Genomic DNA, 51,714 nt, shown 5'->3' on the forward strand with positions numbered 1-51,714 from the left:
ACAGAAATTAGCTGGCTGCGAAGCCTTTGCAAGGCCGGGGCCAGCCATCCATTATGTTTATTGGGGTGAGGGGCTCGGCCAAGGTTACATTTATCACGTGAAGTTCATGCAAAGCAGGCTAGGCAAGTGTTGGGTGCCACGTGAGTTTGGGGCAAATGCCGGCAGCCATGAACTAGACCCCCTGGTTTTTTCTTAGGCTATGATTTTTTTGGCATTGTATATATGGTATAGCTCCAATTTGATCTCATTTCCCAAAGTTTTGAGTAAATAATATGTATGGGGTCAATTCTTCTGAGTGGGAAAACATGTATGGATGATGATTTATTTGCATAAATTCTTCTCTTTCTTAACTTTTCAAAAATCTTTAGTCGACAAGAAAGGAAATAACACAATCCTTAATTGTTTCTGCTTTTGGATAAAAAAGAGACTGATTGATTCAAAACTAGCCAATCCCACTTTGTTTTTGTCATCTCACTCTAGGGCAAATCAACCCTCCATTATCAAAATAATTTTAGGATATAAAGTGACATTAACTAGACAAAAGAGAGATTGAACAGTTTTATTGATACGAAAGTTTGGTGGAAGATAGAGAAGAGAAGCAGCTATATATATATATCCTTAATTTATTAAACTTGCTTATATAATTATTTTTTTAAAATCTAAACCCATGTTTTAACTTTCATGGACATTAGCTTATTGTTTCCTACTAACATATTTTTTAAAGATTTAAGTTGTTCAAGTTGGGGTTGCTCTATTTAGCCCAAATTAGAACAATTTGGGCTGCACTTAAGTAATTGGGCTCCCTCAATTAGATATTTAACTAGGGTAATGTAGGGTTCTCTCTGTCTCCCAACACCTTTTTGTTTGTAAACTCTTGGCTCTTTTACTTTTTTTTCCACCCAAGATGGTCTCCGCGCCTAACAAACCAATGCTCCACTTCATATTCTATCTGTCAATGGAATAAGGTTTCTATCAATTCTTTCACAATCTATCTGTTTGGTCCAACATCCATTCTCCATCATCAATGTATAGTACCAATGAAAAAAAATCAGCCCAATACTTTGTTTTAAACTCTCATTTCTTTCTTTTTTTTCTTCTTTTTCATTTGAAAGACTCCTCAACCACTTTGTTTAATTGGGAACAAGTATCTCCCTTAGCTCTAAAACTATTCGTCAACTTTATGAGTTATGGCTATAGTTTGATTCAAATAAAGAAAGCGAGGAAATGAAATTTTGAATGAAAATAAGGGAAAAAAGTATAAATAAATAAATAAATAAAAACCCTATGATCATTCTTTATAAGGCATATTTTATAATATTAGCTAACAATTGGTTATATATATAAATGTTGATTTACGTATATATGTTGTCATGGACGATCCAACTGCAAACTTGATATAATACTACAGTTTTTCTTCAACTACATCATTACCCAACGAAACTATGACATTTGAAAGTACTCTCTTTACAATAACACAATTAGGAATTTATGAAATTAACTAGTACTATAATAAAAATATGCCATAAGGGGCAAGTGCTCTTTTTTCCCCTTTTTGGTCAAGGAGAATTATGTTATGTGTGGACATGCTACATTTAACTTTTGGTATAGAAGTACATACTACATTATATGGGATATATTCATTATTAATACCTCTTGGTTTTCTTAATTACTTATAGTAGTATTTAATTAAAAAATAATTAATCAATTTAATGTCAGCATCCAAATTAATTTTGTAAAGTCATTTCCACCTCAAAAAGGGGGTTGTGGATATGGTTGTAGGAAAATCAAATGTTGGATATCTTAGACACACACACACACACACTTCTTCTTCATTTGGTAGGCAGTCACACATGCACATGTGTAAAAGATTGAAAAAAAAAAAAACATATTTTAACTTATGCATATGTTTTTTTTGTTTCCTCCTTTTCCATCTTTGCTTTCATTATTGGTGAGGAAACCATTATATGTGAACTCAACTCACACAACTTGCATTGCTCAATCTTAACTTCTTTTTTCTTTCAAATTAAGCTTAGAACAATTGGGGATTAATTAAAAAATATCTCAATTACCATGATGAAATAATTGTTGTAATCTTGATTTTCATTAGTATTTTAAGGGATGTAATTAATTTCTTGTACTTACTACAAACTTAAGAATTCAAGAGGGTTCATTCTCTTTGTTCTTTTCTCGTTTAGGTTCCGTTTTATTGATATTTTTATTATTTTATTTATCTTTTTACATTTTGAAAATTAAGTTATATATATATATATATATATATATATATATATATAAGCAAAAAGTAAAAAAAATGTCATACATGATTAAATAATGACAAATAATCAAAGTGTAATACCAATTATAATATAATTAATATATATTAAAGTACAATCATACATTATGTTATTTAGAAAAATTATGTGTTTTATCGATAATTTTTCATATTCTTGGTATTTGCTTTTGTATCCAAATAAACAGACTTTACTTTCTCATTTTTGCTTCTTAATTTATTTTCGGGAGTAAAAAGCAACTAATAAAAGCATCAATTAAATAAAATCTTAATCTTCTCAATTTTATAAAAAATTTTCAAATTATATTAATTTTACATAACAATGGACGTTAAAAGAATACGATATAATTAAATGGTAAAGATTTCAAATTTCTTATAATGATAATACCAGTTCTATCAATTATAAGTAATTTAACTCCATAGAACCTTATGAAAAGAACTTAATTATCAAATTGGTCTCCTTAATACCACAATTAAACAGAATACTTTTGTTTAAGACAATTATATATTAATCACACATTTCAATTAAATTGTCTCGCGTCAAAAGATAGATCACACTTTGTTTGCATGGCGAGAAATGTTATGGCACAAAACCCTAGGAGCCAATCATAAGGATATTAAGATTCTTGTTATTTTACATTAATTATTAAGTATAATGATGTGATCTAGTAGGCCAATATGGGGTCAGCTTCTATACTTTGAAGCGATTGGCCAATGAGTGAAGGGTGATACCAAAGCTCTAAGCACAAATTAGATAAAGATTTTTTAGGTAAAGTTTGTAAGATTATTCTCTCATAAAAATAATTAAATTAAAATATTACAGATATTTCAAATCAATGAAAATTTTATTAAAATTTTTAATAAAAATATTTATTTAATTAAAGTGTCAAAATTTATTTAAAATTTTTATATTTGATACGGAAATAACGCTTTGCGATCTATGAATTTGAAAATTTTTCGATCGTAGCTTTTATTTAATCATTTTGAAAGAGAAATTCAACAAACCTTGTGTTGTTCTTATCCTCAAACTTGATAGAAAAGACAACCTCTTTCCAAATTTTTGCAGATAAGAGACTCTTTTTCAAGGCTTTGAAAACATTGCAGGACATTATAAGAGCTATAAAATCATTGGACTTTTCAAAAGAACATGTGAAGTTGAAACCCTATATAACTAAAAATCTCACTCCCCTCTTTCATAACTTGTTTAGACGCGTGTTCTATGCTTCAGCCATAAGTTCTCTCAGCCAATAGCATATGTTCAAACTTGAACATAAATATATATGAACTTGTCTTTTATAATGTAGTATGGGCTATTACTCTTTCTTTAAGCTCAAAAAACCCTATATTGCATTACTCTTTCATGTAAGCAAGGTCTGTTCAAACCCTCTCGTCTACTATATATATCATGCTGCTAGCTAGTGCATTTCCCTATAGATTTAGTTATGGCAGCTAGGTAATTCTGCAAAGGGCACATTTTTCTGCTTGTTCTTGTTATAGTCATAGCTAGTACTACTTCTTTTTTCTGCAAAGTACTGATTCTGTAAGTGTCCTTGGTGTGTTCTAATTGAGTGTCATAGTATTTGAAATTTACTTTCTGAATATATGATCATGATCAGCTAGCATTCAGCATAAAGCCCTAATCCTATGTTGGTCATCCTTCTTTCTTTTCTTTTTCCTTTTTGCTCAGCCAATTAAAGAAGTCTTCTCCCTTGGGAATATAGGGGGAACCAACTCAAATACATATAAATCCCACCAACTGAGAAAACAAACCATCAAATGAGGGGCAGAGAGATAAAATCTCCAAAAGAAAGCCTGAAATAGACTTGATACAACAAGCTAATCAGCCTAAAAAAACACTAAAGCTACCTCTAACTGTGGAAATATCATTCCTGTCCGCACCAAACTTAGCCAAAAGAACCTACAAAAACAGTTTGCATCTCTTAAGATGTCGGCACAAATCAACTTGTCAATTTCCTTGAAGAGCTCCCACTTATTCTCTAGGTTGGTCATCCAATATCAAAGTAATCATGGCTCAACCAATAGGAATTCAATGATTCTTGTTCTTAACTAGAATGCATATCCCATTTTATGTTACTTTACTTTTTTAATCATTTCCTGTCCACTAATAAAACGTCCATTAACATTTTTTGCATATGAATTGCAGAAATGGGGTGTGGCTGTTGGTCCTCCTTTTAATTGCTTAGGGAGTTGCATGTTATCTGCTATGGGAAGATAAGCTGAACAGACACAAATTCATGAAAGCTTTATCAGGTAATTAATTTACAAGGAGGTTTGATACATAAGTGCACTTTGTGGAACTATATGCACTTGTCCATCTACCACTATCTGATCCACCTAGCACACAGCATGGTCTATTAAGAGCACATAAATTAAGGCCTATAACTTCACTTTGGTGAAAGGTCTCCAGCTATAGTGACAAGTAGCTAGGTGGAATCAGAATATAGGTGTATAAGAGTTTGGAGAATTGGGTTATGTTCTAGCCAATTAAAAATAACGAATATTTGCATTAATGAACTCACTTGCTAAATTAGATTAACATTTTCCAAGCTCATTTGGTGAATATATAGGGAATTCAAAGGGTCATGGACCATGAAACTCTTCTCGTCTTGGTATAGGTTGTAGTAGCACTTCATAATCCAATGTGAATCAGTACTTATGATCTGCTAAATAAATCTCTTTAAATGTGTATATGGCAGTAAAAAGTTTGACATCCAGATATCACCAGCAAAGCAAGATCAGATCCAATGTAATAAGAGTAAAAACAAGGGGAAACATGTAACTATTTTAGGAAATGAAATTTGATGCAATGTAATGTTCCCTGCTGGCCTTAATTAGAAATTAGTTGACTTTTCTGAACAAAAGGATAAAATTGTTGTAATTTTCTTTCACTATTTGTCATGAAATAATGAAAACAGTAACTGCAGACATACCAAAACATACAGCAAGCAGTGAGGACATCAGTATGTACTATGTATGTATGAATTCACAATGATCAACAAACAAAAATTTTTTTTGCTCGGTCAATCCATAAAAATTTATTAAAGGGAGGAAGAATTTACGATGGGAAGGTACCACCATAAAAGAGGGCTTAGGAGCAAAAGCAAAAGCCAACAGACATGGCCAAAACATAAGAAGAACATTCACAAAGCAAATATATAGCAGTTTTTCATTTATGGAAGACCAATGCAATAAATTTTGAAAGATGCAGTTTTCCATTGTTTTTGGTCTAAGATCATTGAACTATATGCAAGTCATTGTATTAAATATGCATCCATGTGATCATTGGATCATTTATTCTGGGATTTTCAAAGTCTTTTATGATCAGTTTAACTTACAATTCATATAAGGAGTTCTTTTGAGCATGACTTACTTACTTCTGTGCATATTTGTCTCATCAGGATTGAGAAGATAGTGAGGCAATGTTCTCCAACTTCCTCTCCATCTCAATGGCTGTTGAACCTCCATTTTTCGAGAAATACAAGGCCATCCTCCAGAGCTCTGCTGAAATGGAGAAATTTCCCATGGTTGAAGTCTGTGAGGAAATTGAGCTGCCTCTGATTGATCTCAGTGGTTTGAATCTTGGACCATTTGAGAGGCAAAAGTGCATAGAACAGATGGCTGAAGCTTCTAGTGAATGGGGTTTCTTTCAAATTGTGAATCATGGGATTCCTGAAGAGCTTCTAGACAGGTTGAAAAGTGAGCAGATGAAGGTGTTTCATCGGCCTTTTGACAAGAAGGCTGGGAAGAACTTTCTGAATTTATCAGCTCAAAGCTATCGATGGGGGAACCCTCTGGCTACTAGCTTGAGGAACCTCTCTTGGTCAGAAGCATTGCATATATCCCTCAAAGATGTTTCGAGAATGGATGAAAGCAATAAGCTCAGGTACTTAAATTATATTATCTTCTACTTTTTATGCACCATAGATGGACTTCATTGTCTTTTCATGAAATAACAAGGAACAACTTTTAGGCTATTGAACCAAAAAGAAAAACAAAAAGAAAAGGTTATACAGTACAAGTAACAGCCAGAGAAATCTAGATCAAAATTAATTGAAATTAAGGTTAAACTTTTATACACATATAGAATTATAGTCATTCAACTTTGAGTTAAATTACCCTTTAATTTTATTAAAAAAACAAAAGCCATGATAATATTCATATATATATATATATGTAGTACTCTCCTTAATATGCATGAACTTATTAGTTATGTACATTCTATATATGCAAGAACAAGCTGTGAATTCACCAAATTTCTCACTTTTCTTCATCAATTTTTGCTGAAGTTCTACATTTGGCATTTTAAGAGTCTTCCTTTTTTGCTTAAAATTATACTCAATGTATAATAAAAGTATAAATTCGTAGGTATTTAGTTTTGGATTGGTTAAACACTATTCTTATTCATTGCTTGCTACTCCTAGTTTGATCCAGCTAGTCATTATTATTACTGGTTTATTTTGCTTAGTATATTTCATAAACTTATTAGCATGACAAGCTAGGCTTTAATTAGATTTTGAGACACATGGTTGGCTTGATTGTGAACCCTTTGACCTTTGACCTTTGACACCATGCCTCATGAAATGCGTGGAATCTCTTCACTGTTAGGTTCATTACACATTCCAGACCATCAAAACACAGATGTTTTTGTCTTTGCTGCCTAATTAAACCTTAATCCAAGTTACTAATTTTAATTGGTAGAGAGATTATTCAGGTCAAGTGGGACCTCTTGGTTCTAAAAAAAGGAAACTCTTAAAAATGACTGTAGTTGCTGTTATTATTATGGACCTGAACCTCATTCTGCGAGTCATAGCCCTATTAATATATAGTTTAAGTGCTAATTGCTACAGACTCAAAAGGATTTCTTTACAGTTGCCTTTACTCTACTGGTCTATCTATGATCATTATCATAAAATCTCATAATTTTATAGTAGGTACACTTGAGCAGAACACAGGATTTAGGGGAGACAAAGATACCTAAAGTTTCATTTTCAAACCCCATGGCCATGTTGCACATTACAGCCTCAAACCTTATCTTAGTCCTATATATATTTTGTAGTTATAGATGTTGCTTCATGAAGTTGGCATTATGTTACCACCCACCTGCCAAACATTTCCAAAACCCACAAAGGCTATCGCAGCCATGGCCTGGTGTGCCCTCAGCCACCAGACCACTGCCACTGTGGCTGTCACCCCAACGCGCTTTTGCAAGTGAAGCTAAGGCAGCATGTGTAACATCACCCTCATAAGCTTTTGGCCTATTAGGTCTCGATAAATAGTAACAATCAATCTAGTGTTACTGTCTTCCTAATCGTGTGACCAATTAATTTCCCTTCTATTACAGTCCAAAGTTTGATTTCTTTTGTAATTATGTGCTTCAAATTGTTAACTAAGTGGTCTAATTGTTTCACCACTTTTCGCTTTTCAGGTTAACCATTGAAGAGTATGCAACAAAAGCTAATTTACTGGCTCAAAGATTGGCTGAATGTTTAGCTCAAAATTTGGGTATCAAACCAAATTATTTCCAAGAGAACTGTTCACCGAGCTCTAGTTCTCTTCGAATGAATAGATATCCTCCTTGTCCATACTCCTCCAGGATGTTTGGCATTATCCCTCACACTGATACTGATTTCCTCACCATTTTATCCCAAGACCAGGTAGGGGGATTGCAACTGAAGAGAGATGGAAGATGGGTTAGCGTTAAACCCAATCCAAATGCCCTAGTTATCAACATTGGTGACTTGTTTCAGGTAATATGTATCAGCTACTAATTGTGACAATATCTTAATTAATACTCAAAGAGTTAGGTTCAGTGTACTTCCTTAATTTGTGTATTCAATCTAATAATGCAGGCACTGAGTAATGGCATGTACGAGAGCATTACTCACCGAGTGGTTGCCAATCAAGAGGTTGAAAGGTACTCTATGGCATACTTCTACTGCCCCACCTACGAAACTGTAATAGAAAGCTGCAGCAAGCCAGCTTTATACAGAAACTTTAACTTCAAAGAGTATAGAGAGCAAATCGGGAAGGATGTAAAAGCTACTGGGGATAAAGTAGGCCTTTCTAGGTTTCTTTTGTGAAGGGGAATGCCTTGTGAGCTGCTGCATTCCATGACAGCTTAGCCACAGTGCTTATGAAAATAATTGTATGTGGGATTCAACTACTCATTTGGCTGTTGTTGTTTGAACATTTTCTGCAAGAAGAATAAAGTATATATTTGGATATAGAAATTATTTTTGAGTGCTTCAACCAATTACAAAGAATGAAAATCCCAAATTTGTATGGTTAATTGAAGCTTCAAGGCTTACCCAAAACTTGATTATTGTTATGTTAAATTTATAAGATGGAAAGAGAAAACTGCCATTGTCAACAGTATTATTTCTTTTTGTCATGGGGTTTCACTTTTGTGAATGCTGCCAAGAGCATTTTGACTTTGGGTAAGGTGAGCACTAGCTGGAACAGGAAGTACTTTATCCAAGTGGTGAATGACAACAGCCTGCATATGGGAGAAGGACAAAGAGTGGAAGGCCCTAGGAGATCCAGCTTGCCAAATTGCCAACAGGCCCCGGGTTCCTTCCCTCATCTGACATTACTAAAGACAATATGCTGGTAGGTTCGAGTTGGCCTCAGGTTAACCGAAATGGGAAACATCCCTGATTTTCATTCACGTGTATGAAATGACTTTATGTGCCAAGAATCAACACATTTATGCCACTTGCTAGTATTGCTACCATGCCCCCCCCGCTTTGAACCCTTTTCTTTTTCCTCACCCCCCCATTCCCTTTTCTTTCCCCCTGTGCTGGCAAGCTCCTAGACACAACATGCTTGTCAGGTTGGTGTTTGCCTTGGGTTATTCGGGAAGAAAGAGACGTCCTGAATTTTCAATCACGTCTAACCACCATTTACCTATTGGACATTACTTTCCTTGCCCTTGACTTTAGTGGAAAGTTCAATGTAACTTTGGAGTATCTTGGGTTTTAAAATTTTACCTGGTGCATGCAACTTACTTTGAAAATGCATATTATTGAAGTGATAACTCCCAGCTTTCACTCTTTTTACTTGCAGGCTTTTGTCTGTTGAATCGATTGAAAGAGTAAAAGTTGAAAACATCTTGTAATAATCTTTTGTTTGAATAAATTATGTTGATTCAAGTTTTTAATCTTATCATTCATAAGCAGAATACTTTGTTCGATCTTAATCACTATTATTTCTAACAGATAACGTCGCATCTCATACTCCATTTTTACATTCTTACATCGTCTTTTTTGTTCATCACTTTAGTGATTGAACATCTCAACCGTGGAAGCTCAAACCATCTACATTTATAACTCTTACGATAAATTTAAAATATATTTCATCTTTGAAAAAACAACGACATAATTATTATTTTAAAATATCACATTCCAAAATATAAAATAATTATTCGACATAATTAATTAAATAGAGTCTTTTCCACAACAATCTTTTGGGATTAATTTCACCACTTAAAAAAATGTGACTTAGTTCTTACGACAATATACCACACAACCACAATCTTGTGTTGTTTTTAATGCAAAGAAGAGTCCAAAAGAGAGACAAGCCTAATGTCCTAAGCTACTACATAATTTTTTGTCCATTAGTTGCCGACTATAAAGTTGCAAGAAAATGTGGACTAATTAAGTCCCATTAGTTGTCACATGGGGGCAGGTTAAGAAGAAAAGGTACTTTGTTTTCAATCTTGGCCATGCATTTTTGGTCTTCAAGTCTCCTCTCCAAACCCTCATGGATTACACATCTACACGTGCATGTTTTATTCTTTGTTATCGATGGTTCCAAAACTCTCTTTTTTTTTTTCCCCAATTCTCCCTTCTCTTAATGAAACTTTTTTGAGTTATGCAAACATTGGTTTTCTTTAAATTTCATTTTTTAATACTTAAAACTCGAAAAATGTTATTAACCCGACAATTTTTTGAATCCAAACATATATAAGAAAAGGAAAAATATAAACCCGAGATGTTAACGGTAATGATTTGGAATCTCGTGTTGTATCACTGCGGCGTATGAACTAGGATGGGAGTGAGTAATATATATACTAAGAGTTTATATTTAATATACCGTCAATGTATAAATATGATAATATTATCATTGATTTATAAACTACGATGTTATTAAGAAGTAAAATAAAAAAAAATAAAAATCTTTTTTTAAAAATAATGACTCATATATTAATCGAGAAAATTACTTGAAATTTAATAAATTATACAAAAAAGGAATGTGTGGAAATTTTCCATTATTTTAAGATCAAATTCATAAGTAATTGTCAAAAACAAAAACACCCAACAATTCAGAAGTGGGCTAAAGAAAACTTAATACCTTTCAAAGAAGGAGAAGTGGGCTTAGCAAATGAAGCTTATTATTAAATCCAACTCTCCAAATCAAGAGGTAGGCCCATGATCAGCTTCCAAGAAATACTTATGGGCTGTAATAGAGCCCACTAAGAAATTAGCTAGGCCCATGTTGATATATTGGACCTATTTTTCTTCTTTTGGGGCCATAAACTGGCCTTTGAAATGTAAGATAGAAGGCCCAATTACTAGCCCAAATCTGGTTTATCCATTTTTGCTGACCAACAAATTTCTCACTTAATATCATACATTAATTAAGTTGTATTTAACATATATTATGCTGATTAATAAATCTTTTTAAATTATAGATCATGTAAATGAAACTTTCATTCATATTTAATTCCTGGAAAAACTAGAGCCTGAAAATACAAATTTCTATGTCACATGTCATGACCAAAAGATAAAGATTACAAAAAAAGTCCTTAAACTATATTAGTTTATATAAGCCTCACATTGTTATTGTATCTAAAGAAAACATTAATTATTCTTTGATTTGTATTAAAAAAAATCATATTCTTATATTTTACAAGCACAAGACTTTAATCTGTAAGACTGTAATGAAAAATTATCAATCATTCGACACAATATTAGCCAACATTTTTTGTTCATGTGACATATAATATGATGTGACTATGTGGCAACTAAGGCCATATTATGTGGCGGGTGTGAACAAGGGAAAAAAAAAAAAAATTCACTTCGATTATCATGTGATCACCTCATAAATCATGTCAATAAATAAATGTTAATTGATATTGGATTTGATGAACATTAATGTTTAAGTTTTTTTTTAAATATAATAGAAAGTATAGGAACCCAATTGTGTAAACTATTATAGTGGAGGGTTGTTTCCTTGATGAAACCAAGTTTAAAACTTCCAAAACAAGAATAAAGAAAAGAAGCCACATGCACATTGACAGAACACCCCATAATTGACCATTAATAAATTTAAAAAAGAAAAATCTTCCTATCATCAATCATCAGCCAAAACAATATGGCCAATACCTCAAATCCCCATAGGTTGGGTTAGTCAACCATGACCAAGTTTTTAATAGTAATATATAGCACATTATTTTCCAAGTAACTTACACATAATTACAAATTTGCAAAATAGACCTATTATTTTATCAAGTGGAAGTCTTTCTTTAATGATGTGTTCACATTGAATTGTACTTTTCTTTTCCTTATTTATTTTCCCCCAATTACTAATTATGAACCTTAATTAGGGAAACAACTATAATCCATTTTAATAATTCAAACAAGGGGGAACAAAATTAATACTAATATCCTTTTGTTATGAAATAGGTAAGAGTTTATTTTCCTTTTTTTTCCCTTTTTTTTCATTAAATCATTCCCTTCATGCATCAAGACTGAGTACACATTGGATTCACTTACTAAGAACAAAACCCAAATCTCCCTCCAAAGTTGAAACTTGCCGTGTTTCAACATATATGTATCTATCTAAGATTCACCATTCATCCTTAGCTCACCTCAACTACCACCCAGCATTTCTCCCAACAACTCATTTTATTGGTCCTTTTAGTCAACACCACACTACTTGTCCACCTTTCATTGGCTCAAAACCCTTAAAAAATCACTGCCAAAGGGCCTTTATCAACCCCCAAAAGCCATGGAAGAGCATATATTACAATAATGATGCAAACTTTTTTTATTATTTAAAAGAAAACGCTGAGGGACAAAGCAAACAAATCATTCTTTTGTACTAGGCTTCAAAGCACCGTGTTCTTGGCCTTTCATTATTTTCTTCTGAGCTGAAAACCCTTTTTGCAACACTTGACCAGAAAAACACCAATTCTCAGTCACCGGAAAACATGGCGGATTCCGGTGGAGGATGTTGTAGGTGTTGCTGTAGCTTCATCTTCACTCTGGGTCTGACTGCACTTTTCATGTGGCTGAGTCTACGTACTTCCAACCCTAAATGTTCCATAAAATTGTTGTACTTACCATCACTTAATAAAACCTTAAACCTCTCAACAGACCCTACCTTAAACTTCACACTTGGGCTAGACAACCCTAACAAAGACAAAGGGATTAAGTATGATCCTGTGAACGTGACGGTCTACGATTTTCCAAACAGAAGTCATGTCATAGGCGGTGGTGTGATTCAGGGGTTTTACCAGGGTCACAAAAAGAAGGCTACGAAGCAGTCTCAAGGGACTGCTAACACGACAGTGGCTTTACGGGCTGTTTCGGAAAACGGAACGGGGGTTTTCCGGGTGGATATGTCGACGGCGGTGAAGTTTAAGATCATTTTTTGGTATACAAAGAAGCATAAGATTAGGGTAGGAGCAGATGTGCTGGTCAACGCTAGTGGTGTTAAAGTTTACCCTAAAGGGATCAGGCTTAAGTCTATGGCACCAAAGATGGGAAGTTTTTGTGTGCTGGTGGGAGCTTTGGTGAACTTCTTGGTCTTCACTCTGCTTAGTTTTTGGTGAGTTTTTTTTTTTTTTTGTTTTAATGCTTTTTAGCATACTTTGGGATGTTGGTATTGTAGAAGAGAAGGAAAAGAAATGGAAAATGTTGATGTTGGTAGCACCTAGCAACATTGAGAACTGTGATTCTTTAATTTTCAGTGAACATTTGGATTAATTGTTTGTTTGATTCAATTGCATTGAAGAATTTGTTTTTAGAAAGTAGATGTTTTATTGTATGAAGATTTGAATTAAGTTCTTTTCTTGTTCTGGGTTTTTTCTTTTCTTGGGCAGTGGGAAACATTGATTTTCTGTCTCTATGAAGCTTGTTTTGCCCCCTCACCCCTCCCCCTCCCTCCCCCATTACTTTATTCCACTACCATCAGCAGATGTGGATCAGGGAATCTAGCACATGAAGATTTTGATCTTTCTTCAGCTGAATCTGTTTCTGCAATTGATTGGATTAGATTTGCTTAAAGATATTTGTAACTTATGCTTGATTGAGAACAAAAGCAGTCCAGACCCACTTGAAAAATGTGGTTCCAAATTGATTGGTAATAGTTAATCCTGATAGTTCATCTGAGCGGTAAGATTAGTTCAGTGGGAAAAGAAACAGGAAATTTACTAGAAAAGGGAGCAACATTTCTTAATGGAATCTAAACGCGGTATCCCACTAGTAAGTGGGAAATGCAATGCACAAGCAAAAGGAAACTTCTTAGGATTCCTCTGTTGATGTAGAAATTTGTGAAAGTTCTTTGAGGTTGTCTCTCCAGGAAACTTCCCCAAAGTTTTCTTGAGAAGAAAAGTCTTTCTTTGTATGAAGATTCTTAGCAACTTTGCTTGGTTGATGAGTTTGTGTAGTGGGAGTGGGGGAGGGGTGTTTAATTTCTGATATAAAAAGGAGCTTTAAATGACCTGGCAGAAACTTCTGGCTTCAACTGGCAGGTTGACTGAAACATAAACAGTAGAATTCAAAGCTGCTGGTCCTTAAATATAAATAGTAATTGACATGTTGTTGACGAAGACAGATCTTGGTTACTTTACCAGGGTCTTGATCGATGTAAACAAAGCAATAAAAAGAAATTGATTACCACATGTTCAAAGGCTTGATGAAAGTAGTTGATCTGCAGAAAATGTTAATTTTTCTAGGCAATAACAATGATTTGAGAACTATCTATATTTGTTCAATAAGATATTGTTGGAGAAACTATGCTGAGCTTTGAATGAAATAAGTAGGGCCAGACAGACTAGTACATTTAGTAGGTTTAAACAATAAAAAAAGCTCCTATGGTAATTTATTTAACTGAGTACTCACTTTGTAGTGCATTCAAATAAATCTTTAAACTTTGATGTAGATTCAAATAACTTTAAGGAAAATTTAATCGCTGTTAGACTTAATTTTAGTCTATTTTTTCTTGTTCACAAGGCATATGATCGACGAACTTACATGACACATGGCAGTTGATGCTAAATGAGTTGGATTTTTTTACCACATCAGCTCACCAAGGTATATGCCGCGTGAAAGAAAAAAAAACCAATTGAGATTGGGTCTAGGATCAATTAAATTTCTGCTAGCCTTAAGAGCTTGTTTGGACCTAAATCAAAGATTAAAAATTCATTTCACTGCAATAGTGCAGAGCTTTTTTAGTAAATAACTCTGTTGTTAAAGCAACCCCTGTAAATTCAGAACTCCATCTCTATGCTTTGAGGATTTTACTATGACTGTGCCAAGAAGGCTAAGTGAAGGTTTACTTTCAAGGCATTAAGCCCTATACCCCAAGATCAAAAAAGTTAGCAAATATTGTTCAAATTTCTGATTTGTTCAGAACAAGATTTAAGATGAATGTATATGCTTATCATAACTATTAAGAGTGAACTCTCACATATTATAATCTGAATCTGCTGAGTTGATCATTTGAAAGCATAAATGTCTACATCTACAGTGCAAACCAATTACCGAGCTCGAAGTAGTTATTCGGCAAGTAAATACCAAACTCTTTGCCCATATCTACAAAATCGTATATGGTGGATTCCATCTTCATCAAATGGCTTCAGCTCATAACTTTAAGGTTTACCGGTAAGGAGAATTCCCACCCTGAAGTTTTATCAGTGAATAGTATGCACCTTTACGACCCAAGGAAGTTAGTTCATTGTGGGACCCTTGTTCTACAACTTTCCCGTTCTTGATGACGGCAATGGTATCAGCTTTCTGTATGGTTGATAGCCGGTGAGCAACGGTTACACATGTTCTGCCAACCATCATCTTCTCGAGTGCTTCTTGAACTAAGCTCTCCGACACACTGTCAAGTGCACTAGTGGCCTCATCAAGCAGCAGAATTGAAGGGTTCTTCACTATTGCACGTGCCAGTGCGATCCTCTGTTTCTGACCCCCGGATAGCTGAACTCCTCTCTCGCCACAGTTTGTGTCATAGCCATCTTTCATTCCACTGCAAATGTCATAACAAGTACCTTAACAAACAAAGAGGGTGCCTAGGCAGTAGAATAGGGTTTGTGAGGAAAGAAAAAATGGGGTTGTTCATTGACTAGAAGTAACAAAAAACAAACTCCTATTCTGGGTCAGATCATATCTAAGAGGCTTCATCATCCGGAAGACTGATCAATCAGATATCATTCTTGGCAGGATATTTGCAGCAGCAGTTTCTAGATTATCAGTAGATACAAACTTAACTTCAGTGATTGGTTTGGAGGGTTTAAGTTTGACATGATAGGCGCCCCTGCCTCCAATGTGTAGAAGGGATACAAGGGAAGGACCTAGCTTTCTGTTAGAGACAATTCAGATAATGACTAGCCTAGTCCATTGAGTTTAGTCATTCTTTAGGGTGATTTAGTGATTTTCATCTTCAGGAAACCTTGCTGGGTTAGCCAACTTTCAGCCTAATCCGAAGTTAAGGATGCAGGTAGAGGTCATACTGCCTACTTCTGCTAGGTAGCAGTAGATATGAATCTACATTGATTACAGCTTCAACCAATTTTAAACTTTTCCTTAGTGATTTTATATATCAAACAGAACTAGAATGCAGTTCCCATACCTTATAAATTCATGAGCATTGGCAAGCTTTGCAGCCTTTCTTATCTCGGATTCTTTAGCTTTCTGTTTTCCATAGGCAATGTTTTCGCGGATAGTTCCTGCAAACAGGGTTGGCTCCTGACTGACAAGTGCGATATGGGATCTCAGCAGTCTCAAATTATAGTTCTTTATATCCTCTCCATCTATGGCCACTGATCCCTTGATTGGATCGTAAAACCTTTCAATAAGCCCGATAATGGTAGATTTTCCTGAACCACTTTGTCCCACTAGTGCCACTGTCCTCCCTGCTTCGATTTGAAGGTTCAGACCCTTAAAGATCAACTGGTCAGGTCTGGCTGGGTACGCAAAGAACACATTTTTCAGCTCTATCCGGCCCTTAATTGCCTTTTTGATATCCAGACCACATGTATTATCAGGATCAATCTCACTTTTCCTGTCAAGAATAGAGAAAACTGATCGAATGGCACTGCTTCCTTTAGATAAATCATTAGTCATGCTTCCAGCTTCAGCAATGACATAAGCAGTAAATAGCAACACCAGGAACGCTTGGAAAAGGTGCTCTGATGTTATTAACTCTTGTGTCAATAGTCTCCCACCATACCAATAAGCTAATGCTGTAGAGGCTGTGTTGAAAAATTGCCAGCTAAATAGGCCTAAACCTGAAAGCCAGGAGTGCCTGACACTTTCATCCTTGGGACCCTTTAAGGTGTCCTTGAAAAGCCCCAGCATTCTTTTCTGAGAAGAAAAAGCAGTAATAGTTCTGTGGTTTACAACAGCTTCACTTGCTAGTTGGCTTCCTTCCTTCTGTGCTTTTTGGGCTTTTACTGCCACACTCTTCATCAAGACACTCCTTGAAAAAAAGCTCCCAACAACTAGTGGTTGAACTGCAATCATCACAAGTGATAGTCTCCAACTAAGTTTAAGTGCTACTGCATAAGCAAAAATAGACCCAAAAATTGCTTGAACCAGCAATGACATTCGGTCCCCAACAAGGGAGCGAACCATGTTGGCTTCAGTAGCCAATCTTGTGCAAATTGCAGCACTTGTGTTTTCTTCTTCATCAAACCAGCTAACCTCAAATGTCATCAACTTTTGAAGAAACATCTCCCGTACCCTTTTTGTCAACTTCTCTCCCATGACTGAAAAATTGTAGTGTTGGAGGAGACTGGATGTAAAGTTGAGAGCAGCTATGCCTATGAAAATGAATGACAAGGTGCTGGATTTTGACTTGATTTCAGATTTGTCTGTGCGGAAGTAAATTGATATAAGTAAACCCACACAGTACGCATTTATGGGCTGAACTGCTCCTGAGCCAACTGCAGCCAGACTTCCAATCAAGGCTCTTCCCCACTCTGGTGCATTCATTTTCAACAGACGCCACTGGGACGGAGCAGGATAAGCTAGTTGCTTTAAGTTTTCATCATAACTGTCATCATCAGGGTCATATTGGATGGTGTAGGAATAGGGTGTTCCCACAGATAGAGCAGGGCTGAAAGGGTTTAATGCTGGAGTACTTGGAGCACTTGATCTATAACTCATTGGGCTTTGTGCAGCATGCATCCTGTGGTGATATCTTCGTTCAGTTTGGTAATTTGAATCATCAGAAGCTTCATTTTGCAATGCCATTTTCTGTAACTCTACCATCCGGTAGTATTCTCCGCCTTCTCCACCATTCATTTGCATTAGTTCATCATGTGACCCGGATTCAATTACTCTACCAGCTTGAAGGACCACAATTAGATTTGCATTTCGGATTGTTGATAGGCGGTGAGCAATGATGATTGATGTCCTTCCTACTGATGCCTTGTCAATTGCTTCCTGCACTATCCTTTCAGCTTGTGCGTCCAGTGCACTAGTAGCTTCATCGAGAAGCAAGATTTTAGGGTCCCTGATTAAAGCCCTAGCTATGGCAATTCTCTGCTTCTGGCCACCAGACATCTGAAACCCAAATTGACCGACCTGGAAATCCTCACAGCTTTCATGTTACTATTAAAGGCTTATAAGTTTGTTTTAGAATTAACTCAAATATAGTAATTTGAAAACAGTTCCTGATTGACAGAGTAGAAGTTAGCTTACATGAGTTTCATATCCCTCAGGTAACTTGACAATGAAGTCATGGGCATTAGCTGCCTTAGCTGCATTTATTACATCCTCCATTGATGCTCCTTCTTTCCCAAACAGTATGTTTTCTTTTATGGATGTTGCAAACAGTACAGGTTCCTGGCTAACTAGACCCATTTGAGATCTCAACCATTTCAGCTGAAGTCTCCTTATTTTGTATCCATCCAAGAAAACTTCTCCTTCAATAGGATCATAAAATCTTTGAAGCAATGCAATGGTTGTGGACTTGCCAGAACCACTGCCTCCAACAAGACCTACAGACTTACCAGCAGGAATTCGAAGATTTAAACCTTGCAAGACTGGTGTATCAGGTCTTGATGGATAACTAAAATAGATGCCCTTAAACTCAATTTCTCCTCTTACATATGATAAAGCCTTTCCTTTCCTATCTTCTGTGTCTATGGTAGGAACACGGTTAATCATCTCGAAAATCCTAGTAGCAGCAACAGTTGCCTCAGTGATGCCAGTTAAATTTGGTAGTGCACCCAAGACACTCCTGCAATGTAGAACCAAAACAATAATGAGTTAAAAGTTCAATCAGGATATTAGAAAATAAAGTCCACCATAAAGAAAGTAACTCACAATCCTCCCATTATGACATTGATTCCAGCTACAAAAACTGAGCCACCTTTTTCTCCTTTTTCAGTAACTAAATAAGTCCCTACCCATGCCTGAAAAGCCCATCCTAGATAAATGCTTCCCATACTTCCCATCAGCAAGCCCTTTGCCAAACCTTGCTTTACTCCCAATTCCAAAGTCTTTTCAAGGGCACGGCTGAACTTATCTAGTGTTTGATTCTCTGCTACATATGAATATACAGTTCTTATCGAGGAAATTGCTTGTTCTGCAATCCCACCAGCAATACCATAAGATTCAATCATCTTCATTATCACATCCATCATAAGCTTCCCAAATACAAGTCCAGGAACAATGAACAACAGTGTGAAAGGCAGGGCAGCTAAGGTAAGTTTCCATGACAGTATGAAGGAAACAACGAGGCAGAAGAAGAAAGTCGAAAGGAATGTGAGGCAGTCAGGTATCTACAAGCAGGAAAAAGGAATATTATTAGAACAGCATACTGATGAAGAATATGTTCTAAATAACTCTAATAACAAACCTTCAAAGTATCATGTAGTAGCCAATAGTTCTTACATGGTTAAAGAAATGATCTATCTATTGACTACTATAACGCATTCCCTTTCTGGGATTACTTGGATAGATAAATCAAGTTATTACTCTTTCCAGGAGAAAGTGCAGTGTTTCCCCTGAGTTTACAACATTGAATGAGTTTTGTGTGCAAAAGAATAATGCTACATGATCCAGACCTTCTCACATATTGCAACTTGAATTGCATTGGCATCAGCAGATATGGTTGACACAACTTGGAAGGTTGTGGACGAGCCAGCTTCCTGAGTGTCAAAGAAGCCAACTTCCTGTCTAAGGACAGATTTCAGGTATTCTGTCCTTATTCTGGAAGTCTGTCTCTCAGCAGTTCGTGTCCAACAAATTCCTTCTGTAAGTATAAATGGCATCACAAGGAAGCAAAGGACGTTATTTGTATCCAGTTTTTATGACTACCTCTTTGTTATGAAAAGTCTCTGCCGAAAGTTATTAGACTTGCAACTTACCAACAAAAGCAGAAAGTCCAACTCCAATTGCAACATAGAGCAGCCTAAGTGCAAACTGCAGAATAGAATTTACAGTGGCAGAGTTAACAAAGTAATTAAGTATCACAATTGAAGTTCTTGATGCAATGATGAGATAGGTGTTACAAAAACATTCTGGTATATTCGTTTCATAAGGTTCCTTCATTTTTTCCTAGCAATTCTTCAATTAGTTACAAAAGATCCATTTTGTTTGTATATTACCATGGATTTCAACAAGTTTCCAAGAGGAATAATAGTGCAGAGTGGATACAAAATGTTTATATAAAGTATCCCACATGCACTTACACCATTGATAACTTCAAGAATCTAAAGAGAATTCAGTTTAATCTACTTAATACGTTAACTTCAAACACCAAACCACAATTCAAAACAGAGCAAATACAACTTAAATGATGAAAACCTGTCTGATGGTTCATCATAAATGGAGATAGGAGTCAATTTTATCCATGTAAATAGCTAGGATTTGCTGCTAGGCAGGTCTGAAGGCCATAGCTTTACCTTTGGTCATATCTTTACATATCCTGAGAATGCAACAGCTATTGACTAAAACAATAAATGTCATGAGAGGAACTTAATGGCACATACCTTATCTACAGTATCATTAGACAATGTGATATTAGTATTTCCATATTCATTGATCACTTTGCTAAGTACAAACATTGTAAGAGGGTACTGCAATCCATCTCCAATGCTGCCTAAAGTTCCCAAAAACATCAACAGCTTGTCCAAACCATCAGCATACTGGAACATGCCATCTTTGGCAGCCATATTCTATGTTCCTTTCAGGAGAAATGAGCCCTTACCTTGTGATTATAGTTTACTTCAATTCTAATTGAGGCTTACATTACATTTTATATGCAGGACTATGTACTGTTATCCACATTCTAATTTGCAGGCAGAATCTATCTTACTGTCTTACTCGAGTCCCCTTTTTACGCCAACGCCATATGGAATGAATTAATGTGTTTTTAATTTGGCCGGTTTATGGGTATATCTTGGCGGCAGAATGAATGTTGGTTTCAATAATTCCAACCAGTCATGTAGCTAAGGATAATTTTGCTTTATTATCAAGGTCACACAAAGCAAATCAAATAACTAATATTCTGAAATTAGCTGGGAAACCTTGATTTGATGATGCTGAGGCAAATCAGATGCAGTAGAATTTTTCTTCTGCAAAATGTGATAACCTTGTTTTGTTGGGCCAGGCTCACCTATTTTATATTCAGAAGATTGGCATTTGTTTTCACGTTTTATGCCTTTAGCAACTTTTGTACCAAGAAACAAAGACAAAAATTTAGAGTATTAAATTGCACATGGTCCTTGGAAATTCATGGAGCTGCCTCCTTTGGAAACTGAAACTTGTTTTACTTTCCAAGCTATAGCAATTTGTTCACATCTTTCCATTGTCTTTTTCCTTCATGCAATTCTCTGTGATTTTGAGCTTTGGTCAAGTCCAATCTTGGACCCCCTTGAAAGAGTCTATGTTGCCCAATGATATTGAATCTGTCACCTGGGATTATTTTTTCCCAATATATATCTAAAGAGGCAGGCCAGTGAGAATTTGACGCACAAGGGTTGCGTAGAGCCAGGTTAGAAAAGGGAATATACCTTATTAGTCTCTGCAAAACTTGGTTCATTCATAATATTTTTTATTGTGAGAATATAATGCTCCATATTGGGGATACTCTAAGATCACAGTAGGATAAAAGGGAATCCAATTTGCTTAACTTATACTGAAAACTTCAGTGAGAAAACTTCCACACTGGCAAGACATAGCATTTCACACCCTCATTTAAACAAGGCCAATGTTTATATCTTAATACAAAAATTTTTGTAGAGATGAACATTTCATGGCAAACCTAGAAAAGGAGCTCCTTCTTAAAATTGAGAAGGTTTGTTTTTTGCTGAAGTTGGAAAGCAAGAATACACCTCATAACACAAGAATAGGCGTCCAGGCTAATTCCACACTCATCAAGTTGATTGCCTATATTCTTGTTTAATTCATCACTGCAGTCAACAGTCACTGAACTTCTTTTACTAAATGAAAATGACTCCGTGTCCAAGGGTGAAAGTTGAGATATACCCTGAAAGATAGTCAGTCATCAGGTAAGATGCTTCTTTGTCAGCAGTGTGTTGTCTACATATACTTAATACATGTTCAAGCTATATGTCTCAGTCTGTATTTACATGAGACTACGACATTCTACAGGCATTTTTTTCCACTAATATGCTTTCCAGAACCTTTAAAAAGACAGAATAGGAGTAAGCTCACAGACCAGTCACATGACCAAAAATTTGTTTATTGGTTTTTAGTTTAGGGATCAGAAATGGTAGGTCATCCAGGGAAAAGGTAACATCACATTTGCCAAGATAAACACCGATATCTTTATTGTCAAATTAAAATAAGTCATCGGACATAAAACAGATGCACAGACAACCTTACACCATCATAACATGAAAATAAAGAAGGTGAGCATTATTGCCCAGAAGAAGGATCGTCTGTGTTGACAAACGATCACAAGTTATGAGCCTGCTCATGGCAAAGAGAAAGGTGCAAGATCTCCATGTGGTGAACATAAGACAGTTGGAGACGTTTGTTCATCCTCTAAAGCTCCTTTCTGCAATAAATATACGAAGATTATGTTGATTCAGAGTTCAAGATGAATAAGTAACAAACGAGTAAAAGAAGCAAAAGATAACAAGAGATATACAGAGAGTTGTTTATTTAAATGCTCCTTTTGTTGGAAATGTCCTCTGTCTGAGGATCCATGCGTCCATCACCTGTAAGGGAAGAAGATTCAAGCATTGTTAACTTATATATAAATTAGAACTAATCATGACCTCATGTTGCCTGTTTTTCCTTTTTCTGCTTTACAACATGAAGAGAAATGCATCTATGTTTAAGTCCATGAAAATAGCTAATCAAAGCTAAAGTCTGGCTGGTCTCTATTAGACTTTCAAACTGTTTCTAAATGGTATCAGACTAGGATTTAAACCATAAAATGGTGTCAATAAGTCCATCATAACATAAAATAACATTCAGAAATGAATTTATGACTTACATGAGAGAAGGCTTTCTGTGTATGCAACAGCAACTGGAAATTTCTTTTCAGAAGTGTCGTTCAAATCAAGCTCCCTCCAAAACCTCTGGTCCAGTTCATAAATATAATAATGATTTGAAGTTATAAAGAAAATTTCATTCTCCCTTGCAACTACAAACTCAACACATTCATCATTTGAGAAGGGAACAGGATCACTGCATTTCAGTTCCCATTTAGGCTTATCCTTGTCTTCTAAAATCCATATATTCACAATCTCATCTTCATCATATACAGCAACTAGGGATAAACAGCCTTCAAGATCAACCAAGTATGAGTGTTCAGTGACCTCTTTCGGAAGCTCAATAGTTCCAAAGTTTTCGTCGATGTCAACTGTAAGGATAGAGCCAGGGGTCATGTGATCTTCGTCTGAAGCAATGAACCAATATATCTTTCCATTGACAAAAACATGGTTGGACCCCAGGGGGCTATGGCTAGATTGCATAGGACAGTAAGGTACACGACCTATAACACTCCAGGATCCAGTGCTTGATGAATATACCTCACATTGATGACGGTTAGCACGGGATTGACGTTTAGCAAGAGATATGCGCTTGGCACAGAAAAATCGAAATATCTTGTACTCGTTGATCTGTGGACCGAAAGCAACTCCAATGGAAGGTTTTTCTTCGGATGCGCTACCTTTCGGAAGTAATAGAGCCTTTCTAGTGACAGGATTGCAGATGCGGATTTCCAGATCAGTTACATCCTCAACTATCATGCCTGAGTCCACCTTCCAGGTATAGTTGATACAACAGAGCAGACCATCAAAGGAACAAATGATGGCAAGGGGAGAAAGATTGTCACAATACGGAAAGGTAATTCTTTTAGTGATTTCATCACCGTCCTTCATCAAATATAATGTCATCATCATATCCATGTAAGGATAAACTATGTAAATGGAGTGGTTTTTAGACCACAGTAGCTGCAAATCAATGAAAGCCTGACTACTTATCAACTGACACCAGTGCTTGCAAACAGATTTGCATGCTAAAAGTGACTTAACTGGAAGCCTTGACAGTATATTGGCAAGCACATTTTCTGCATATTCTACCTCATACCATTTATCAGTTATGCAATGAGCACATTCGTCACCTGTTTCACCCATTTCTAACCTCTCTTCACCTTCTTTGTCCAATAAAAAAGCGACAACTGTCCTAAGATTGACATATGGGAACCATCTGCAAGATTAAGTCTAGTAGTTATTTTAGTTAAACATGCAGAAGACATCAACAACTTTTTTCCCATAACAAGTGCTGAGATTAATGATAGCTAATATTTATACATGAAAATGGAACGATTTTCTAAAATCTCTTTGTAAGATCAAAACACACTAATTTCCAATCTGACAAAAACTTATTTTGAAAATGAGGGCAACAGGTAGAGGAAAAGTAAAAAATCTCATTGAATTTTTATTTACAGTTCTGCGAGTATCATTGCATTTCCATTCAACACACAACCTCATTGGTGGGTGATAGTAAAAAAGTTGATAAGTGAAGCAATTTTCAAGGAGATGTAAAAGATTTAAATTACGTTACAGACACATCATTGTTACAGGCAGAACCTGGATCAAGGGCAAGGCCATTAGTCTAGACATGCATGGACATAGACATTATAGTAGCATAATAAATGCGTTGGCATGAAACAGTTAAAAGTAGTATTGCAAAAGAAAATTCTAGGAATTTAACAAAGGAACCAAAATGCTATCAAGAAAGCAAAGATGGAGAAAAACGAACAATAAATACTTAAGAGAATGCAGGAGGAAGACACATTACAAAATTCAAATGCAACAGGTCTATGTTTGATTTTTGAATGGTGTGGCAAGCCTATTCTTTCAATCTCACTATAATCAAAGCAATTTCATGCCTATTTCATAGCCTTCCAAAATAGTCATCCATATTTTAGTTTTCTTCATATATAATGTCAAAACATTGGTCACATAAAACAAGTAATCTTATAAAAAGCTGTGATCAACATGGGGAACGATATTAACACAGCCTTGATTTTAAAGAACCAAAAGTCCAATGTCTCCAACCATGAGGTAAAGTTAGCCACAACTCACAATTCCTAATCAAGAATCCTCATCAGTCCATCAAATTTTTGAAAAAAGGCATCAAAACCAGAAAGATATCGATTTTACAATTTTTAGACAACAAAAACATTGCAATCTCATGAGCAAGTGAACTGCAATTCTTCACAGCTCATCCTAAACTCAAGTTACAAAGTTTTTCCTCAATTAGCAAGGATGTCACATACATAAATTTTTATTTATAGATGAATGATCGAATGCCAAGAAAACAACAGAAGGGGTTTGGGGACTCACAGATCTCATCTGGTTCGTCTGGCTGCCCTTGAGAAAAAGAGACTAGAGACCACTTCCTAATGAGGTAGAAAGAGAACTCCAGAACTTATAACGCTCATCTAACAACAACCTTTTCTTCAAAGTGGCAATCCAGGAGTTCATGCATTTTGACAAGTGGTAGGTTTGCACTGGAACAGATGACAAAGAATCCCAGGAGAGAAAGAAAGCTCAAATGGTAAATTTTATACTAAATTGCTGCTTAACAAATCAGTAAAAGTAAGGTTTTATATTTTTATGGTTCAAAAGGATTTTCTAGAAGTAATTTAATGACCTGGCCGTGAAGGTTAACAAGTAATTAAAGATTGTGCCTCTTCTAGTAACCGACAACCAAATATATGCCATGGTTAGCAAATAATAATGTGTATCATCAATTTCTTTCTCTTTTCCTCCATTTTACACCGTATCATATAAAGCATCACAGGTTAGAATATTCATTGATATCAATACTTTTGAAAGTGTCTTATGAAGAGAATATATAGCCAGCTATGTGTGATAATATTCTATATCAAGCTCTCTTCATAAAAACCACAAACCGAAGGCTCAAGGTCAACCTTCATCTCATTTCCTTATATATCAATTTTCAAGCTGAAAGTGTCAACAATGAACACAAACACATTCATGAGGAGAATTGAAGACTGTCTAATAGACAAGTTGACAGGTCAGCAAAAACAGGACAAAACAGGGAAAGGACTCTCCAGTTCAGAATGGAAGAAATCATGTGAAAAAATAAGGAAAAACATGTCCATAACTTATGAACACAAGGAAAAAAAGTGAAAACAATACCACAAATGGCATCCTCCAAACTTCGGGTCTCTTATGGCCGTTAAAAATGTTTAAAGAAAAAACAATCATTTTAAGAGAACTCTTTTTTTTTTTTGATGGAAGTGTTCAATTATAGGTCCGGACTAATTTATGTTAAAAATACATGACACACATCATACAGTCCAAATTACTTTGCAATTTGCATGTCATCAGCCAGAGGTATTGTGTACAACTGGGAAGGCTAAATTGTGTTTTGTTGCTTACATTCTGCCGGCAAATAGATATGCAGTCCCGTGTGCATATGCATAAGCACACATCTAATGACAAAAATTGACACGGTGTAGTTGGTACAGGCAGAATGCATTAACTTCTAGACTCACAGTTATGTCATGCAAGATTACAGGCACTACCTGTCAAAGTTTCTTGTCTCTACATGATTCACTTGAAAATCTTCATATTACGGAACGGTTTTTTTTTTTTTTAAATATACTTCTATTAAAGAAATGCAATATCACTTCCTTTCTAAATCTAGACAAGCCTGGATGAAAATATTTGAGTATACTTCTTTTTTGACACGATTTACTTGCCTGTTTTTTCACGTTTAGCAAGCCATACGGTTATCATTTCGTAGTCTGACCTAACACATTTTAATTGCAGTTGATGAGAACATCAAAGAAAGTATTCTTCATTGGTAAGCCCCGTATACTTTCTGGCATTGGCATCAGGTTGTAAACTTCATCTTAAACGCAGTTGATGAGAAAATTAAATAGATACCTTGGAAGGAAGGAAATCATTCTCCGTATGTATTTAACTATCTACCATAGTTAGTTTGTGGAAGCACCACAAAAATGGGCCATGCTTCCACTGTTCTTACCTTCAAGAAAGCAATCATTCATATGAGTGAGATATATAAGTAAATGAAAGGTGCAAATGAATCACCAAATTTTTTTTTTTTTGCAAATTGTGAGAATCTGAAATTTCCATACAAAATTCCCATGAAACATCAGGCCTTTAATAGCAATAAACAAAATATGTAGAAGTGGAACTGGAAGGTAATTGACAACATTAAACTATCAGCTAAATAGTATAAAATTACAAAAAGTAAGAACAAAATTACACAGAAAATCAGCCCAATTGCCACAATTAAAACTGTTTAAACAAAACATGGGCCTCTAGCTATATCATCACACAGATAATCTAATCTTCAGAAATCTCTCTTTCCTAGAAATTCACAAACCATGCTAACCATAAAATTAGCAGATTTACTATCCCAAAACAAATAAAAAGAACACCATACACAGAATTGTAAACACTCCCAAGAAATTAATCTGGGAACTGCATTCATTAAGTCATTTAACTAGTTTCTGCTCTTAGAAAACCAATCTTTGCACCCATTTTATAATCCAATGAAATTACAGACTACAAAAATCAACTGTCACTTATTTCATTAATTCTAAAAACTTTACTCTTGTTATAAACATGTATGGACATGCAACATCAAAAACACCAAAGAATTGAAAAACCCCAGTTCAGAAATCATGAAGTAAGAGTAAAAACCTTCACCTTTCCTCTCTGAAATTGGATTGCTGCTGAGAATTGTCAGTGAGAGAACCAGAGAGAAGAATACAAGAAGAAGAATAAGTTTCCCAACAGTTTTTATTTGTAACCGATGATGTTTTAGTGAACATTGATGGTATAGAGACATTTGGCGGTTTGATTGCTGACAAAAGGCTGATATCATGCAAAGTTAAGTACACAACTGAACTGAAACTGAAACGAAAAATTTGCTGTCCCTTGGAACAATGATGGTAGTTAAGGAAACTATTGCATGCACTTGGTTATAGAGAATTGTAAAGTGCATAAAAGATCTGGACCGTTGGATTATGATTTCAGTCAACATGAATCTATTGATGAAGTCCATATTTACTAAAGTTGGGCCTGGTGGTCTGGCTCAAAAATGAAAGATTTTTGTACTTTTGTTGTTGGGTTCTGGTGGGCTTTTCACTAAACAGTAAGCATACTTAGCTTTCGTTGGCATTGTGAGGCCCTTGTATGAACATGCATGCCTTTTTCATATGCAGGAGATTCCTAACTTTTTGAGTCAGAACAGAACTTTAGGTCAATGATTAGGAAGGCTGCAAGTTTCCTCTGGGATTAAGAAGTTTCTACTTCTGTTAACTAAACAGTTAGCATACTTACCTCTTGTAGACATTGTAAAGTCATTGTATGATGATTTTAGACTTTTTTCATGAACATGGGTGCCTCTCTTATGTGCAGGAGATTCATAAATTTTATGAGTCTGGACAGAACTATAGGCAATTGATTACTCTGGAAAGGCAGTGGATTACCTTCGAAATGAAGAATCACTACTGCTGCTTACTAAACAGTAACCATACTTACCTCTTGTAGACATTGTAAGGTCCATTTTTGATGATTTTAGAGTTTATTCATAAAAATAGGTGCCTTTGGAGGAATCAGTGGAAGCTACGAGCAGCAATAATATGCTTTGTTTTCCTGCATTTGCTTGGTAGGTTTTGTTAATTGTTTCCTTTGGCCCCAGAGGAGGTGATCATCATGTTGCCATTGATTTGATTTTGCAACATATCAGCACCAATCTTGCTGGGCATGACCTCTGCAAAATATATCCAGTCAACGTTTCAGGTCTATCTCAATGTTCTTTCTGTTACAACTTTGGTGCAACTGTTTTCATTATGCAGAGTAAAAGATACATGTTTTGTTATCTGCCATTGCTTGTTGCTAGAAAGCATAAAACTCTTCCTGTGTGTGTTAAATTCATGTCCAGCTCTTTCATATGTCATCTACCCTAAAATATCCAGGTCAATTGTCAGTGTACCATGATGACAGAAAGTTTCCACACTAATTGTAGTTAGAGATTCCTGATTGGTGAAAAATGAGAGCTTGGCATGTCAGGATATTCTCTATTTCTTGAGACAAAAAATAAAAGATTAAATGAAAAAAAAAACTGCTGCACACAACTTTTTGAAAGCATCTCCCACTAGTACAACTTTAAGGGACTGATTATTTGGTTCGACTTTCTATTTTTTCTAAAACATTAAATTCACAATTTGACTTTTGTGTTCTATCTTTCCTTACCTTGATAGCAAGTAACTTGTATATTAAGTAGTAGGTTAAGATATTGATAACAAATTTAACAATTTCATTCGGAGACTTGTTACATTTCTCAATTCAAATATAAATTTTAAAAATACTAAGTCAATGTATGTATTTTAATTTTGTTGAAACATGTGCACTTTACAAGACAAATTTATGAGAACAAGTAATCCAATCTTTTCTAGGTGGGAAATAGACCAACTTTTGTAGTTAATACATTATTATTATTATATGTATTATTGTCTTGTTCAGAGTAGTTCAGTCTGTAACTTGTACTGATATTTTATGGTGATCAAGATATGACACATTGAGTTGACACTGTTTAATGGAAGAAATTTGAAGTTGAAACCAACTACCTTTTTTTTTCCTGAGTCTGAATTGAACTTGTCAACTTGAAACAGGTCTAACTCCTATGTGATGGAAGGAATTTAAAGTGGAAAATGTTGAAGGATATTGTTTTCCAGTGGCCCCTAAAAGTATGGGTCAAGTCAACTTGTTCACATTTGTAGCTACCATTGGGAAGCCTTAAAATTAAATAAAACACCCAAGATGAACCTTTGCTGGTTGTGTATGCTACTACTACCAGATATTGAATCAATGGATCCAAGATTATACCAATCTGCCAAGTTGGGCCAAGTTGATTCCTTCAAACATCTTCTTCATCAAAATCCAGGCATACTTTCTAAGGTGACTCCCCAGGGAAACACAGCCCTCCATATTGCTGTGAAATTTGGACACAAGGGTATTGTCACTGAGATCTGTGGCCGGTGTGTTTCCCTCCTGATAAAGCAGAACTTACATGGAGATACACCTCTACATATTGCTGCAAGGGCAGGTCATTTCTCTATAGTTGATTTTCTGGTAAGAGCAATCTTTTCTTCATCGTGGGGAGGACGTGAAGATGAAATCATGGGCAAGTTTGGGATTCTGAGCATGGGAAACAGGGAGAACAGCACCGTTTTGCATGAGGCTGTCAGGAATGGTCATCTTTGTGTGGTTCAGCTCTTGCTGAAGGTTGATCCTAAGTTGGCTTGTTTAGAAAATTCCGCTGGTGAATCGCCTTTATATCTTGCTGCTAGAGAAGGAATGCTAGACATAGTGAATGAAATTCTGACATCAACTACGGCCCCAGCTCATGGAGGTTCAGAAGGCCAAACAGCTTTGCATGCTGCTGTGATTGAGAGGCATCATGGTAATTTTCATGTTTGGCTCATTTAGCTAGTAATTAGAACTTGACACATTAACATTGTAGTTTCTGCTGTTTCACAACTCCTGAAATTCTAGTTTCTGTACTAAAACAGATACTGTAGATTTCTAGAGCTGCTAACTATTTCCTCTTGATGGAGCATCTGATTTCTTTCTTTTGTTTAGGCTTTTATGGAGTAATTCATATCCTCCCATAAGTACACTCATGTGATTAAACTATTAAAATTCTGTTTATCTTAAGAAAGTTTGTGTGTAAATGTAAGGTATCATGCAAGTCCTCCTAAGAGCCAAACCAGAGCTGATCAGAGAAGTTGACCATCATGGCAGAACCTGTCTCTACTATGCAGCATCTCTAGGAGACAATAACACAGTGAAACAATTACTGGAACTTGATAATACTGTTGCATATGTATTGGACAAACATGGTCACTCACCACTTCATGTTGCGGCTAGCAGCGGTCATGTTAACATTATAAAGGAGCTTATTCGACATTGTCCAGATTCTGCAGAACTTGTTGATTTATGTGGGCGTAATGCTCTTCATGCTGCCATCCTTAGTGGGAAAGGTAATGTCATCAGGTATATGCTAGAAACAGCAGAAACAGAGGGGCTCATAAACCAGCCTGATGAGGATGGAAATACACCTTTGCATCTGGCCACTATGGGAAGGAAAACTTGGATTGTGCGGTACTTGATATGGGATAAAAGAGTGGATCGAAGAGCCAAGAACAAAAAGGGCCAAACTGCCTTTGATATTGATCATTCAATCAGAGAATCATGTCTCACAGTTCCCACAGTAAGTAGATCTTTGGCTAGCTATAATGTTTTTATGAGAAATTGGCACGCAATGCACTGCTTTAATCTTGTCAGTCACTTCTAGCTGCTGTTATATGCAAGACTAATTCATTCCCCATAATTGTTGATGAAGCTTCACACGTGCTGTCTGAAAATTTTGATCACTATTAAATTGCAGAAGACAGTTTCAATCATATGGAGAAAATTCAGCTCCCCACCTACTTGGAATATTAGAGAAAACATTCCTCCAAGTGCAAACCAAGAAGCAGAAGATGCCAAAATGCAGTCTTATAAGCAAATGGGTCAAACCCTCCTGATGGTAACAACTTTAATCACAACTGTTACATTTGCGGCAGCATTCACAATGCCTGGTGGCTACAGCCAGAATGGTCCAAACCAAGGCCTGGCGCTTCTAAATGCAAGCAAAACCCTTGGATTGTTTGTCATCTACGATATTATTGCAATGACCTGTTCGACAACAGCTGCTTGCCTCATATTTTGGGGAGCTATCAGTAGCAAAGAATCCTACCCATTTTACCTAGCATTGGCCTCATTTCTTACATACATAGCACTACAATCGACTGCAGGAGCCTTCATGACAGGCATTATTGCTGTTTTGCCTCATCACGATTATATTGACACTATGGCTGTTATAGTAGCCATTGCTTTCAATATTATCACATGCCTGTTTCTTTTCCAGTTGCTTCAGATTTTTTATATCTCTGAAGTTTCCCAGTTCTTCATTTCTCATCTTTATAAGCTCAAGTTGAGAAAAATAAACAAATGATTGAGAGGAAAACATTGTTCATCTCATACTCCACTGTTCCTATAGAATGGATATGGATCCTCAGTTGCTAGCATTGGTTTCATGCTGCGCAAGTAGAGAAGTAAAAGAGAAAATCTTGCGGACTTCAAGGAAATGGTTGATCTCTCACCTTGATTCTAAAATGGAACTGGTACAGACAATGGAAGCTCAAAACTTAGGCGGTCCAGGGGGATGGCATCCATTACCATGTGTGTCATCTTGTGTTAATGTAACAAAGCAGAGGATATGAAGCAGAAAACTAGAGTAGAGATTTAACAAAGAGTCATTCTTCTTCATTAAGATAACACAGAGGTTATAGACTCTGTTGTACAAGATGAACACTTGTAACCAAGCTTAACAAGTGTAAAACAAGCTTACATGCAATCTTATACGTCATGGGACAGCACTAAGATGGTATTAACTCTAAAGAACAGTACAACGAAGCAAACTGATAAAAGCAAGTAAACTAAGATGAATAAAAAAAAACATTCACTAGCTGCAGCAGCAATGCAAGTAGTACAACTTTAACTTCTTGAACATGGAGGAAAATGTTCACTTGGAAAATGAAAACCATTGTACCATGTCGAAGAAAGGAGAGGTCAATTTGCTAGTAGAAAACATATGTAACAGGTCCTAATTCATTTGCGCTGTTGAGTGGATTAGTTCATTGAACATGATTTTGTTATCAGGAAACAAAGTAGAAATGACTGTTTTCTGAAATCTTGACTGTTTCAGACCTCTAAGAGAGTACTAATTCATACATTGGCTGCAACTTGCATTGATGTAAAGGCATTGATTCATCAAAGAGAGATTGTTGAAAAGAACTGAATCAAAGTTATCATGTTAGTATGGGTAGGAAAACTATAAGTTTGATAAAAGAAAACCAAAACACATAAGAACAAGGCAAGATTCAGGTAAACTATTGTCTATTGCTTGTGAACTACAGCATGTCCAAAGCACTAAAGCAGAATGCTAATACAAGTCTATGATCAAAAGACTCCTTTTGGCCCAATACTGAACAACATCTTACAGAAAACCCAAACTTTTGATCAACCTAAACAATATCCCCCTAAACCCCCTGCTGTTGACACCAAAAGCAATTCTTAAAGTTCTGTTTTATTGTTCCTTGGTTTTATTTAAGAAATGTATAAAAATTCATACTGGGTTTTATTAAAGTTTTGATATTTTTAATTATTTGGTTTGTTTATTTAACAAATATGGATTATAACCAGAAAATCCTTTGATTAAAAAAAAAAAGGCAAAAAAAACTTTTTAAAAATTTTGATAAATAAAAAACAGTTACAGCAACAAAAACCCAAAACCCTTTCCTTTCCCCTCCACCTTCAACTCCAAGGGCGGGGCGGGCTCTCTCAAATGACAGTTTCGAAAGCCAAAACCCTGAGCTCTCTCTTTCGAGCTGCTAAAAAAGCTACTAAAAATTCTTCGACTTCCTCTTCCTCCTCCTCCTCCTCTTTAGACGCCCGTGACAAATCTCTAAAAGAGTTCGTTTCCTCGCTTGACACTTCATCATTATCTTCCCCCGCTTCTTTCTCCAAACGTTCACCTATAGCTATCAAGAAACCAACCGATGGTAGCCTCTTCAACCTGTTGCGTGACTCTGCTTCACTCTCTGGTTTGTTTTTAATTGTTGGCTCTTTTTATCTTGGTTTTCTGGATTCTGGTTTTGTTTTTTTTGTGTTGTTTTGCTATCTGGATATTAGAGGATTCAGTTAAAAGTTTTTGTTTTTTTTGAGAGGAAAATGTTGTTTTTGCTTTTTGGATTCCGAATTTTGGAGAATTTAGCGAAGTGGGTAAGTCTAAGGTGAGTTTTTTTTTGGTTCTGGGTATTGGAAAATTCATTGAAATATGTAGCTTTTAAGTGAAACATGAAGTTTTTTTTTTTTTGAATTCTGTGTTTTGTTCTTTCTGTTGGTTTAGTTTCTTTGTAGTAGAGAATTCAGTCAAAATCTTTTGTTTCTAAGTGAAAAATGTAGCTTTCTGGATTTTGGTTTTGGTTTGTTGTGTTGGTTTGGTTTCTGGTTAGTGGAGAATTCAGTGAAATGTATCATTTTTTCGTGAAAAAACTGAAGTCTTGATTAAGTTGTGTTTAATGCAGAGGATTCAATGAACGAATTAACACACGAGGTATCTTCTTTACTTTGCGGTAAGTGTTTGTTAGTTGTAGCATGTGAATTAAGGTGTACTTACTTTTCTCTCCGACAGAAGAAATAGGTGAAATTTGAATGTCCCAGTGCATGCTTAATTGAATGAGTCCATTTTTACCTTTTATGTGATCAGAGATTTTAACTGCAAATGGATAGCATCAAGAAGAATGCTCGAAAATTTACTCATTGGTTATGCAAATTCAAATATATTGTATTTGCGTATGAACACCAAACAAGTAGAATGTTTTCCTGTTTTACTTTTGTAAGGTAATATGTTCACTGGATGCTAACTTAGTTAATGATTTCTGAGACTGCAAGTAAGCTGCTATTATCATCCAAATTAATATTTTACTTGCATATGGATTTTATACAAGTAGAATATGTTCCTTAATTAAAATATGAATTGAAATCTTAAGTTTGCAGTTATTTACCTTCTTAAATCGATAAATTGAAAACTTAAATTTTTTTTCTTTCTTATTTTTGCAAAAGGAAAAGCATTTTTGGGTCCCTTATTGTGGATTAAGTCCTGTGTTCTATTCTGTGTGTAGATGGTTCTGTGAACAGTTCAAAGGACTCAGGGAGAGCATTGACCATACCATGGCTATCAATGTCTAACAATAAAACATCACTCATGCAGAAAGAAGTTTCACGTGAAAGGAAACAGAAATGGGTTTTCAAGACAAGCCAGGTTATTCGATTTAACCGGTTAATAAAGATGTGTGGAGATAAATTGGGGACAAAAGCTACGATGGAGGTATTTGATAAATTAGGAAGAGAAACTGGTTTGAAAGAGTACAATGCATTAATAGAACTTTGCTTGGAGAACGCTAGGACCAGTGATGATGAAGATGTTGCGTTAGAACATATTTCTGAGGCTTTTAGAACCTTCAAAAAAATGAGGGAACGAGGATTTCAGGTAGAAGAGGAAACTATTGGTCCATTCCTTATGTATTTTATTGATAGGGGAATGGTAGAAGAGTTCTTTTTTTTCTGTGGACCTATCAAAGATGGGAACCCGAGTTTGCTTCCTAGATTAGGTTACTATGAGATGTTGTTGTGGATAGGAGTCAATAATGAAAAAAAGATTCAAGAACTTTGTAATTATATTGCGGCTACTGATGGGATAGATGATTTTGAATTAAAAGGTATGGAGCGAGGTTCTAATGTCTGTATCGTCTTGTAAGTAATTTTCTAATGATTTTTAATTGAATATATCAAATTTTTTTTGCCAGGTAAGCTTTTCTCTTCCTTCTCTTTTTCTGGGAGGGTTAGGGATGGAATTTTACCATTATTGAGCTTGCAACATTTGTTCTTCTCTTGCAGAAAACTATTTGTTAGCACTTTGTGAAAGTGGTAGGAAGGAGGACCTCATGCAACTGTTAGAGATTATTGATATAAAAAGAATTTCATCTGTGAACAAAGTTGCAAATATCTTTAAGTCATTGGGAAGACTTTCATTGGAGTCATTTGCTGAGAAGTTCCTTTTGGCATTCAAAAGCTGTGGTATGCTCATGATATACTCATGTTTTTCTCTAATGTGTTAGGCTCCTCAATCTTGTCTGGTAAAGTTATTGGTGACAACTGATAACTGATCTGATTCTCTACTCAAGATGATAACTGATTTGTATCTTTGAAACTGTAAATATTCAAAAATTACATTTTCATTGTTAAGGAGTAGCACTTTCTAAGGCAATTAATTTCATGGTGATGTACAAGTTGGGTTTGGTGCATGCATAATTGCGGTTTCTACTATCATGTATAAAGCATGTGATTCGGGTTCTGTAACTTTAGTTCTTATGAAACACTTCAAGTTCTGATGAAAGATTACATATTTGACAAAATTTTGCATCTGGTCTTTTATGCATTTTAATATGGTAAATTTAATAATGCAGATTATGGAATGGAGAATATCTCAAGGCTCATACTTAGTTATGCTAGTAGCATTCCTAATTTAAAGGTGAGGAATTTCTCATGAAAGCTGCTTGTAATTTCCTTCAGGCCATGATTCTATGAAACACATGCAGTTTGCCTGTTTGTTAAAAGGTAACATTTAATTTTGCCTTTTAGTGTATGGCACCTGAAACTCTGTTAGGAATATAGTGTTCTGACAATTGGTGACCATATAATTTCACCTGGTCGTTTTCATGGGAAGTAGGGAACTCAATGCTGTGAAACTAACTAGACCTCAAGTTGGTTGAAACAACCTTGAGATAGAAAAACTGGTAAAAACTAAAGATACGTTTTTGGCTCTGCAATTGCTTATGTATCTTTTTAGCATCATAGGCTTCTTTTCCAGAAGCATAATCTTTTCTGCCCTTATCTGTTTTTTTTTTTTTTGAAAATTCAGATGTATAATAGGAACAGAGGTAGCAAAAGACCACCTCTATTAGCTTACAAAAGGATTTTGTTCTGTTTTACACAATTGAGTAAAACAGTTCAAAATCTCCTCACATGGCTTCTCCTAGAGATTTTATACCCGTGTAATTCCCTAATCATCTGTACAACAAAAATATTGTGATCACATAAATACTCCTCTGATGCAAGATGTCATCCCCAGTTGACCATGACTCATAAATTAACAGCCCACACCCTGCACATACATACAAAAACCATATGCAGACCCCCCAAGCCAGCTGGTGTAAAACCAAAAGCAAATAGAAAGCCCCTCCAGTAACCTGCATTTACAAACATAACAGCAACAGCCTCACCAAACCAGAGAATATCTGTACAAAAATTGAGACAATGCATTTGAGCCTTAGAACCAAAACACAGCCATTTAATCCATCACTTGTAGAAAGTCCTCATTGCATTGAACTCCTGATTTCACCAGGCTATCCGCCAGTTGATTGTTTTTTCTAAATGTGTGTCTTACCTTCCAGCTTCTAACATCCTTTTTTAACCTTTCAATGTGAAGTATCCACTTCCTTAGCCTCCATGGGACATCTTTAGGGTTATTGACCCACTTAGCCACGTTTGTCGCATCACTTGCCACAATTAAAGTGTGTGTTTGCCACCATTTAGATGAGATGAAGATCAAGAAAGCCTATCTAATTGCCATTACTTCTGCCAAATTTGAGTCATCCACCCCAATAGCTTTAGAGAAGATGATTTTTACATCACTCCTCTCATCCCTCCTCACCCCTCCGATCCCTGCTTCCCCAGGACAGCCTTTTGCTGCTCCATCTAGATTAAATTTCATTTCCCCACCAGCTGGTGCCTTCCAATCCTCAACCGTTCTGCTCTTCTTAGAAGCTGCTAGTACTACCCCCAAAGATGGTTTCCTAAATGTGTCCAGCACCACCCCATATTCTTTGGGCCGTTTTGCCTTTGCCCAGGTTGCCGCCCTCAACTTACTTAACTCACAAACCTGATCCCAATCCCCGTTGTCGATAATTTTGAGATTTATGAGGTGATATGCTCTCTTTCTTGTTGATGCTTAAAACTATTGATTACATCTTGGTTGTCAGCAATCTTGTTTGTAAATGTTTGTTGCCAGTAGGTCCTTTTAACTATAAATTGAAATTGGGAGTTCAGAAGGTTCTCTGTTATGAAATTAAGTCGATTTCTTGTCTTGTAGCTTCTTATTCAATTTTATTAGTTTATGTCTGTTTACACTTGTTGTTGTCTTTCGTAGGTTGAGGATACTTTTCTGAAATTCAAAAGCTTTCACAAAAAATTCAAGATAATACCTTCGTCTGCATCATATGAGATGCTCATTACCTATTGCTGTGATTTCCACAAGGTATGACCAAATTTTTTCAGTAAAAGGAGCAAAAAGACCAAATTTTAAGTCTTTTGGGACAAGTGTGTCATTTAAATTGCTCTAATGCGATTGCCTCTTTCATTTAGTACTAAATAACTTTATAAAGAAACTTTTGATGGTAAAATCTTGTGGGATTTATACCTGGGTTTTGTAAGGTCCTAACTAGAGATAGGGGAGCTTTAAGGGATGGGTTATGTGACTTCCTATTGTGTAGCCAAATCTTTGGGCCCTAGAAGACAAGATAAGAGCGGTTATTTTATGCATTTTAACATAATTAATGTTTCATTTATTGTATTGCAGGTGCATGTCGCCCTTGACCTGGTCAATGAGATGTGTGAACTGGGTTTGAGCTTGCCTATAGAGACGCTGCATCGCATATTGTATGCTAGTGAGGAGAGCTATGAGTTTCATTTGGTACGATATATCAAACATTTAAACTCTATTCTACTTTATTGTTTTCTTTAAGTACCACACACACACACACACACATATGTATATATTAGTCTCATAGGTTCATTCATCAAATATATTTACTCAATTAAAATGTAATAAAGTTGTCTTATGTTTTAGTGACTTTGTTTGTTAGAATTTGATATTGCTTAAGATTAAAGGCAAAGGGCTTTGATTCATTCTGAAAAATTACCCCGGGCATTGTTGGTCCATCGAATTATTCAGATTCTCTTGTCATTGATTTTTTGCTAGTATGATAATTTTTGTTTATTTTGACCCTTTTCTTTTCATTTTATTTCATTGTAAGGTTCGGCAAATTTATTCAGTGATTTGCCTCCATAATTTGAAGCCAAACAGTGAGACCTTCAGGAGTATGATAAGTTTGAGTGTGAAAATGAAAGATGTAAGTTGCAATCCGGTTCCCCTCTCTCTGTTGTCTCTCTTGCGTGCAAGCATGTGCTGTATGTCAATGTTTTACTTTCATTTTATTTCTACACTGTCCTGTACCAAACTAATTTGTCCAATGGTTGAAAGCTTAATTATGTGATTTTATATATTCTTTTCTACTCAATGCAGTTTGAAGGTGCATATGCAATGCTCAATGACATGAAGAAAATGAAAGTGATGCCTACAGCTAGTATTTACAATGCTATAATGGCAGGATATTTTCGAGAGGTAAGTTTTTCAGCATCTTGAATGTTCTCACTATTTTATTTCTTTTTTTTTCCTATTCTTTCTAGTTTGGGGAAACTTGTGTTCTTTATTACTAGCAAAGTTGTTACTCTGACATGAAATATAAGTTCTGCAAAACTGCAAGTAAATGCAAGAAATTTTTGACAAGGAAAATTTTATGAATTCTTTGCTGCAGTGCCTTGTCCCCAGGTTTATTTCGAAGGATATACTTAAAATTAAAGTAGTCTTTTTTTTGTCAAATATTTTTCAGAAAAACTCTAGTGCTGCATTGAAGGTTCTGAAGAAAATGGAATGTGAAGATATCAAACCAGATGCTCAAACTTTCAGCTATCTAATAGGCAATTGTGATTGTGAAGAGGATATTTCGAAGGTAGTTTGCATTTTTATAGTCTGCTCAAAGCGTCATGTTTTGCCTAGTCCCTTTTGCATTGATAAACTCACTTATGCTGTTTTTCTTTTAATGCAACTGATGGTTTGGCATTGAGTAACTTGTAAAAGCATCATGTCTTGTGAATTTTACTGAAACTGATAAAATAACTTGTTTATTGCTTGTAGTACTACGAAGAAATGAAAAGTGCTGGAATTCAAGTTACAAAGCATGTTTTTATGGCCCTTATAAATGCATATGCAACCTGTGGGCAATTTGAAAAGGCTAAACAGGTATGTATGTATGCAGCAGTTAGCTCCTATCAAAGTCACATCGGTTAAATGAGCACATTGAACCAAAAAGAATGTAGTTTAGGTACTGTATAACCTAAATCTTTTGTTCAAGAAGCAAATTATTATGGACTATAGTTCAACTTTCATTTATGTATTACACTCATTTTTGTTGTCTCTGGTAATTTCAAAAGATACATTTTCTATTTTAGGTGCTGCTTGACAAGGGGATACCTTTTAAAAGCTTAAAGGAAATCAAAAGTGCACTTGTTTCAGCCCTTGCATCAAATGGGCAGATGTGTGATGCATTAAACATTTACAAAGAAATCAAGCAAGTTGGGGACACTCTGGAGCCTAAAGCTGTTATATCTCTCATTGTAAGTTTTCAATAGTACCTTTGTATTCTTTTTCCTGTAACTGCAATAATGCTATATATTTTCCTTTTTATCTCTTAGGAGCATTTTAATTTAGAGGGAGAGTTGAGTACATTGCTTCAACTACTGGAAGAATTGCATGATCCAGACTATTGGGTTGATGCTTGTTGCAGAATAGTTTTGCATTGTGTTAAAATTAAGGATTTGAGGTTAGATGACACAATATTTATTCTGGGTTGTTTTATTTAATTTACCTAGTGTTCTTATTAGCTAAACTCTTTATATCATTTTTGTTTTTTCCTTCTTTTTTTACTTTAGAAGGATTTGCATTAGTTAATTTTTGTTAATTCCATGTTTGATTTAGATCTACGGTTGATTTGCTCAAGCGGCTTAAGGATAAGTTGCACAATGATGATTTGGGTATAGACTTTCTTTGTGATGAGGTTTGTTCCTATTCTCTCTCATAATTTTGAGTAGACTTCTTGCTTGTATTGTAGTTGCCAACCTTGAATTCTTGGTAGTTGCTCTCAATCATTAGAAGTAGAAACAAAGAAAAAAAAAAACTTTCCAAGATTTCTAAGTCTTCTATCTCCAAATGAATTTATGAATTGTATCAAATTCTAGTTGGTAAATACTTTAGGCATTTTAGTTTTCTATTGCTTTTATCTATATGTTTATTTGACTTACTGTAATATTTCAAATATTAATTATGATTCTGTCATTTATTAGCATTTTGATTGCATGTGTTTATAACTTTGTGGGTACCTTTCTTGATTGAGCAGGTATTCTCTTTGATCGCCGAAGGAGATGCTAAAGAATTATGGTTTGGCCTAGCTTTGCTTCAAGCTATAAAAGATGAAATAGGCGTTATCCCTTCACGGAAAAGTCTTGATTTTCTCCTTATGGCTTGTACAAACGCAAAGGATTTACAGAACTCTCTTTTCATTTGGAAAGAATACCAGTTGGCTGGCCTTTCATACAATATTTTATCATACCTAGGGTTAGTAATCCTCCCTCGGTCTCTGTTATGCATGTTCCCAGCCTTGCTAATCTTAAGGCTGGACATGGATTGTTGCATCAACAGTGTGGCTTGACGCTAGGGGTTGAGGGCAGGGGTTTAGTTTAAGGATCAGAATGAGTGGGAGATAGATCAATATGCACCTTCTGATAGATTGAATTGTTGGGTTTTCTTGCAGGATGTATCAAGCCCTTTTGGCATGTGGAGATCTCAAGTCTGCAAATATTATGCGAACTAAAATTCCGACAGATGATCCTCATATTCGACTTATTATCAAAGCATATCAAACAACTTATGTTCAGTCTACCTCAAGTAAGACAAAGAAGAAAATGCAGAAGCGGAAGGGAGCATGAGACACAATCTAACAAGAATAGAGTAGGAACTAACGGATACAATCTAACAAGAATAGAGTAGGAACTGAGAGCATTGAAATCAATAAATCTGGTCTGTGAATATCCTTTCTTGGTTAAAGACTTGTCTGTAAAAAATCTCCTTGATTAATGCCATGATGCTCCTATAATTATTAAGGTTTATCTATACTATAAGATAATATGTTATCTATATTTGGTATGATATCAGAGCATATTTTAAATTCATCCTACCTATCATACATTCCTTATCTATTTTATAGACATGGGTATGTTAGAAAACCTATGAAAATAGGAACCTGAGTTCATTTCCAATATCAAAGATAGGAACCTGAATTCGCTTCCAAGATTAGATTCCTATAAGATGCTGTTGTGAATAGGAGTCAATAAAAAAGATTCAACAACATTGTAATTATATTGCAGCAGGTGTTTGGGAAAGTTGATTTTAAATTAAAAGGTATAGAGTGGGGTTCTGATGCCTGTATTGTCTAATTTTAAGTTATTTTCTAATGATTTTCAATTGAATATATCAAATTTATCTGGTAAGCTGTTCTCTTCCTTCTCTTTTTTGGTATTTTTTTTTTCATCTTATAGTGAGCTTGCAACAATTTTTTTTTCTCAGAAAATTATTTGTTATTGATCATTTGATTTATAATAAATTTTTTCACAAACAAGTGAAAGTTACAAATAGATTAATTGCCTTAATTAGTGCATTGTTGATCTTTAATTTGCATTGTTAATCACAAAGGATGAATTTCAATATCAGTTAATTGAGCATACATATGTCTTCCTTGTTGTCATGAATCTCTTACAATTTGAGATTAAGCTATAATCTCCATAATAATGTTGACAATTTCAAGTTTTGTATGCATATACATCAAGAATCGATTTTTTTTTCTTTCAGGTGGGATAAATAGAGTAGACAACATGGATTCTTTTACTTTGTCAACTAAATTGATTATTCAGAATCGATTTAGTGAATTTCCTGATGAACTTCTTGATCAAATTTTTTCTTATCTTCCAGCAAAGGATATTGTAAGAACTTCTGCACTATCGAAAAGATGGCAATGCTTGTGGACTTCCTTTAACTTTATTAGTTTTGATTTCGATCCATGGAATGAGAAAGAGAAGGAGGCAACTAGTTTCCTGGATTTGATTCAAAGAGAGCTCCTCATTCCTGACAATGAATGCATAGAAAAATTTCGTCTTCACTTGGATATGCATGGCCCCCTCTATACTTATTCCAACATCATGATGCCAATGTCATTGGTATCCAAAGCAGCGAAGCATCAACTTGCAGAGCTCGACCTTTCTTTTCGACATATTTGGGAATCCAGTGCATTGTCCTTGATCACTTCTTTGAAGTTATGTCTGACTCCTGCTGCTCCCCCTATATATAACATTCCTACTTCCATACGCTTTCCCAGGCTTAAAGCTTTATATCTTATATGTGCTAAATTTCAAAACGAGCACTCCGCTCAGCTACTTTTTTCTGCTTGTCCGGTCCTTAAAGAGTTGCTTGTAGACAAATGCTCCTGGAATAAAATCAATGGCGTCACTATCTCTATTTTCACTCTGCATACACTAACTATTTACCATCATGTAGCTTCAAATTATTGTCTAAAGATTCGTTGTTGTTCAAATCTTCGATTTTTCAAGTTGTGGAGTGATTCGTTATTCGAAATTGAAATCTGTAGCCTACCTTTTCCTTGTTACGCTCGTGTTGAGATTATGCCCTGGGGACCTTTGTACAAACAGGTTCAGCTTGCTCACTGCACACTTAAGTTATTGGAAAGTCTTTGTCCTTCCGCCAAATTTCTTAGACTATCACATGGCACTCTTCAGGTACTACCAAGTTTTCAATTTCCATCGTTTACATGACTGCTCTTAAAAGATTTTATATTTAAATTCTTTCATTCCTTGTGTTCCAAGAGCATCTCTTGTGCAGAAAATTTTGATGCTGATCATGTTCCTAATTTTTTCAATTTAGCCCATTTGAAAGTGAGTGAAGGAGATTGTGATTTTAGTGCAGCTGCATTGCTGCACATTTCTTAGAATATGTACTCAAGAATGCTAATGTTTTGGAGCGGTTTTCAGTCTTGATGGGGAAGAGGGGATAAGATGTGAGTTGAGGCAGCTAGCTCAAGGGGGTTCCCCAATTTAAGAAATATTCAAAGTTTCATTTAAACATGTAATTTTGACTTGAAATTAAGGTAAGATTAAACAGAGTTTATGTTTGCTTTGTTGATTCTAAAATTAACTTTTATGTTATTATTATTATTATTAAGATTTTGATTGGAAGTAAGATTAATATCTTTTCTTCTTCCAATGAATGTGTGTGTTATATATTAGTTATGGCACTTAACCAATTGTTTTATACAATAACTTGATTTCAACTCATAATCACTTATGAATTTTGAATTTTGCAAGTGACGGTGGTTGTCATTGCTTAATTTTAATTTTCTTTATTATTATATGTATAAATTATATATATGAATATATAATATGATTACGTTTATAATTATACTTTAATCATCCCTTTATTATCTATAAAAACATCCAGCTAAACATCACCCGATCAATCTAAATACATACACCCTAGTTCATAAAAAAGATGGGAATTATATTCATGAAATTTTTTTTTTTACAAATGTATTGCATTTATGATTTATGTATGTATACAAAAGATTTCAAACTATTATTAAAATTGTGATGCCTTTTGGCTGATAAAGGTTTATCAAACAAATTGATCATTTTTGTTTGTCAGTTTGTACTTAAAAGAATAAAAATGAAGATATATGAATTTAATTTGAATTTATAGTTAAAATTAATGAAGAAATAACAAACATACTTATTTTATTCAAATTCACAAATAATTAATTAATATACCAAAAAGGACAAATTTCAAAAGCTTGTCCCTGAAATCATGGCAGCATGGTAAAGACTAAAAGAGAATTTTAATTCATTGTTATTAAACCAAAGCTTTATATTGCTATTGTTGTCTGTGTTATCTCACTAGTTAAAACTATAAACTAATTATATATAATTTATAAGCCCAGATGCTTAAATTGGAAATTGATTGGACCAATTCCCATCCCAACACTGAATATTTTATAATTTATAGCAACTAGACTGGCTTGCCTGCACCGAGCCTTGGCCCGCTCAAGCCTCTCACCCAGAGTTTCTTCCTTCGCTGCAGCTTTCACCATAGCCAAATCCATTTCCATTAATCTCAAAACTCTGAACAACTCAGTCACCATTCTCTCTTCCACCTTCCCTTCATCCCTCAACACTTCTGCTTCTTCCCTTTCTCTCTCTGCTACAATTTCTCCAGCTTTAGCCAACAGCTCAGTCTTTATTTTAGTTTGGATGCTTTTTTTTATTAGAAAATATGCAATTTTTACCAGATTTGGTTGTTTTTCTCCCACCTTCATGCATCCATTGAAATGATGTTACTGAATGTTGATTTACCCTTATGTTTACAGATGTTAATGTACCCTTATGTTAACAGGTGACAGCATGCCAATGCCTTGAAGGCGGTGTTATACTGTTTTACAGTCTTATGTAGATGAAGATGTAAGAAACAAAACTGTGTATTGCAATTTTTTTTTCCTTTAAACTTATCTTTTTGCATCATTGCATCATTCCATGTGCTTTGTAGATCAGAAGGATGAGTCTTTCTGCACAATAAGTTGGGCATGCAACATTGACAGTGCTCTGTTTGTGGTGGCCGGAGGTATTGATGGCATAATCCGTGTAATTGATGCAAGTAAGGAGAATAATACACAAGGTATCATCTTTAGAAAATCAGAGCTGCAAGTTGGAGGTCCATTCATTGCTGTTGAAAAATGATAGTGTAACTCATATATAGTTTTTTTTCATGTCATTGCATGCATGTGTATCTTCAGAGTTTTGTTGGTCATGGTGACTGGATAAATGAAATCAGGACTCAGCCATTGAAGCCAGGCCCCCAGGTTTATTTCCAAGGATTAACTTAAAATTAAAGCAGTCGTTTTTTTGTCAAATATTTTTCAGAAAAAAGACAGTGCTGCATTGATGGTTCTCAAGCAAATGGAATGTGAAGATATCAAACCAGATGCTCAAACTTTCTGCTATCTAATAGGCAATTGAGATTGTGAAGTGGATATTTCGAAGGTAGTTTGCATTGTTACAGTCTGCTCAAAGGTTCATGTTTTGCCTAGCCCCTTTTTCATTGATAAACTCACTTAAATATACTTAACAACACTTAAATACATTAACAGGGATGAGAGGAGAATAAGAAAATCAACAACACTTAAATTAGCTTTCATTCATTTCATGAGTTGTAATTAACTTAAATACACTTGTTCATATAAGGATTACAAGTGTTAAGCGTAGTTTGTTATAGCGCATGCAAAACTCCACGAATTTAGCTACCCCACTCATGCAGACACATCTCAAAAGCCAAGCTGTAGGTCAAGCATGACACGCGTGATCCATCTTCAACAGCTCCATGGAAACATTATCAGCAACAAAGCAGGCAAAGCAAAGGAAACGATGTCGATTTTAGATTAAAATGAAGTTTGAAATGGTTCAGCTATTTACCTGTATGGCTATTGATCATACACAATGTTAGCCAACTTCAAATTTATTATATTCTGAATTTAAGAAAGTAAAAGATTCTTGAGGCACCTGTCAATTTGCTAAAGCATTTTTGCTTCACAGCAATGATGTAAATCATTATATTTGATACAGATGACAATAAGGTTAAAGAAAGTGTTAGAAAATTTTGGAGATAGCTCACACACTTTCATTAAAGGTACCTACTGGCCTTAAATACAAGAAAAAGAAAACTATCAAAAAAGAAAAGTAATGGCTTGCATGACCACTATACACTTAACTGTTATGTGGCGTTTGATACTTTACAATATAATGTGATTACAAGTAATGTGATTGTAAGGAAAATAACATTACAATGTTTGATATACAAACAAAATAATGATTAAAATGTAGAGAAGATAACATTGCAGCATTTGGTTTACAAATACTTTATTAAAAATGTAATGTTAATTGGCAAAATTACCCTTATTTATTAAAATACAAGTTGAATATACTTGTATTTTTTATTGTTAATTTTAATATAATATCATTTCTTAAATATATTTTATTTTTATTTTTATTGTAATATTATATATTTTATTTTCATTTCTTTAATATAAATTTTTATATTATATACTTTATTTTAATTTCTTTTACCTATACTATATAAATTTTAATTTCCTATATTTATTTTATTTTAATTTCTAATTCTTATATTATATATATTTTATTTTAATATTTTTTATTTTAATCATAACATTACAGAATATTTTTAACAAAATAATAAAGTTGAAAGGTAAAAATATCTTTAATAACATTATAGAGTGCAATGTAATGTAATTATATTGGTTTTGAACTGTAATCACATTACATCCCTTGTTTGTAATGTGATTGCATTATAATCTTACATTGTAGTGGTCTGTTGCAAAACAAACACTGCAATGTAGTTTAGTTGGACGTATTGCAAGGAATGTGCTCCCACTTTCCTTGTACCAAACGCTACCTTAGTTCATTGTATAACTTTGCAAACTAGAAATAACTACTTATCCATGAACTCCGCATACATGAATAAAGAAACTACCTAAGAGTAGTGGCCAACATGGCCACAAAACAAAGCAAATTAACTGCCAGCAACTTTCCAAGCTTGACCTCACTTTTCAACATAGCTCTTTAAGGTTGAGCTTGGTTAACTTACTCAACATCCATACAAGTCTGTTTTTAGAACAACATCTCATTACATTCTTCTCTCTCTTCAACGATTGTAGCTTTTTCTTTATTGCATATACCTCTATTTTAGAAAACCTTCTCAATGTGCCCTATTTGATTGCAACATCGACATTTCACTTTAAGACGGAACTAGCAAAATTTCTCTGTATGATTTGTTTTTTGTAATACGAGCACAATTAAAACTTAGCCTTAGCTTTCCATTGTTTTCCATCACCGTTTCTTCTGTCATTCGCCTAGTCTTGGTCATTCCTCCTTTGACTATTGCCCATTTCTTTGTCTCGACTCCTAACCATAAAGGCACCCTCTACATGTTCATCATTTCGAATGGCTCATCTTTGTTCTTGAGCTTGTAAGGCGTTCACAAGCTTGATAATTGTCAGTTGAGCAATGTCTTTGGAGTCCTCAAGTGATGATATCTTAGCCTCAAATTTTTCAAGGAGACTTACCAAAATCTTGTTCATGATCCTGCGTTTAGTTAAATTTTCTCCAAGCAATCTGAGTTGATTGACCAACTTGATAATCTTGTCAAAGAATTCTTTAATACTCTCTTTATTCTTCATCCTCAACATCTCAAACTTTCTGTGGAGATTCAACACTTACATCTGACAGGTCCTCTCGCTACCATGAAACTCCTCTTTTAGGGGATCCCAAGCATCCTTAGGTAATTCACAAGTTATTATTCTTGTGAAAATAGCATTTGACATAGCCGAATGGATGATAGAGAAAGCTTTAAATCTTTTTGCCACCTCCTCGCTATATTGTTTCACCTGCAGCACTGTGGGGTTAGGTCTTTGTTCTGGTGGCTTACCTCCCACCTCCATAACCTCCCATAAATCGAAGGCTCTAAGATATGCCTTCATCTTCACAGCCCAGATGTCATAATTTTCTCTTGTAAATATTGGCAAAGAAACAACATTAAAGCTTGAAGAAGCCATGGTTATGGTGTCTTATTTTAAAACTTGAGAATGAAGATTTTCAAAAAAAAAAAAAATGTTGGTGATTTTTTTGCTTTTTCGATCCCTTAAGATCCTTTAAGAGACTTTGATAATATTTTAGAAAATTTAAAGAAAGCTCACACAATTTCATTAATGGTGCCTATTGGCCTAAAATATAAGAAAAAGAAAACTATCAAAAAAGAAAAAGTAAAATTGAAAATAGTGGCTTGCACGACCATTGTACACTTAACTGATAATTCATGGTGCAATTTCACAAACTAGAAATAACTACTTGTCCATGAACTCCACAAACATGAATAAGGACTACTACCAAAGAGAAGAAGGCAACATGGCCACAAAACAAAGCAAATTAATTGCCAGCACCTCTCTAAGCTTGACCTCAATTTTCAACAAAAAGTGACCAAAATAAATTCATAAAAATGTTTTGAGCATCAAATTAAACAATGACCTTTTCTCTTTTGTTCCTTTGTCCGTTTACATATTGTAATTCCTAATTCAACTATGCCACTCCAAAAACTTTGCAAACAATAACTTAAGTTGGATCAGTTGTGCTTTCTTTCCAAACGGCAAATGCAAGGTGTAAACCTTTAAAAGTAGTAACGTAGCCTTTCACCAAATATCTTCATCAACCCAACCATAAAAAAAAGAGAATTATCTTCAATTATATTTTGCTATCAGGATTGTTCCAAAAAAAGAAGAAGTATAGGTGAAACTATGTAAACAAAGAAAAGAAGAGTGTCGCTAATCATGCAAACTAACATAGCCAGCCATAGTATCTCCTGCAACACAACAAACAATCTAGTCACATATGTCATTGCTACAGCTATGAGTCAAATCCAAGTTAGGGCAATTGTCAAAAGAAACATGTCGATGAAGGATTCAGTGTCACGCAATGAAAATGACCAAAGCATAAAAGCTGCAGCAATTAGGGATGAACTCATGGTAATGCTATAAGAGATAATAAAGGCTTTGAAAGCTTATTTAGTAATTAAGGTTGCCATCTCTTTGTCTACACCATCACTTTAAAAACCTTAAGGGTAAATGCTACAGTAAATGTGAACGTGACTATTAAGGTTGACATCACAAATATTGTTCAAGCTATGTTCTTGCTCTTTTCAACATTTTTATTTGACTTTTCTACCTCGACTTTATTAAATTGTGTATTTTCAGCCAAATCTTCAGGATTAATGGTTTTGTTTTTGTAGGCAACCTTTAATATTTTTAAAGTTAAATGCTGCAAAGAACAAAAACTTATAAAAAGTGATACGAAGATTCTTGTAGAAAAAGAATAACTTAAAACTCAATTTTATTCATGAAATGAATTTCATTTTGACATTATATGGATAGTAAAGTATTTATATTTGTAGGCACTCTTTAATGTTTTTAGGTTATATACTTTAAGGAAGAAAAATTTACAATAAGTACTACAAGTAAAATACATTTGCAAGATTCTTGTGGAAACATGGAATAATTGAACAACTTAAAACTTGATCAATATTCTTTCAAGTTCATTCATTAAATAAATTTCATTTTGTAAATTATTGAAACATACTTTAATAAAACGTTGTAGACCTTGTTATGTTTTAAATTATATTTTCTTTTATTTAAGAATCTCTTTAAGAAACAAAGTTTAGTATTTTGTGTAGTTCCATTTCACGGTCATTAGGCAATTTAACAATTGTCAAATCAGTCATACTAGAGTTTTTTATTGCTTTGATTTCTATCTTTAAATTTTGCAAAAATCGTGCAAAAATTGTACAAAATTCGTGCGAAAATCAATGTTAAACCAATGGCTAAAAGAAGGATATCTATGAATGATTCAATGTCCTGACATAAAGATAACTAAAAAAAATAATAGCAATAGTAATAGATGAAATTATAATAATGATATTAGAAATAACCAATATTTGAAAATTTGATTTACTAATTAACATTGCGATGCCTTCGTTTAGAGAATTTCTCACTAAATTAATGAAAATTTCAATAACTTCATATCTTCTAACCCTCACCATAATATGCACCAGTGTCAATCCCTTAAAGATTAGTATTAAAAATAAGAATTGGACTCTGTTTGATGATTTTTCTATCAAATGCTTGTGTTTGAATTGTGCAACTATAAGCTAACATAGGGTTGTTCACCTTATTGGGTGCTGTGTATTACAAAATAAAAGCTAACATATGTTCAAATATAAGCAACTTAGTGAGCAGTAAGTCCTGATGAGGTGAAAGCTGAAGTGAACAGTAACGTGGTAGAAAACATGCAAATTTAAAAAATGAATGAGAAAGTTTTCTTCGGTGAAAAAGTAAGGAAGGACAAACAAGATGGAGAGAAATTACGAAGTTGTTTGAATTTGGAGGTGACAAAGTCACGTGTAGAGCAGAAATATCAACGAAGAATGAACAAAAATGGTAAAAATGGTTGTAGGGGACAAAAAAGGGCATGAAGGCTAAAGCTAACTTAGAAAGGTGTATGGGAGGTATTGTAGAGGTGCGATGCTCAAGGACGTGAAAATGGTGAAGGAGATAGGTGGATTGTATGAAAAGAGGTGAAAGAGGGTTATTTAGAGAAAGGTAAGGTGGAGGTGAAGGTGGGATGGGTAAGTTGCTTGAGCTTGGGGTGGAATTAAAGGATATGGGCAAAGGAATGTTTTTAAATTGAGACTTCAATTAGATGGGGAGAACAAATGCTTGATTATGAGAAAGGCTAGCCCAAGTAAGAAAACTGAAGAGTAATTGGATCCGGGTATGAAAAAGCCTTATCCGATTTTATGTGGTATTAGAGTAGAGTTTTTTTCTTTTTTTTCTAAAGTAACTTTAACATCATTTACCATAAGTATCAATATATTTGCAAAACAACATTTGGGAAACTAATGTAAATTAAACAACTTCATAATATGACACACCGAAATGACAAAAAAAAAACTTATAAAACAAATAGTTATCAATCAAAAATTAAGTTTGCATAAATTAATATGAGAAAATGCTATTTTCAGTTTAGAAATAAATTTTTTACTTATCCATCTAGTCTTTCATACTCTATTTGTTTTACATATATATTTTTATTTTGTTCCTTAACATTAGCAAAAACATTTCTTTCCTAACCCTAAATTCCTCATATTAGGGTTATAAGTACTTATTCAGTCGAGGTTGAGCAGAAGATACTCTCTTTGATGGGATCCAAATCTCTAAATGTTCATGAATTTGTTTGAGATTGAAGTCCTATATACATATATATACCTATATATTAATATTTTAAATATAATGACTTTTGAATGACCTATACTTTTTGTACTAGACAAACAAAAAGAAAATTAAGGTTATTGATTCTTGGAATATTGACCGCATTT

General features: G+C 34.8%; 6 protein-coding genes across 17 annotated transcripts; 4 read left to right on the forward strand and 2 right to left on the reverse strand.

Moving 5' to 3' along the window:
* Positions 1–3,520: 3,520 nt before the first annotated feature.
* LOC18593658 (gibberellin 2-beta-dioxygenase 8-like) lies at positions 3,521–8,522 on the forward strand. 2 transcript variants are annotated; one of them, XM_018124474.2, is made up of 5 exons: positions 3,521–3,658; positions 4,452–4,558; positions 5,707–6,191; positions 7,734–8,055; positions 8,158–8,522. In XM_018124474.2, exons 3-5 carry the CDS (start codon positions 5,728–5,730, stop codon positions 8,386–8,388), a joined length of 1,017 nt encoding a protein of 338 aa, XP_017979963.2. In that variant the 5' UTR covers positions 3,521–3,658; positions 4,452–4,558; positions 5,707–5,727; the 3' UTR covers positions 8,389–8,522. The 2 variants fall into 2 exon arrangements, with proteins under 2 accessions (XP_017979963.2, XP_088664480.1); XM_088808354.1 differs by lacking the exon at positions 3,521–3,658 and adding an exon at positions 4,051–4,288.
* Positions 8,523–12,355: 3,833 nt separating this feature from the next.
* LOC18593659 (protein NDR1-like) lies at positions 12,356–13,343 on the forward strand. The gene has a single exon (XM_018124480.2). It carries the CDS (start codon positions 12,522–12,524, stop codon positions 13,143–13,145), a length of 624 nt encoding a protein of 207 aa, XP_017979969.2. The 5' UTR covers positions 12,356–12,521; the 3' UTR covers positions 13,146–13,343.
* A 1,550-nt stretch (positions 13,344–14,893) lies between these two features.
* LOC18593660 (putative multidrug resistance protein) lies at positions 14,894–20,726 on the reverse strand. The gene is made up of 7 exons (XM_007020978.3): positions 20,544–20,726; positions 19,920–19,974; positions 19,617–19,804; positions 18,874–19,331; positions 18,247–18,787; positions 16,172–18,129; positions 14,894–15,568 (listed from the first exon to the last, which is right to left on the reverse strand). The coding sequence occupies exons 1-7, from the start codon at positions 20,724–20,726 to the stop codon at positions 15,193–15,195; spliced, it is 3,759 nt and encodes a 1,252-aa protein (XP_007021040.3). The 3' UTR covers positions 14,894–15,192.
* A 1,593-nt stretch (positions 20,727–22,319) lies between these two features.
* LOC18593661 (putative F-box protein At5g52610) lies at positions 22,320–27,979 on the reverse strand. Of its 6 annotated transcripts, none has more exons than XM_088808514.1 (6): positions 27,744–27,793; positions 26,768–27,054; positions 25,380–25,546; positions 23,021–24,237; positions 22,670–22,739; positions 22,320–22,576 (listed from the first exon to the last, which is right to left on the reverse strand). In XM_088808514.1, the coding sequence occupies exons 4-5, from the start codon at positions 24,162–24,164 to the stop codon at positions 22,684–22,686; spliced, it is 1,200 nt and encodes a 399-aa protein (XP_088664640.1). In that variant the 5' UTR covers positions 24,165–24,237; positions 25,380–25,546; positions 26,768–27,054; positions 27,744–27,793; the 3' UTR covers positions 22,320–22,576; positions 22,670–22,683. The 6 variants fall into 6 exon arrangements, with proteins under 6 accessions (XP_088664640.1, XP_007021041.3, XP_017979957.2 ...); XM_007020979.3 differs by having other exon boundaries at positions 26,955–27,054; positions 27,744–27,766; XM_018124468.2 differs by lacking the exon at positions 25,380–25,546 and having other exon boundaries at positions 26,955–27,054; positions 27,744–27,883.
* Positions 27,980–28,274: 295 nt separating this feature from the next.
* On the forward strand, positions 28,275–32,389 carry LOC18593662 (protein ACCELERATED CELL DEATH 6-like). Its single transcript, XM_018124460.2, has 5 exons — positions 28,275–28,365; positions 28,458–28,841; positions 29,714–30,504; positions 30,782–31,314; positions 31,492–32,389. Exons 3-5 carry the CDS (start codon positions 29,862–29,864, stop codon positions 32,098–32,100), a joined length of 1,785 nt encoding a protein of 594 aa, XP_017979949.2. The 5' UTR covers positions 28,275–28,365; positions 28,458–28,841; positions 29,714–29,861; the 3' UTR covers positions 32,101–32,389.
* A 975-nt stretch (positions 32,390–33,364) lies between these two features.
* Positions 33,365–42,704, forward strand: LOC18593663 (pentatricopeptide repeat-containing protein At4g04790, mitochondrial-like). Of its 6 annotated transcripts, XR_016027625.1 has the most exons (18): positions 33,365–33,751; positions 34,235–34,282; positions 34,832–35,428; positions 35,607–35,786; positions 36,176–36,240; positions 37,918–38,025; positions 38,347–38,460; positions 38,804–38,899; positions 39,073–39,171; positions 39,440–39,559; positions 39,745–39,849; positions 40,059–40,223; positions 40,302–40,429; positions 40,585–40,663; positions 41,003–41,220; positions 41,417–41,594; positions 41,630–41,682; positions 42,631–42,704. XR_016027625.1 is itself a non-coding variant. In XM_088808556.1 (17 exons), the coding sequence occupies exons 1-16, from the start codon at positions 33,493–33,495 to the stop codon at positions 41,589–41,591; spliced, it is 2,556 nt and encodes an 851-aa protein (XP_088664682.1). In that variant the 5' UTR covers positions 33,365–33,492; the 3' UTR covers positions 41,592–41,594; positions 41,630–41,771. The 6 variants fall into 6 exon arrangements, 5 of the variants coding, with proteins under 5 accessions (XP_088664682.1, XP_017979944.2, XP_088664684.1 ...); XM_088808556.1 differs by lacking the exon at positions 42,631–42,704 and having other exon boundaries at positions 41,630–41,771; XM_018124455.2 differs by lacking the exon at positions 42,631–42,704 and having other exon boundaries at positions 33,367–33,751; positions 41,417–41,771.
* Positions 42,705–51,714: the final 9,010 nt, after the last annotated feature.

The sequence above is a fragment of the Theobroma cacao genome, chromosome 7 (assembly GCF_053813885.1).
Source record: "Theobroma cacao isolate CCN51 chromosome 7, ASM5381388v1, whole genome shotgun sequence".
Taxonomy (NCBI): domain Eukaryota; kingdom Viridiplantae; phylum Streptophyta; class Magnoliopsida; order Malvales; family Malvaceae; genus Theobroma; species Theobroma cacao.

Excerpts from the sequence above, each read along its gene's own strand:
- LOC18593658 (XM_018124474.2), top strand. The coding sequence starts at position 5,728 with ATGTTCTCCAACTTCCTCTCCATCTCAATGGCTGTTGAACCTCCATTT. Across the intron at positions 6,192-7,733 it reads GATGAAAGCAATAAGCTCAG|GTTAACCATTGAAGAGTATG; the intron begins GTACTTAAATTA and ends TTCGCTTTTCAG. Across the intron at positions 8,056-8,157 it reads ACATTGGTGACTTGTTTCAG|GCACTGAGTAATGGCATGTA; the intron begins GTAATATGTATC and ends CTAATAATGCAG.
- LOC18593659 (XM_018124480.2), top strand. The coding sequence starts at position 12,522 with ATGGCGGATTCCGGTGGAGGATGTTGTAGGTGTTGCTGTAGCTTCATC.
- LOC18593660 (XM_007020978.3), bottom strand. The coding sequence starts at position 20,726 with ATGGCTGCCAAAGATGGCATGTTCCAGTATGCTGATGGTTTGGACAAG. Across the intron at positions 19,332-19,616 it reads AAGTTGCAATATGTGAGAAG|ATACCTGACTGCCTCACATT; the intron begins GTCTGGATCATG and ends TCCTGCTTGTAG. Across the intron at positions 18,788-18,873 it reads AATGTCATAATGGGAGGATT|GAGTGTCTTGGGTGCACTAC; the intron begins GTGAGTTACTTT and ends TCTACATTGCAG.
- LOC18593661 (XM_018124467.2), bottom strand. The coding sequence starts at position 27,868 with ATGTTCACTAAAACATCATCGGTTACAAATAAAAACTGTTGGGAAACT. Across the intron at positions 24,238-27,743 it reads TCCAATTTCAGAGAGGAAAG|ATGGTTCCCATATGTCAATC; the intron begins GTGAAGGTTTTT and ends TTAATCTTGCAG. Across the intron at positions 22,740-23,020 it reads CACAGAAAGCCTTCTCTCAT|GTGATGGACGCATGGATCCT; the intron begins GTAAGTCATAAA and ends CTTCCCTTACAG.
- LOC18593662 (XM_018124460.2), top strand. The coding sequence starts at position 29,862 with ATGAACCTTTGCTGGTTGTGTATGCTACTACTACCAGATATTGAATCA. Across the intron at positions 30,505-30,781 it reads TGTGATTGAGAGGCATCATG|GTATCATGCAAGTCCTCCTA; the intron begins GTAATTTTCATG and ends TGTAAATGTAAG. Across the intron at positions 31,315-31,491 it reads CATGTCTCACAGTTCCCACA|AAGACAGTTTCAATCATATG; the intron begins GTAAGTAGATCT and ends ATTAAATTGCAG.
- LOC18593663 (XM_088808556.1), top strand. The coding sequence starts at position 33,493 with ATGACAGTTTCGAAAGCCAAAACCCTGAGCTCTCTCTTTCGAGCTGCT. Across the intron at positions 38,900-39,072 it reads TGAGTGTGAAAATGAAAGAT|TTTGAAGGTGCATATGCAAT; the intron begins GTAAGTTGCAAT and ends TACTCAATGCAG. Across the intron at positions 39,560-39,744 it reads GTGAAGAGGATATTTCGAAG|TACTACGAAGAAATGAAAAG; the intron begins GTAGTTTGCATT and ends TATTGCTTGTAG.